At 54.2% G+C, this 64,247-nt stretch overlaps 2 protein-coding genes across 4 annotated transcripts; both read left to right on the top strand.

Moving 5' to 3' along the window:
- The first annotated feature begins 19,666 nt into the window (after positions 1-19,666).
- MSL1 (MSL complex subunit 1) lies at positions 19,667-33,947 on the top strand. The gene is made up of 9 exons (XM_030541589.1): positions 19,667-19,887; positions 22,517-22,738; positions 22,867-23,090; positions 24,857-25,239; positions 28,123-28,187; positions 28,719-28,786; positions 30,054-30,178; positions 30,324-30,396; positions 31,344-33,947. Exons 1-9 carry the CDS (start codon positions 19,744-19,746, stop codon positions 31,432-31,434), a joined length of 1,395 nt encoding a protein of 464 aa, XP_030397449.1. The 5' UTR covers positions 19,667-19,743; the 3' UTR covers positions 31,435-33,947.
- A 1,882-nt stretch (positions 33,948-35,829) lies between these two features.
- CASC3 (CASC3 exon junction complex subunit) lies at positions 35,830-53,145 on the top strand. Of its 3 annotated transcripts, none has more exons than XM_030541588.1 (14): positions 35,830-36,024; positions 38,181-38,208; positions 38,618-38,655; positions 40,778-40,936; positions 41,030-41,181; positions 41,721-41,897; positions 42,319-43,016; positions 46,125-46,192; positions 46,435-46,549; positions 47,337-47,435; positions 48,530-48,744; positions 50,198-50,320; positions 50,467-50,530; positions 51,327-53,145. In XM_030541588.1, exons 1-13 carry the CDS (start codon positions 35,830-35,832, stop codon positions 50,500-50,502), a joined length of 2,103 nt encoding a protein of 700 aa, XP_030397448.1. In that variant the 3' UTR covers positions 50,503-50,530; positions 51,327-53,145. The 3 variants fall into 3 exon arrangements, with proteins under 3 accessions (XP_030397448.1, XP_030397447.1, XP_030397446.1); XM_030541587.1 differs by having other exon boundaries at positions 50,454-50,530; XM_030541586.1 differs by lacking the exon at positions 50,467-50,530.
- Positions 53,146-64,247: the final 11,102 nt, after the last annotated feature.

Raw genomic sequence — 64,247 nt, 5'->3', positions numbered from 1 at the left:
TCACAGTTCTCCCACTCTTAGACCAGGCTACAGTGCCCTGGGAATCAACCCAGGTCCAGATGAGTTCACCATTCACAGTTCTTCTCTGTGGGAGTCTGGGCCCAGTGGCAAACGTGGTGACCAGGCAGCTCCGTAAACCCACGTTCTGCAGTAGGGACAAAGCATGTTGACAAAAGGTGATTTTAAAGCACCAGACAATCTAGTGGCCTGACTAACAGCTCAGCATCCCTGATGGTGACCTAGGCAGACCTACCTTCTTGGGACACCCAGTGACCCCCCGTGTCCTTTTAACCCTCCCTCAGCTCTTCTGTTCTTAGACTGGCCCAACCCTGTCCTGCTAACCAAAGACCCAGAATGCTCGAAGCTACTGGCTCCAGCATTGTTCCTTAACAGTCTTAAGGATCTGCTGAGAGCTGGCTTCTCTTGAGCAGTTCTTTTTCCTGCCTGCCTGTTTTCCCAGGTAGCCCTGTTGATCTAATCCAGTGTAGACATGCAGTAAACACCCCAATAACTAGGTCACAGTATTCATCACGTATTGCAGAGCCGTCCCAAAGCAGCAGAGCCAGAGCCAGATCTTTTTCATGGACTGCCAAGCAGACATATCATGTGCAACCAACGACATGTGTCCACAGCCAAAACAAAGACAAATTACCCCATGACACCAGCAAAGATCCTTCTTTAAAACCAGTCATTACAGGAACTTCAAGGAACTGTTCCTCAACTCGATAGCACCTGTGCTTGCCTGCTGGGAAAGCTGCCAAGGCTGTTGACAGGAGAGGCATTTCCCAGGCTGATGTGTGAGATGCGCTTTTTGGGCGTAGCAAACCTGTCTCATTGCACCTACCTTGGGACTTCCTCCAGGAGTTAGTTATTTCTCTCGCTTCAAGCTGTAGGGTGTGTCACACTCAGCGAGGCTTCAGAGCAATGTCTGGGCTAAAAACCCACTTAGCCTCTGTTCTGAAATCCGCCCCACACCTCGCTCAGCGCGAGATCCCAAAGCAAACCAATGCCAGTAAAATTGGTCAGAGAATGCTGCTATTTTCCATTAAGAAATGTACCAGAAAATACACATTCGAGAAGGGAGATTTTTTTACTTTTTGGGGCAAAAACTTTTCTGCTTTTTTGATGAAAACCTGAAAAATGTTGAAAGAAATAAAACTTGCAAGGAAATTTTTTTTTATTTTTGTTTTGAAGGCTCATTTTGGTCAGAAACATGTTTTTGAATGAGAAATTTTAACCAATTCTTAAAACAACACTAGATCCATATAAACACTGCCAGTTCCAGCCCCTTGCCCTGCTGCTTCTCTGTCTGATGCTGAGATGTTTTGATGGCACTCTGGCCAACCAGGGGTGGGTCTGAGGAACCCCTGAAGCACCGTCACAGAACCCATTGATAGCCAAGGTCACTGGCAGATTGCCCTGCTCTGCAATCCCATCTTAACTGGGCTTTTCAGACTAACTAGCAGGGCTTATATGGAGTTTCTCCACCGTTTCTTGTCATGGGCTTGCCCGTGTCTGGCACCAGTGCGGCAGGTTCCTCCCGATCGCAGATGGAAATCCTAAACCGTGACCCACTTCCCATGTTATTGTTTATTTAATTATGACTCACAGACATACGGCCGCTCGGAAGCTTGAGCAACGTGAGGTTGCTTTCATGCTGGGAGGAAAGGATACACTGTTTGTATCTCCCCATTTGCCCCCGGACGGTTTTCTTTACCCATCGAGGCTCAGAGCGTTCAGGAAACAGTCCTCCCTGCCTGCCCGTTGAACGGGCGCTTTGCCATCGGCTTCAGTGCCCTGACAGGTGCAGGCAAAGGGGTGAAGAGGTCGTGTGCTCATCCAGCCCGAGATCAGGGAGGCCACCGCCGAATCCTGCGTAAACCACTCCTTCCCTGAGTCACCTTGAACCAGTCAGCCAACCTCTCCATGCCCTGGCTAGCCTGGGCTGGGCTTGCTGGGGTGAACCTCGGATCCTGTCTGCCTCCAGCAAGGGGGACTGAAAAGTGACTGGGGCCTTGGTGCATCAGCCCTGCCTGGTGCACCATCACTTGCCTGGATTCCCAGTCTGGCCTGAGCTCCTGCTCCCCAGCTGTGGCTCAAACCCAGTTTCAGGCATGCACAGCTGCACTTCACGCTCTCTCTGCAGGCGCCTGGGATTCTGCCTGCCTGCCACAGAGCTCCCTACCCCTCTGCACCCATGTTCCAGGGCTGCTAGAATCAGTCCTGACCGAAGCTATTCATTTTCAACACAGAAAAAACAGCCACCCACAACCACAGCAGCAGCCCCTTGCACTGGGAAGCAGCTCCTCAAATGTGACCTTGGCAGCCGGGAGCGGGATTGCAGAGCGTGGGACCGGCCCTGCAGCCCTCACGCCTCCAGCCTGCCCTGTGACCTCAGTGGCTGATCTGGGGAGAATCTGCATCCCTGGGAACAACCCTGGGGCTTAACAAAAATGGCAAACCCCGTTGCTTCACATTCAACTGCTAGATAGAAACGGTCTCTGATTGTCGGGGACACGGGGCGGCTGCAGCTCCCACCGGCTTGACTGAGCTGTGTGAATGCTCAGCACCTGTGCCCTGCGTAGCTTGTGGCAACTAGGGTTATTAAGAGGCCACATTCTTTCCAAGATTGTTACACCAGGGATGGATCTGGCCTGAAATAGCCTGGCCAGGGATAGAGGAATCTCTGAGTATGACTTCCCACCGTGAGGTTCTCATGCCTTCCTGCTGGAGACGGGCCACGGTCCGGGGCGCTGGGGTCTGATCCAGTCTGGCAGCCCCTACGTTCCGGATCCTCAGCTGGTGTCGACTGACTCAGTGCCGCTGAAGTCAAAATCTGGCCACAGGATGCTAACGCTGATGGCAAGAGAGGGGTTATTGACTTTTCCTGCATATGCTGAGCCTTCCCCCTCCCAAGCTGACCAAAGCCAAAGTTTATGTAGGACCTTCACAAAAACAACGCTGTGCCCTCGAGCGCCCCCCACTTGTTCTGCAGGAAATGTACCGAGTGACTGGAACGTTCCCCTCAGATGGAACTATGTGCTTGCAGGGTGGAGCTACACGCTTCTCAGAGGCAAAGAGCTCTGTGTATCAGACTTCGCGTTGTACAATTGATTCCTACACATCATTTTAAACATTCCTTGTTATTATCTAGCGATAAGAACAGCAATGGACAGGTGCTTTCTGCTCCTCCGATTTGTCAGACGCCAGGAACACATTCTGCTCCCAGGCACAATGTTACTGACCAGTGATAGTTTCCATTTCCATGGCAACTTTCATCCACGGATCAGCAAGCTCTTTGCAATGGCAGGTCTTAGACTGTCAGCTCTTTGGGGCAGGGACTGGCTTTTTCCTCTGCCTTTGTACAGCGCCTGGCGCGCTGGAGCCTTGGTCCACACCTAGAGCTCCACGGTCGCTACCAAATACGAATAAATAATAATTCTAAACCTGATGCTTCTCTGCCCTGCTTTGAGTCCCAGGATCTCCAGCCAGGGTCCCTTATGCTGCCCAAGGCCAAATTGTAGCCCCATCCATCTCCCTTGGATTAGTGAAATACTGGCCCAAAGTCAACGGGAGTGTTTCTACTTGCTCCAGAGAGCATCGACTCCAGCCCTCCAGGGTCTCAGAGCTATTCGAAAGCAGTGGGACAGCGACATGGATCCTGAGCCAGCCCCTGCGCTGAGGCAGTGCCAGTGGGGGATGCACTAGGAACAAGGTGTCAGGCACCGGGCTACGTCCTGCTCCCCATCGTCCCCGAGAGATTTAAGTACAGATTCCTGCGTCAGTGTAAGATAGTGTCACACAGCAACTAGCTGACTGGGGCCCGATCCTTCACTGGGCCTTTGGGCCCTACTGCAATAGAAGTAATATCTAAATATTCCCAATCATGCAGCACGTCCCTATGGAGCTGGAGATAGTTGCCAAATACTGGATGGCTGCAGCCTGTCCCCTGAGATCTGAACCGGGCTTCTCCCATAGGGAGCTGAATGTAGCTTCCTGCCCAGCCCACACAATCCCCTGGCTGGTGCCACCAGGAAATCCCCTTTTTGCCTGGACTTGTCCCTTCACACCCCAGACCTTGCAAGCAAAGCAGGCTCAGCTCAGATCCACTGCTACCCTCTAGCCCTCCCTCAGAGGAGACCGTCACAGACGGGCTGCACTGCTGGAAATCACAAGGATGCAGCTTAAAAACAGACCTCAAAAGGCCTTTTGCATTTGGGGCTGAAGGGGAGACTGGGCAGTAAATCTCCTTCGGGATTGAGGAATCAGGTCTCCGTGCCCTGCGGGTCCCAGCTCCTGGCTGTGCCCAGCCACTGTGCCATGTGACTTGGCACCTGTGTGCATAAGAGGTTATTTTTACTTCAAGGCTGGCCACTACCAGATTCTTTATCTTATTAAAACCTGTTCCAGGAAAGGGCTTTTTACATGAGGCTGCAGCTACCAAGGCCAAGTGGAATCCATATAGAGTCTGTTCTGCATGGCATTAAGCAGAGCGCTCTGGGTTACAGCCCCTGATGCGGTCTCACTCTGCAAAAGCCAGTCACAGGAGTAACCCGACTGGGCAGCTCGGAGGAGGGGCTATGAGTGCTCCCCGAATCTGCATCAGAGGACCTCGAATCAACTCATGTGAACAGTCCCATTGGATTGAAGGGCTTTACGCCTGAGAGAAAGGCTGGCTTACATGAGTAAGGGCACATAGCGCACTAGAGCGTGAACACAGATTCTACTGCCAGGTCTGCCACTGGCCTTTGGGTGACTTCAGGCCTTGTTCTGCCTCAGTTTCCCCAGCTGGAGCTCAGGATACCTGCCTCTCGTACAGCGCTTTGAGGCCAAGGGATGAAAAGCGTCCCACAGAGCCCAGGGTGACTGCTCCTCGCCGTAAAGGTTCCTCAGGTCAGCCCCTGCAGAACAGACCAATTCAAGCGCGCAGTGGGAGCTCTGACTCCACTGCACACCAGGTGTTCAATACGCGGACTAGCTAATTCCACTTCCTCAGAGCCTGCAGCTTCTGGTGAGATGCTTTGTGACAAACCAATTCCACCGCCCCCAAGTGAATAACCCACCGTAACAAACAATAACATGTAACACTTCATCAGCAGGTCAGGCGTGACCATTAGCCCAGAGGAAACTGAGGCACAGAGAAGCGATGGGCCCGAGACCATCCGGAGAGCCACCGGCATGGGGGGTATAGACTGCAGGACTCTCGGCTGCCAGCCTGCAGCCAGCCCCTGCAACACGTGTCAGACCTGTAGGGTGCATGTGAAGGTAACAAATGATCTGCCGGGGACCGACCACGCGCCTTAGGTTTGATTTTAAGGATCAGGACGTTCAGCAGTCACATTTTGTTTCCTAACGATTTCCTTTCTGGGCCCCTTGCAGCAAAGACACGTGTATGCGGGCCAAGCTCCTCCGCTGGAGGAAATCTGAATCTCTCTCCTGACACCATCCGAGCCGATTTGCCCCACCTCCGGATCCGGCTCCAGGCCCTGACGAAAGTCCTGTTATGCCATCGTTTGACGGGACCTTTGGGTTACTGCCAGTCCTAGTGGTTTCTGCCCCCAGTGAGGTTAATGGTGGAAAAGGAGTGGGGACATTCAGACCTGCAAGCAAACATCAATTCAATTCTACCTTAAATGGTCCCTAGTTTTTCCTTCTGACTATTCCTCCTTAAAACCTGCTGCTGCCTGCTTCTGTGAAAGGGCAGGGCTGGAGGAGGCAGAAATACAGCCCACCGGGGTGGGGGGGCAGGCGTTCTTTAACAAACATTGTCTTTCAGTGCAAACTGAATTCACAGCCTTACTCAGCTGATAGCCAGGGCTGAGGCCCTTCCACGCTGCCTGGGCCCCAGTTCGAGCTGGGATCTCAGCGCAGCAAACAAGCACCAGGCAGTAACATTGGCTGGGAGATCCCTGAAAGGTGCTTTTCACGTTACCAATATACTGGAGGGAAAAATCCGCAAAATGCTCCCTGGTCTTGACATGCATCTGGTCAATTACTCCCATCCCAGACCGTGACCCTCCCCTCCAGCCAGGGCGTGAGGTCTCGGCTCATGGCAAAGAAGAGGAAATCCAGCCTCCTCCGAGGGCCTGGCGAGGCTGCCGGGCCAAGAACTGATCGGCCCTGGAGGTTTTGCCAGGCAACCTCTTTCTCCACAGCACAAAGTCATCACTGCTGGCGTGTGACAGGCTCTGAGGCCAGCTCAGCTCCAGGACCAACCCCTCCCCTCCCCAAAGAAAAGCCAGGCAACCAGGGATCGCCCCCCTGAGACACAAAAGCACCGCGCCAAGTGGGTTGTACCAGGAGCGGCGCCAGGGTTTTTGATGCCCTAGGCGGGGGTCCTTCCGCACTCCCAGTCGTTGGCGGCAATTCTGTGGCAGGGGGGTCCTTCCACACTCCCGGTCTTCGGGGCACTTCGGCGGCGGGTCCCGGAGTGAGGGAAGGACCCACTGCCGAATTGCTGCCAAGGGCAGCAAAATGCCGCCCCCCCAAATCCTGGTGCTCTAGGCAACCGCCTAGGTCGCTTAAATGGAAGCGCCGGCCCTGGGTTGTACAAAACAGAAGCTGCTTTAATTGAAACCAATGCTGCAAAATGGGGAGGGGGAGGCAGGGAACTGAACTGGGGTCTGTAATGCTGAGTGCAATTATTCAGCCAGCCAGGGACATCCCCCGGGCAGCACCTCGGCCTGGAGCAGGCTGTTGTGACGTCCCCTGCTCCCCGATTGCCCCATGGGCAGCGCAGCACGGCACTGAGCCAGCGGACAGGTGGTTGTACCACCCTGACTCTGTAGCGACCCAGCCTCCTGCTGGGATGCGCCCCCTCCTGCTCGGTGCGTTGGGCCCGGCGCAGGCTCCCAACTGCGGCCCGTGACACAGGCCTGGGGAACGCTGGCCGTGCAGGAAGCCGCCCAGGCTGCCTTGGCACAAGCAGGCACTGCGAGCAGGGCAACCTGAAGTCACCTTTGGGACTGCAGAAGGCCAAGGGCACCAACCCCTTCCCAGAGGCCGGGGGGATTTCGAGGGGGATGCACGAGCCAGGGGTGGTCGCTTGTGCGTTGCCCCCTTTTGAAACGATCCCATCCAGGGCCTCTCTGGGCCTTGCACAACAATGAAGAGGGGTCCCCCTCCCCCTCTGGCATAAATGCATTTGTTTGCACAGGGCCATGACCTAGCTGCAGTGACCCCTGAACGTGTGAATGCCTTGGGACGGGTGCTCCAGCCCCTGCTGCAGGCTGTCCAGGCACCTGCAGCGAGGGAAGGGTTTTTCCGTCCTTGTGGGATCTCCACTGCAGCCCGTGCAAGGCTTTCCTGCCCTCCTTCCCAAGGACGCGGGGACCCGCCCCGCTTTGGTGCAGTGTAACGCCTGCGGAGGTGGCTGGTGAAAGCTTTCCAGCAGCCTCCCCTTTGCTCTGCATTGCAGGAGCTGCCAGGAGGAGGGAATGTAGGCTGAGTCCTGTTACTTGCTGTTCCTCCTAACCCACTGCCTGCCTTGGGAGAGAGCCCACATTCCTGCCTGCCGGATGCAGCCGCCTCAGAGCAGCGTCACCAGAAATTCTGGCGAACTAGAGCCCAGCTCCTGCAAAGCCTCAATTCCCGGTGGCGTTCCAGGGAAGGGGGCTAGCCCCTGGCTCAGAATCAAGCATGTGGGTTGGTCTTTGCAGGATCGGGGCCTAGGTTGTTCCCCATCCACGCTGCTCCCAAGGCATGTCGCAATCCCCCCATTTCGAAAGCAGATCACTGAGAAAACAGCTTCTGCATTTGGGTCTCCTGCTAGATTGCCCAAGGGTCAGGCTGGGTTTTGGGGAAGGAAACCAGGCGTCCTGTCTCCCATTTGGCAGCCTAATTCGACCTGCTGCTTTGGTTTTGCAGTGATCCTGCCCTGCAGCGCTCTGGATGGTCTGTCCTGGGTGGGAGAGGCTGGAAAAGGGGAACTACTCAGATATAGCTGCACCATGCAAGGCCCGGTGCAGACGTCCACCCAGGGGTCAAAACCACCGGCCCTGGGGTAAAGCCCTTTTTTGTAAGTGTTTGCACAAGGGGCTTGCGCCGGGGTCCTCGCTTTGGCGCAGAGGAATCCAGGGCCTGCTTCACCACTGGCTTGCACGGACATTTGACATGTGTGCAAAGGGCCATAGAAACCTTTTGTGGCTTAGGAGTGTACAAAACGGTGAACAAGCCTTTGTCGGTGTGGCCAGGATCGGTGCCCTTGCCCTCTGTCACTGTTCCCTCCCGGGCAAGCTCCTTGTGAGGGAGGGGAGCCTGAGATGCTGCTGGCTGGAGGGCGGGGGTGTAGTTTATAAAATCCTGTGTTGGGTTTTTGCTTCAGTTTGGGGCTTTTCTCCGTAGTTTTGTGGTTTCCAGACACAGCTCAGATCCATGCTCAGGACGCGGCGCTGGCTGCTCTCGTGAGCTTTGGTGGTTTCCAGAAAGCCTCAGCTCCTGGAGTCATGAGCACAGGGAAGAACGGCAGCTGCGTTTGTGTACAGCCCCTCCAGCCTACGTTTCCAGCCCCTGGGCTTGCAGACGCAAAGGCGAGTGCGTGGAATCCCCGCCCCAGGGACGATTTCTGGGTTCTGGGGGCTGGACTCAGGATTTCTGAACCCCTGGGGTGGGTGACGCTGCCCTGTCTCGCTGCACATCCCTCATTCCCTCTTGACTTGCAGTTCGCCTGAGCCCTGATGCCAGCTGATAGCGGCTGGGCGGGGGAGGGACTTTGCCTGTTTACCCTCTTTATCTGGCGTGCGCTTTCCCTCCCCCAGCCTTCCCGATGGATTGTCACCTGCTTTAATTCGACTGGGAGGGGAGCTGGTACCGGGACAGATCACTCTGACCGCAGGGCAGAGACAGGGTCTCTTGCTTGCTGTTAGGGGTGGGAGCTGGTACCGGGACAGACCACGCTGCAAGACTTCACTTGGCAGCTGGAGCCCTGACGCTCCGGTGATGGCCAGAGCCGGGCTCGGGTTCAAGGGGCCCTGCACCCCACATGTGCCCGAGCTACTGAGCACTTGGGGAAAGCTCCCCTGGTGCCCAGAGCGTTACCCCGGGGATGGATGTGGCCCAAACTTTCTCCCTCGCTGTCCCACTGACGTGCTGGTTTGTTGGGTCCCGGAGGGCGATTGACAGACGCCATTGTCCTGGGAACCCCTGTGTACGCTTCAGGATTGGGCCCCACTGGCCGAAACAGCCGCGCCCGTGGGCGCTGGGGCGGGGCCAGGCTCTCTGCACGTTCCCGTCAGGACGGGGCTTGTTGTTGTTATTTCTTTTCACTCTGAGGCCGAGGGACCTGGGCAAACCCGCAGCAGCGGCCGTGCTGGCACAGACACAGGCATGTGCTGCTGGGAGTCGGCTCCGCTGCCCTGACCCAGCCTAGGGCTTGTGTTCTGCTTGCCAGCCCATGTGAGCCCGGGCGCTGCCCTCCCCTTCTCCTGCTGGTGTGTGCAGCCAGCTCCATCTGAGAGCTGTTTGTGGCTCCTGCGTCACGTGGCCCAGGCATGTGAGGGCTGCTCCATTTTTAGCCACAACAACTTCCCTGCGAAACATCCCTGCTGCAGAGACATGTGCAGGGCTGGGAGTGGAGGCCAGGCACGTGGGCCTGCAGGAGCTGGGTGCTGGGTGTGCTCGCTGGCCGCCCGCAGAGCAAAACGCGGAGCAGGGGGAGCCCTGTCAATAAGGCTCACCTCATTGGAGCCTGTTGGAGAAAGTTGGTGCCGCTTGCTGCAGTGGAGATCTCTGCTCCTGCCTGCCAGGCACAGAGGGAAGTGGGGAGGGGGAATTTGGCTCGGGAAGCTCTGTGATGCAGAGGGATTGCAGTCCCGCCAAGCTGCGAGTTTTCCTTCCGCAGCGCAGTGAAAACACGGCTGCTGAGACAGCCCGCTGGACTCGGGCAAAGACTCGGAGGGGGCGGGGGGGACAGCACGCAGGGCAGGTTAGCTGCTGTGATCGTTGGTGTCATGACCCCATGGGCTGCCCAGGGGCCCCCCAGATCAAAGCAGTTCTGTGAGACAACAGCGCATCCTCCTTTCAATAGGAATTCGTTATTTCTTTGTGCTGGGAAATGCATCGAGATCCTTCTGCCCAGCGTGAGACAGCTCCTGCCCCAGAAAGCTAATAACCTAGACAGTCAGACCCAGCCAGGAAGACTGACTAATGACCACTTTGCTAATGACTGGGCATAGTATTCATCCATCTGCCCCTACCCCCCGACACATCGACCGATCGATTCAGAGATTCCCAGGCCCCATGGATGGGACTGCTGTGGTCCCTGACTCTGACCTCCGGGGTCGCCAGGCCCGAGAACTGCCCCAAAGCAAGTCCCAGGGCAGATATTTTAGAAAAACTTCCCGTCTTGATTCCCAAATTGCCTGGAATTGAGAAAGCCGCACGAACCTCTGGCAATGGTTACACTTGCTCTGTCTTTTCAAAGGCTCCACACCCACCCTCCGGGCCAGGTTCCCCCGAATGCTTAGTTCAGTTGGTGCATGATGAGTGACCATCACCTTAGCATCCAGGCTCCAGATCCTATCTTCAATCTCACCTGTGGGGACTTTCCTCTGTTGCTCGGTTCTGCTGCTCTTGCTCCGGTTCTTTGGTTCCTTCCTCCAGGCCTGGGAATGAAGCAAATGTGCTGTCGAAGGGTCCAGGTAGGGTGTCCCTCTGGAGCGTCTGAGCACCCAGGACAGGTATGATGCAGGGCAGGTGGCTCCTATAGCCTGCTCCCTGCCATCCCTAGGCTAGCGGGACCCCACTCGAGCCGAGGGCCATTGAGTCTGTTTGGCCCAGAGGTCAGTGCACCGAGCCTGCTGGTTCAGGGTGGGTTACAGACACAGCTCCCTTGGGCTCACTTCCCACGAGCTATGAAACAGCCCCTGAGCCGGCTCCGAACCAGTGACCTAGAGAGGTGATGCGCAGCTGAGTCCCATGACAGTCCAGCATGCATCAGGACACGTAGCAATGGGGGACAGGACGGGGTAGAGCCCAGGAGTCCTGGCTCCCCGGCCCAAGCTCTAACCACTACCCCACACTGTACTACCATTACAGCAGCCCCTCCGCGGCTGGAGCTAAGCGCGACTGGTATCCCGCGGAGCAATGGGCTGATTTTCCACCCGAGCTGCCTGTCTGCCTCACGGTTCCTCCCTGCGCCATTGGCCCCAGCCCTGCTCTGTGCCTGAGGGAGGGCGCATCGCACACTGGCATGCAGCAGGTCAGAGCTCAGCGGAGGGCACAGTGAGAGAGGCAGCGCCCCGCTAGCACTGGACAGCCTGGCACAGGAGAGACCCACCTGGGGTTGCAGAGACCCCTGCCAGGTGACCCACCGGACTGCACGTGGGTTTCACTGGCAGACCCCTGAGGGTGAGGGGGATTAATTATCCCAGCTGTTCCCCCGTCTGCCTCCGTGCCCATCGTAACAGGCTCGGTCCATTGGCACAGCCCAGACGACTCCTGGAGATCTGAGCTGGGTGCTCAGGCAAGGCAAAGGCAGCCCAGGATCAGCACCATCCTCACATGGGTGCTGCGCGGTTGAGACGCGCCCGGCCATCCCTGTGAGGAAGCGTTGGGACCAGAGGCTGAGTGGGACATGGATGGGACAGAGCCTGGGGGTTCACGTAACAGATCAGGACAGAGCACGGTGGCAGCAGGACCCTCGCTCTGGGCTGTGCACATCCGTGGGTCGCCGGGCCGGAGAGCGCCTCCCACTGGCTCCAGTGCAATGGGGGTCTCACTGCAAGGTCCGAGAAGCCCCCAGGGTCCGAGGGCACCTTGGACACAAGTTTAACCTGCTACCAGCCAGGCTAAAGGGATCCTTGTGGGGTCCCAGCTCAGTGGGGCAATGTGCTTCCCCACCAGCGTCCCGCCCTGATCCTGCACCTAGTGCCTATGCAGAGAGGCTGGAGGAGCTTCCCCAGGTGCAAAGGATCCCAAGGGGGGAGACCAGGGCCCCAGCCAGCTCCTGGCACACACATCCTGGCTGCTGCTGAGCTCTGGAGCCACCGAGCGGCCAAATATGGCAACTGCGGGAGCCTCTACCTGCAGCCCAGCTGTGCAGAGCAGGCTGGGGACCGGGCCTGCTGATGGTGCAGCAGCAGCTGGGGTGCCTGGGCTGCAAACGGCTCTCCCCAGCCCTGGGGCCTCGGCTGGCGGGTCAGGCAGGAGCCGGGGCCCCATTCCCCGCTCTGTCGCTGGCTCCCTGGGCCCCATCGACGCTCCGCGGCAATGGGAGGGGGGTGCCCGAAACTCGAGTTAATCCACTTCTTGGAGGCGGTAGCTGGCGACAGGAGAATCCATCTGGTGTCCTGGCCGTGTCTCCCCTGGGGGATCAGGTTGACCTATCTGCTGCGCTCAGGGCACAAAATGTGTCACAGCCCCGGGCGACGTAGCTGGGTTGATCTAACTGTTACATGTGGACCAGGCCAGTGTGTCTTTGGGTGAGTCACTTGGCCTCTCTGTGCCTCAGTTTCCCCCCTCCCCTTGCAGAATTGATGACCCCGCTGAGAGGGTGTGAGGCTGTGGCTGGGACATGCTGACTGCCTGCGGCTCCCAGGGACTGGAATGGCAGGTTTGGGCCTAAGCACTGGTCTGGGACCCAGGGAGCCTGACGGCCCATCACCCTGCACCTCATCCCATCATCCACAGCCCTGCAGACTGACCTAGCAGCGTCTCACAGCCCTTTGCTCTGGTGCAGGGCGTTGGGGAACCAGCTGGGCCAAGAGGCCCAGGTGCAGTTCCTGGCTCTCCCTGACCCTGCCTGATCGCTGGGCAAGTCACTGACTCCCTCGGGCCTTCTCTAGCCCAGCCCCAAAATGGCAAGAATGGTCCTTCCTTTCTCCCAACCTACGTGGGCTGGTGAGTTCCGTGGGGCAGGGAACGGTCTCACAACGGGACCTCAATCTCACTAGCTGCTGAGAATCAGCTCCTTTTACTTAGCTGCCCAGAACATCTCCAGAGATTGGGCTGTTGTTCCCAGGCAGGGCCGCTGCAGTTTTGTCCCAGATTTGCCTGCCAAGCGCTTCCAGTGGTTTATTCTGTGGAAACCCTCTGGCTCTCAGGCACTTATGGAGGGGGTTTACCTGCAGTAAGAGAGGCTCGTGGGAACCGATTAACAGATTAAAAGCTTTGTAAGGCCGGACGGGCCCATTCTGATCATCTCGTCCGAGCTCTTGCATAGCCCATGCCAGCAATTCTCCCCCAGGCTTGCTGCTGCAAGCCCGGATCCTGTCTGTGCTGGCCCGTGACTCCAGTCTCAAGTCAATGACTCCAGGAGGTGGAAACCCCACCACGTCCCTGGCTGATTCAGTCCCCTCGCTACTAAAAATGGGTGCCTTTCTGATCTTGCGTTGGCTCCCAGATGCAGGAAGTCTGGCGGCCTTTGCCTGCCCTCTACGAACTCTCTTCCCCAGGTCGCTTCTTCTAGAGTGTGCAGCGCTCAGGTCACCTCTGAACCGTCTCTTGCCTGAACTGAATAGCCCAAGCAACTGGAGTCTCTCCCGGTCAGGCTTGTCCCCTCGACCTGAATCATTCTCGTAGCTCTTCCCTGAGCCCTTTGCAATTTGTCCCCCTCCACGTGGAAGTGCGGACACTGGAAGTGGATGCCATATGCAGCCGTGGTCTCTCTGGTGCTGCCTGTATACGTGAAGCCAGCAACGAATGGGTGTCTGCAAAGGGCTTTGTTACTGTTATGATTGGGCCAAATTCTCTGCTGGCTTAGCTGTTCCCTTCAGCAGTTTACACAAGCAGGGGATTTCCCCCGTTATTACTGGGGTTAATGCTTATGGAGATTGGGTGGCTCTGGGGAGAAAGAACTGGTGGTGGCTCCTTTTCCGGCTGGGCTGCTCGTTCAGCTCCCCTGAGGGGAGGCAGGGTGTGGGTGTTCAGTGCCCTGCATGAAATGTGTTTGGCGGGTCTTAGCGAGGTTCCCAGTGGGGTAGGCCTCGCGGGTCCTATTCATTCAGCAGAGAGGCCCAGAATTGAGGCTGAACTTTTCTCCAACCCCTGGGGGTGCAGGGTCTCTCCTGGTCAAGATTGGGGGCAAGGGGTGGGGAGCAATGCCTGAGTTATTCCTGTCTTGGTTTTAAGCTGACTAGGCCTTCGGCTGCAGGGAGTCAAGTAGCCGTGGGGCTCACGGGAGCACAACCCCTGCGCCTGGAGCGTGAGTCCTGCTCTTTGAGGGAGGGACTATTTGGGGTTTGCACAGTGGGGTCCTGATCCATGAAGGGGGCTGCTGGGCACTACGGTAACACAATGAATAAATGACACTTGGACGAAGACTCAGCCTGTGTTCTGCTGGGGTGAGAGGATGCAAAGAGGCTGCCCCTCTTCATGTACAGGAATCATCAGGAGCATGATCAGGTCGAATTCTGCTTTCTCCTTACACTGGGGAACGTCCAGCTGGCTGGGGAGAGGGCCATGGCTCTGGGTTCCCCTGCTGTGAATGGGCATCGCGTGCGGGGGCCCAGCCGAGCTGTGCACGGAAGGTCTGTCCCGTGGGTCAGCGAAGATGCCATTCGGCACAGATTGTTCAGTTTGGTGTCTGGCTGGAGGTCCAGGGCTAGTGTGGGGGGAGGTGCAGAGCAGGAGATCAGTGGCCTCTGCAGATCTCTCCCCCCCCAGGGCAGGCTCTGTCTTCGCTTGTTACATAATCCATCCATGGCTAATTAAGAAGCTCTGTTTGTCTGAGACGCTTGGGAGAAAATCCAGCTAGGCTCTTTTGACGCCTATTGGTTTGAATGTTTTTTTTTTTCCTTTTCTTTCTCCTCCCTGAGTTTCTTGGGTAACCCCTGAAGGAGGGGGCTGGAGCGGGCTGCCGCCTCCATGGCCCCGCAGGGCGCAGCTGGCTTGGGGAGCCCTCCCAGGGGCCAGGAAAGACAAAACAAAGTCACGAGGTGCCGCGGAGCGGATGCTGCTGGGAGGGGCCTGTGGGCTCAGGGCTGCTTTTGATCTCAGTTACACCGGTGTAAATCTGGAGAGTTTTTACTTTGTGTTTGGACAGGGCTACATAGACTACATGGCCATAATAGAGCAGGATCCGGCCCTTTTGCTGTAAAGCAGAGGCAACTGCTTTGTTGTAGTCAGGCCAGGAGGTGAATGCGGCTGGAAGGAGCTGGATTGGCGCCCCAGAGATTGAATCTCTGTGTGTCTCCAGGACAGGGACAGGCCTTGCTGCAGCCTGGCCAGTCCATCCTCAGTACTTAGATGGTGCCTTTAGCTGCACAATCGCTCTCTGCCTCTCGCCCCGGTGCGTTAGATGAGTATTTAATTGAATTGTATATATGTGAGGAAACTGAGGCACGGAGCAGGGCAGTGACTTCACAGCGAATCAGATGTAGAGCTGGGTACTGGCTCCTGGCTCTGTGCTCAGGCTGAATCTCTTGCTAGCTGGAGCAATTGATTCTGAGAAGCTGTGGCTTTTTTGGATACATTTGCTGTAAATTTGGTATTGTTTTGTGCTCTGATCATACATGTTTAATAGTGAAAAAGACACTTTCCCCTCTTCCCCTAGGTCCCAGGCCAGCACAGAAACAGCCCACGGCAATCTTCAGAGGTTGTTCTGCTGCCCAGGCTGCCGGCCCGACAGTGGGAAATCGACACTGACGAACTCCCATCGACTTCAGCTCCTTCCCACCAGCGGTCTGGTGCTGCTCTGGGTCCAAGCGCTCTGGGCCGCTTTGCACTCCTCTTGTCAGCCTTTGCCTTCTTGGGTTAAAATGTGTTTTGGGGTTTTTTTTGCAGCAGGAGGGAAACCACTGCAGGAAATGAGGCAACAACAACACAGACATGCACACACACACCCCCGCCCCCCGGGGCCAACAGGATGGTGCAATTGACTAGGCTTTCCCGTGCAGCTGGGTACTTTCAGGATTCGAGCAGACAATGGTGCAGCAGATACCTTGCAACGCCCAAACTTGCAGGCAGGCAGACACCGGGCGCTGATCCAGCCAGTCTGCCATGCTGGGGAAGGTCCCTGGCTCGATGGAGGTTGGGGGTGGCTGTTTGAACTGGGAGAAGGTGGTTGGAGCTGGGGGGGTGGGAAGAGAGAACTGGGGCTGGTGGTTTGAACTGGAAAATGACCAGTGGGAGGGAAAGGGGGGGAAAGCTGAGAATGCAGCGAAAGTGGAGGGTGGGGCAGGCGCTCATGGGCAGCCAGGTAGCAGGCGTGTAGGGAAAAAGCAGTAAGGTAAAGAAACTGAGATGACCCAGGGGGGAAAAATCAACCAAACAAGAACAGAGAGAGGAATGCGGGGAACAAATCCACACAACCCCTCCTGGGGGGTGCCAAGGCTCCCCCACGCTGCGTGGCAGGTGGCTTGAGCTGCCACCTGATGACAGTATAAAATGAAAACCGGAATTTTTCTCCACTTAGTGACCCTGATCAGGGCCACTCTGCTGACACAAATGCCCTGTTAAAGTCAATGGGACCATTGGAGGGAGTGGAGGCCACTCCTGGGATGTGGGATTGGACCCTGGGGGGGTGAGGGGTGAACACTGAGGTATCGATTGCTGGGGACTCCAGTTACTGAAGCAATACATGTAAGCTCGGAGAAACGAGGTACTTTGCATTGCCACTCCTTAGGCCAATTAGGAGTCCCTCTGATGGGGTCCTGAAGGAGGCCCTGGAAGCCATAAGGAAGCCTGCGTGGAGCCCCATAGGTATCAGTGCAGAGATCATTGCAGGATCGGGGCCTTCGACTCTCTCTGGTTTTCAGTCCTACCCATTTATGCCCCTGTGTATGACATAATTCATAGTTGGGCCCTGCTCTCACGTTACCTGATGGCAGCCCAGATGGCACCAGGAACCTAGATGTGTGACAATTTCCCAATTATAATCCCTGCCCCCTCCAACCTAAAACACATTATGAGGTGCTTTGCAAATGGGATCTAAAGAAATGGAACAACAGCCCAGCCTGGGAGGAACAGGCCCCAGCAGAAGATATGTTTGTTATCAGTGTGTATTTGGGTTTTTTTGGATTGCTCAGCCCTGAGGCCCCCAGCTCGTTGTCCCGCTGAACACATTCCAGACACAACCCTTTGCTTCGGCCTTTGAGTGGCTCGTATTTTTCATATTGTGCATCTTCTGGTAATGGAATGGTTGGCGATGGCTATGGTACGCTACGTGTTGTGCAGTGGGAAAGCACCTTATAAACAATTATGATTATTATCCACCAACAAAAATATTTTGGAGGCTCCTTATTCCCGTATCACTTGGCAGAGAACATTGTACCAGCTAATGTTTCGTTGCATGTCATTTATTCCTACATGGGACCAACATGAACTTAGACTAGACTCTGATAAAGAAGCCATTGTGTCTTCCTCCTGACCAGCAATCCTCCCTTCTACTACAGCACAGCCAAAACGGGAGGGGGGGGGGTGGCTGATCGCAGGACCAGAGCGAAATGCAGAGCATGAGCTCTGCCTGCATGGCACAGAGCTCTGCCCCCTCCAACCAGGGGCTATGCCCAGAGCACCCAGGAAATCAGACCTCACTGCCCAGCCTCCCTACCCGCCCCCGAAGACTGGGGCCTTAGCCTTGCCCAGGACAAGCGCACCCCAAGTAGGGCACTGCCCTGCCCTTTCCTCCCTCAGCCGACCCCTTGGCTCCTTTAGCCCCTGCCCTCTCCCACTTACCCCCCATGCCCCTCGGCTCCCTTTACTTGCCCCCCTCCTGTCTCCCCACTTGTCCTTCCTCCTCTCGTTTACCCCCACCCCTCACTTTCCCCTCACCCTGCACCTTCTACCCCTTCCCCATTCTGTCATGTACCTCTCTCCCTGTACCCCATGCCCCCTCCCCTCCCATGTACCCCTCTGCCCCATGTACCCCTCCCATGTACCTGCTGCTCCCGTCCCCATGTACCCTCCCATCTGCTCCCATGTACCCCTCCCATCTGCTCCCCTGTACTCCCTGCCCCCTCCCATGTACCTCCCACCCCTCCCCCATATCCCTCTCTTCCTCCTCCCATATACCCCCTGCCCCTCCCCCATGTACCCCCCGTGCCTCCTCCCCTCCCCTTCCATGTACCCCTCTCCCCCAGGTACCCCTCCCATATACCTCCTGCTCCCGTCCCCATGTACCCCTCCCCTCTCTGCCCCCTCCCATGTACCCCCCGCTCCTCCCCCATGTGCCCCTCCCCTCACTTTCTCCCCAGCCGCTCCCCCGCTGTCGGCGCATGCGCCGGGCGCAGAGCAGGGGGAGGCTGGTTTAAAGGCACCGAGGAGCCGCGGGGCCCGAGCGGCGGCGGCACCGAGCGCGCCGGGGGCGGGAGGCGGCCGAGGCGGGGCCGGGAGCGGGGGGCCCGGCGGGGGAGCGAGACTCGCGGCCGCGCCGCGCGCACCCCGCCGAGAGCCGGAGGGAAAATGGAGGCGCTCGGCGGCCGCTGAGAGACGGAGCCGCCGGCCCGGCCGAGAGAGGGGCCCGCCCCGCCCCGCCGGCAGGGGAGCAGCCCGGGGGGTCGGGGGGATCTAGCTCCGTCCTAGAGGGGGAACCCGGGAGACCCACTAGCCACCCCTAGGGGGGCACCCGGGAGCCGGCCCCTCCCAGCGGGGGGCACCCGGGAGCCGGCCCCTCCCAGCGGGGGGCACCGGGGAGGGACGACCCGGGATCCGGCCCCTCCCAGCGGGGGGTACCGGGGGGGGGATCTGGGATCCGGCCCCTCCCAGCCGGAGGGGGGGACCCGAGATCTAGCCCCTCCCAGCGGGGAGCACCGGGGGGGGACCCGAGATCGGCCCCTCCCAGCCAGGGGCACCGGAGGCGGGGAACCCGGGATCCGGCCCCTCCCATCGGGAGTACCGGGGGGGGGGACCCGGGATCGGCCCCTCCCATCGGGAGTACCGGGGGGGGGGACCCGGGATCGGCCCCTCCTAGGGGAGGACCCGAGGGGGCACCGGGAACCTCCCCTCCCAGCGGGGGGAACCCGGGATCCGGCCCCCTCCCAGCCAGGGGCACCGGGGCGGGACCGGGAGCCACCCGCAGTATCCGCCCCCGCAGCAGGGGGCGCCCCAGCCCGGCGGAGGCTCCCTTGGTCCGCCCCTCCCCGGGGGAGCCCCCGGCCGGGGCCTGCGCCCTGGGGCGGGGATGAGCCCGCAGGAAGCCGCCCGCTAGCCCGGCTCGCCCGCCGCATGGACAGCGCCGTCCGCCCGGCCCCGCGCGCCTGCTCGCCGCCTGCCCATGGCGCCGGGCGGTAGCGGCCGGGGCCTCGTCCCGCAGCTGGCCCGGGCCGGGAGAGGCGCTGAGGCCGCACCATGACCATGAGATCCACCGTCTTCAAGGCGGCCGCGGCCACGGCGCTGAACGCGGACAGGCTGGACTACGAGAGGCCGGGGCTGGCGCTGGAGCCGGGCCCGGAGGAGGAGCCGGACGGGGAGGCCGCCCCGCTCCCCCGCCAGCCGCCCCGCAAGCCCAAGGAGCCGCCCCCGCTGGGGGGACACAAGGGCCGCGGCGGGGGCGGCGGCGGCGGCGGGGGCAGCGGGCCGGCGGCGGCCGGGGCGCCCGGGCAGCAGGAGGAGAGCTGGGGCGGCCTGGTGCCCCTGCCCTGCCCCCCGGCCAGCACCAAGCAGGCCGGCGTGGGGGATGCCAGCAGCAGGCCCAAGTACCAGGCGGTGCTGCCCGGACACAGCGCCTCCCAGGTGGCGGCGAAGGACAAGGGCTGCCCGGCCGCGGCCAGCGCGCCGCCCCCGGCCTCGGCCACCGCGGAGCCGGGCCAGCCGCCTCCCGCCGCGGCCTCGGAGAGCAAGTGGAAGAGCGGCGTGCGGAAGAGCCCCATGGGGGCCGGCGGGGGCTCCTCGAACCAGGCGGCCTGCCTCAAGCAGATCCTCCTGCTCCAGCTGGACCTGATCGAGCAGCAGCAGCAGCAGCTGCAGGCCAAGGAGAAGGAGATCGAGGAGCTCAAGGCCGAGAGGGACACGGTAGGTGAGGGGTTAATGGGGAAGGGGCGCGGGCCGGGAGACAAGGGGTTAATGGGGGAGGGGCGCGGCACCCGAGGGGTTAATGGGCAAGAGGGGCGTTGTAACCAAAGGGTTAGCGGGCAGGGGGGCTAGTAACTGTCGATGAGTGGGGGGAGGGGTATGGCAACTAAAGGGTTAACGTGCCTCTGGGACGGGGAGAAGGGGCGGAGGGCCGTGGTATGTTAAGGGTTAAAGGGCTGGGGTCCGGTTGCCATAGGACTGAGATTAGAAACGGCCAGGGCAAGGAAAGGGTTAATTTAAAGGAGCCCATCGGGGATTGTGATCGGGTTAAGGCTGGAGCGATAGCGTTTGTGAAGGGTTAAATTAAAGGGGCCCGGCATGGGGCTCCTGCAGAGGCTTGGCAGGGAGGAGAATGGAGGCAGCAGAAGTAAAACAGGGCTGCAGCGAGCCATCTGGGTGGCAGGGCGGGAGGGCACAGAGGGCCCTTTAATTGCTGCTGTTTTAATTACTACAAATGGATAACACACTGCCCCCTTCCCAGAGCAAATTCTTTCCCTCCTCTTTGCTCCTCTCCAGGGAGCCTCCCACTCCCCACCCCCTTGTGCTATAAGGAGACCAGCCTGGGTTCCTCCCCCTCCTCCTCCTTTAAATGTTTCACACGTACTGAGGCAATGTACAGAAACAACATCCTGGCCAGTGTCCAGGCTCGGATGCTGCTGACCCGCTTTGCTGATAGGAGCATGGAAGCCTGGCCCACTTGCAGAGCTGGACTAATGCAGGGTTTGCTCTTTACTCAGATGCACGTCTGAGGGGGAAGGTTCACTGTGAAGCAGTGGTTCCCCCCTCCCCCAAGATAGCCTGGAGAGATTCATGGGGCGCAGGGGAACAGATTTGGAAAGCCCCACTGGATCAGAACCAAGTGAATATTTGTTAGCTTTTTCCCTGCAAGCAGGAGTTATTTAAAACTATCCAATTTGGTGCAGATTTCACAGGGCAAACCCATAAATAGTCCTCCATTCTCTCAAAATGTCACAGAGTCTGTTGGCCTCACTATCCTGTCCATAATCTGCATGCCTGCAGCAACCTAAAAATAAATTTCTTCCCCGTTCCTATAATTGTGTCCCTGCAGGAATGGTGGTCTGGTTTTGTTTTTTGCAAAAATCTTCAAACGGCTGCACATCCAATGAGTGGGGGATTATTTTCCTTGCTTTCCAAAGGAATGGCACGAGCCAGCAGGCAGTATTTTACTGGCATATGCTGACTGCAAGGTGGGATAGGGTCTGAGGTGCAAGGCACTGTCAAAACCTATCCTGGTGTTGATCTGAGTAAAGTGAACCAACATGGAGGTAGCAGCTGCTGTACTGCAGTCAAAGGGTGTGATGGGAGTTTTGACACGTGGGATTCTCTCCTGTGAGGGTTTAAAAAAAATCAAGGAAATAGAACACACAAGCCATGTGTGATAAGCCTGTGAGTCAAACAGAGAGACAAGCACATTTGAGTTAGTTCTCTCTGGCCCTCTGGTCTCCTGCTGTCTGCAGATGCATAATCAGTTCTAGAGGCTGTGTCCCCTAACTGCAGTACCTAGGCAAAGCAGGGGTTGAATTAAGGACACCACTGAATTTGTTTTCTCTCTTGTAATGAAGCTGATACCAACTTGAAGCTTAAAATTCATTTTCTTGGTGCATTGTGTCCATATGATTCAATTCTGTGGGACTGTGTGAAGGTTAAAGGTGTTGTCCTCTCTCTCTCTCTCACATGCACACACATCCAGCTTGATTTGGGACTGCAGGACCCACTGAAAGTCACTGTAGCTTGTGTCTCTCTCACTTAACAGGTGCTTTTTAAAAGCACCTGGATGAAGAGGTGGCTCTCTGGAATGCATTTCCTGCACAATTACAGAGCTGTCTGAATTATAAATCCCTACTGCATTTTAATCAGAAGCTTTGGTAAGCTTCTTTCTTTTCTTTTTTTAAAATCTATTTTACATTGATATTCTTCAGACCCAATTACAAATTACATGGCCTAGTTGAATGTGGAGGTGATGCACAAACTTTGAGAGCACCCAAAACTGCACCGTATTTGTCAATTGGAACGATTTGTAGCCATTTGTTCCCTCCTTGGATCATCGGATGGAGTTGGTTGGGGAACGAGGGGAAGCAATAAGTCAAATTACAAGTGAATATTTTATGGAGTTTTGAATGCAAAAATGTGGTTGTTTTGAAGCTGTGATGTCCAGGCTTCTTGTGGGTAAACAGAACAGGTAAAAATTTTAAAAGTGCCCAAGTCCCATTGAAAATCAATAGAATTGAGGCTCTAGAGTTACTTAGGTGCTTCTGAAAATTTTACCCCTAAACACTTTCTCATTTGTAAAGGTCTCTTATTACAACCCTGTTTCTTTTGTCCTTCTCCCCATGTAGCTGTCCCTGATATCTCCCCTCTGTAGCTTTGGGAGGGGAGTTGAATCATTTAAACCAAATTGTGCTGTGCCTTAGTGAGTCTGAAATATTAAATCAACCTGAAGCTGTAATGTTCACTCTAAAGTGAGAGGTTTGGCCTCAGGATTTCCAACTTTATAATCGGGATCAGAAATGTGTCTTGAGCGTTTCTAATTCATCTGATCACTCCACAGCCATCTTCCCAGCTTCTAGAGGTGAAGTTCATACTGGTCATTTTTCTTGAAACCTGCGTTGAGAGAACCATGGGGGTACAGCCTGAGCCGAATGACAATACTGTAATGAAGTCTCTTTGGAACTTCTTCCTCTCTGTGATGTCTTGTTATCTGTACAGTTTGGAGAAAGACTGTAATTGTAGCTCAGAGGTGGTGGACAGCAAGGCACAAATACCAGAACAGGTGTGGTGTGAATAAAATAAGTCAGGGTGTCTTTTTATTTGTTTCAATCAAACTGGACTTGGTGTAATTCTTCTCTGATGAAAGCTTGCCGGCGAAAGCATAAGTGTTGGTTTCTGTTCCTCTTTCAGCTCCTAGCTCGGATTGAGCGCATGGAAAGGAGGATGCAGCTGGTGAAGAAGGATAATGAGAGAGAGAAACACAGGATTTTTCAAGGGTATGAAACCGAAGAGAAGGCTGAGTCAGAAGCATCCGAGAAATTACAGATTGAATGTCAGCAGGATCTCTTGGACACGTCCCAGTCCCTGCCTCCGAAACACGTCTCGTATGGAAGAAATGGAAAAGGACATAAAAGGTACAGGACCCCTTCACGACCTTACTCTTAATAAGGGCTTGCCATGCATCAGTGGGGCCTGTGTGTTTGTACGCATCTGCTGTCATTCACATCACTTGTATAAAAGCTCATCGGAGCTGCCAGCTTTAATGCTGTTTCTCCTACACTAACTCCTGTCAGCTTTTCATTTAACGGTTTGACTGGCACATACCAAGAAGCCTGACAAATAAGACACTGGCCTGTTGGGTGACCTTGCCCAAGTTGTGTCTGTGCTCTGTGCCTCAGTTTCCTCGTCTGTAAAATGGGGAGAATGATCCCAACCTCCTTTCTAAAGTACTGTAAGATCTACTGAAAAGCGCTAAAGAAGAGCTAGGTGTTAACATACATGTTCGAATACCAAGCAGCAAGTACCGTCCATATTAGATGCAAAACAAAGAATATGCCTGGATTTTGTAAGTCTGGGGTAACTTAGGACAGCCCACTTGTGGATTTGCTCCTTTGAGTAATATTAGCTTGAAATAAAAAGCATTTTTCCATCCCGAGATGACAAGGAGTGAGTTCGCCGCCTTTACCGAGTGGGTTTGCCCATTTCTTGTCCAAAAAGTTTGTAACTTTGCGTGGCAATGTTTTTTTTGGGTCACTCATTGCTCCCAAGTTCACATTTATGTCCCAAAAATGCCTTCCTTTTTTTTAAGAGGACACTGGCAGCTTGAAAATCGGATTTTTCTCTGTCTCAAACTTGCCTACTGCTAAGTAACTTTTCTTGTTCTCCCCTCCCCCAACTTGTTAACTTGTGCATTTGACAGTTTAACTCTATTCTTAATGGTCTGTTTCACTTGTCTCGTGCACTAACATGAGTACATTCTAGTCTAGTATGTGTAGGTTTTTAGACTGTGTTCATCACCACAGTATCTGAGCGCCTAAGGCAAGGAGGGGAAACTGAGACACAGAGGTGAAGTGACTTGCCCAAGGTTGCGCAGCATTTCAGTGGTAGAGCCTGGAATAGAATCCAGGTCTCCCGGCACCCAGACCAGGGTCTTAGCCACTAGACCACACTGTTTCTCATCACTCATGCATTGATCGGGGAAGCTCACAAGCATGCTTTTCCTCAGGCCCTGCGAGAGGGTGCTTACTATAACAGCAAAGCTGAGCCTAATGAAAGAGCAGGCAGGTGTGTATGGGAAGGGAGTGGGGAGGAGGCATTTGTCTGATGTTGCTCTTGAGGGGTCCACCCAAAGACCCTTCTAGTTATCAAGGGAATAGGGAAATCCTGCACGCTTCTTTTTAAGACATACTTTTTTTTTTTTAAGGGTGCTGACTCAAAAAATAGATGGGTGACCTTCTCACCAGTTGGGAGTGTCCCTTTAACCCAGGTCTGGCAAATGTGCGAGTAGCACTCACTGTGCAGCTTTTCCCAGTTATCCATGTCTCTGGAATCTGGATTGCTGTATTGCAACACACTCTGTAAGGGGCTGCCATTGGTGGGTTACGGTTTGCATAGCACGCTGCGCCGTACCAGGGTGAAAGCAGCAGCCTCAGAGTGCACAATACACCAGTCTTCTGAAAATAAAACCCCTCAGCCTTCGGTTGCCTCTCTTACAGACTCTGCTGCCTCATCTCTGCAAAGGGACATGCATTTGGACTACAATGTAAATCTGTGGTTCTGGAACAACTAGCATTAGCTTTATGGCACACACGATACAAATACAGACACTGGGAAAATGAGTAGGCTGCTCTCATGATAGGCTAGCTGAATATGCTGCTAACCTCTCTCCCTTCTTTAACAGGAAGTCGGCATTTGGAAGTGCAGAGAGGAAGACTCCAGTTAAAAAGCTGGTGGCTGAATTTTCAAAAGTCAAGAGTAAAACTCTGAAACACTCTCCAGTGAAAGAGGAGTCGACTAGCTCTTTATCCGAAACTGTTTGCAAACGTGAACTGAGGAGTCAAGAGACTCCAGAAAAAACCAGATCGCTAGTGGACACTCCCTTAAAACCATCCACCCCATTGAAAAGTCCCAGTGCCCACCCCAGGGACAAAAGTTTTCCCAGCGAGACAGAAGATCTGCCGTACCTTTCAACCACTGAAATGTACTTGTGTCGTTGGCATCAACCTCCCCCATCACCATTGCCGTTACGAGAGCCCTCGCCAAAGAAGGAGGAGACTGTAGCAAGTAAGCGATAACGAACTTGCTCGTAGCTGCGTAGTGGTCGGTCTGACACACGTGCTTGCCACCTGAAGTGTTGCCCTCCTACCGAACAGATGCTCGGCAAACGTGAAAATAGGTGGAATTGCCAGAAAGCCGTGCTCTGTCATTCCCCGATTGCTGGAGGTGCTGGCTAGTAACAAACTAGCAGCCGTGGAAGGAGAGCTAAAGCCCCAGTTGTGTTCTGTGAGCCCGAGAGTGGCTCTGTCTGTGTTTTGCATTGTGCATACGTGACCCGGTGAAGGCAAAGTGCATCTCAGGATGTAGATTGTCCCTGGTTTTGATTTCACTAAAAAAGCCAAACACTCTTCAGCTCTGAGACCTCGAATGTGACAGTTGTGTAAAGGGGCCTTCTCTCTGGCCTTGTCCACGCTGGGATTTCTCCCTGAAAAGCTCCCCCCATTACTGCCCTGCTCACGTGTTCAGCTCCCGCAGGAAGGTGGTGGGCACCAGGCACTGATAGCCGCTGGCATCTTAATCGCCCTGTTTTCTAGGCCTTCTCTGAGCAGTGCTGACCAGTGCAATGGCAACAGAAGCCAGCAGCTGGAAGAGCCCTGTCTACACTAGGGCTCACAGCAGGATGTTTCTAGGAGGAATGGCTAGTGCAAGCCACGCCTCTGACTGCAAGGTGAACTCCCTTCTTCCTTGCCCTCACGGCCATGCTGGCACAGTCGACACATCGAGTTGCTGCCTCATGATGGCTGGGCAGGCAGAAGGAATCTCTTGGTGACCCACACGATCCTTGGTACAGAAACCAGTCGGGGGTGTCAACGTGAACTCCCTTTGGCCCCCTGCTCGCTGATCCCCCTTCCTTTAGTTTCCAGCCATCTTCTGCAGCTGCACAGAAGCGTTCTGTCTGCTGCTCAGCAAAGTGAACTAAGATCCCACAATCCCAGCCTGCTTTGCTCTTGGCAGGCAATATACATACAGCTCTCCTCAGAGCCGTTGTCTAGAGGAGGTCTGGGAGCAGTGGGGTCTGCTGCCCAGCGAGGTGTGTGGACAGGCAATGCTTGTGAGCAGGCAGCTGCTCTTGCCCCATGACTTGGGGAGGGGGAGGGGTGTTTTCCAATGTATTTTACCTTGACTCTGCCACCCCCCAACTCCTCTCTGCCTTCCCATCACTTCAAAATTCAAATCCTTCCTCAGTAATGTCTCCGGAACCTGTCTCTTGCCTGTTGGAGGGTAAGGTGGCCTGTGGCCAGACCAGACATTCCCACAAGCTGGATTAGTGAGCAAATCGAAGTCTAGTCTACTGTTGGCACTGGCAGTAGCTGCTGGTCAAGTGTGCCAAACTTGTGTGGCATCTCCCCTCTCTGTCCTGAAACAAGAAATAACCAGACACCCGCTAGTGTGAAGTGACCTTGAGGATCTGATTTCAGTGCACAGAAGTCAGGAAGCACGAGTTGATCATCCATGCTTTGAACTTGCCCTGTGCTGAGGCAGGCCTGGGGGCCGACGTGCACTGATCTACAAGCCAGAGATGATTTGAACAAGGCCAGTTCACAGGGCTGCCTTTGAAGCCTCTTTGTTTACATGGCAACGTCCATGCCCGTTTCTGGGAAATTGGGAAACAGCTTGCTGTTCGTCGCTGAGGAATTGTCTCTTGGTTGTGCTGTGGTGGTGGTGGTGGTGAATTTCACAGAATTCTGCCACTTGTGAAAATCAGGACAACGGACCAGTGAGGGGATTTGTAAGGAGAAGGGATTAATTTGAGGCCTACATTTTCCCCCATGTTCTCCTGCCTCTAAATCTTGTTGAGTGTCTAACTGCCAAAAACTGGGTTAGCTTTGTGGAAATACTTCAGGATCCCAGGGTTGAGATCTGTTTGAAAGCTCTCCTGGCAAAGCAGCAAAGATTGGGGGTGTCTTGGGAGAGGGCTAGTCCCTGATTCTGCAGCAGGGATAGAACGGGTCACGATGTAAATACTCTTCAGGCAAACAAGCTGAAAATCCACTTCCCTCATTTTCTCTCTTACCTGCCAAGTTCTGAGTCCAGGTGCCCTGGTTCCCTAGCAACAAGGAGCTGCTTTGATGATAAAATAACCCTGATATGTAAAGAGAAGGGAGTCTCCCTGAACAATGGCCCTTAAAGAGTAAGCAGCGGTACTTAGAGGCCTCTGAGTTTGCACATACACCTGGTTTCGCACTTGGATGTGGAAAACACAAACCCTAATAAATGTGCATGCATGACATGGAAGGCTGGGTTGAGGCCAGCTGAACATTTTGCCCCAATTCTTGCCTCCTCTCTAAACACAGCTCCCCTCATCCTTTTAAACAGCAACCAAGCGTGGTTTTATTGACGGGTTTTCTCCCCACACGGATTTATGGTGCTTGGGGTTAGCATGTAAAAAAAAGGAACAGATTTGACACACAGTGATGTTTGAAACTCCCTAGTCTAAGCACGTGTGTTGTACCAAACTGATCCCTTCTTTGTAATACAATTGTTTGGCTTCTCTTAAAGGTGAACTTTGTTCCCAGTTCCTGGATCACTGGGGGTCTGACATGTTATACTCCGAGCAGGCTACATAAATCAAGCTTGTAAATGATAGTACATATATTGCAGGCTAAGATCTAACGAACATTTCCTTGCGGTAAGAGAGCTGAGTTTCCGTTTGTAGCAGATTGACTGATGGTGAGTTGCTCTTTTTGTACAGAAGCATCTGTGCAGAACAGAGGGCTGTGTTTTCTAGTGATTTCAGCAGGGAACTGGGAATCAGGATTCCTGGGTTCTGTTCCCAGCTCTGGGCTAATAGTGTGGTAACTGGATGAAATTCTGTGCCCTTTGTTGTATATTAGGTCCCTTCTGGCCTGTGAAAAACTGACCCATGTTAACTCTTGTTTCCTTCCGCAGTTCCTTCGTGGAGGGACCATGCTGTGGAGCCCCTGAGAGACTCAAATCCTTCAGATCTCTTGGAGGTACATAGTCAACTAATGGTTTTGGTGAAGGAGACCAAAGAGAATAAATCACTGTGGGCCTGCGTGTGTACAACTTGTCGATGTAACAGAAATACCCATTTTACCATCGATCCAGTGGTCGGTTTTAAAGCTCGAACTTCCAGCTTGTTTCTGCAGGGCCATTAGTCCAGTTCGATCAGTAGGGACATACTAGTTTTCCTAGCTGGGCCAGGAATCTCCTACGTTTACATGAGCAGCCTCCTTGCCGAGCTGATATTAAATAATGGTAAAACCTTGGAAACCCTTGGCTGTTATTAAACTGTTTGAGTAAATGATTGCTGTAGTTTTACAACTGGGTGTCACCGCTGAGAGGTGACTCACCACAGAACCTGGATTTGGATTTGTACTATCCTGTGGATGTTTGTGTTGCAATTACAGTCACTCTGCAGCCCTTCCCTCCCTTGCAGGGAAAGTGGATTGCAGCGGATCAATGAACAAGCACATGCCCCTTGTGGGGGAGGAGAGGGCTAACGTCTGCTCTTATCTTCCCAGAATCTAGACGACAGTGTATTTGCCAAAAGGCACGCGAAGCTGGAGCTGGATGAGAAGAGAAGGAAAAGGTAAGGGCAAAAATTCTCCCAGCCTGAATATCGCAGTAGTGGCTTTTGTGGCCTCTGGCGCTCCAGGGCCTCTCTAAAAATGAGTGAGACTCAGACGTGCTCCAACAAGTGAAGAGGAAGGATGCCAGGTAATAGAAGTTTGTGGAGCTGGAGCTTTTTGTTCTACTTCTTAGTATGTTTCTCTTAATTTAAACTCACCTCCTCCTCTGTTCAGTCAATGTAGGGTGCAGGGAAGAGCCCAAGAGTGACCTGGGGGCTGGCAAACATGCCTAATGATGAGAGACTTGTGGAATTTGGTCTGTTTAGCTTATCAGAGAGATGGTTGAGAGATGAGACTTGAATGTGGTCTTCAGGTTACTTCCACACCCTCTCTCTGAGGGGCTTTAGCCAGGCAGGCAGACACTGAGCTAGATCCAGTCCTTGGAATTTGAAGTTAAAAGCAAAATTCAAGCTGAGAATGACCTGCAGGTTTTTAGAGGGGGTAACTGAACCATCAGAGCAGCTTGTGGGGATGTTGTTAAATTCTCCAACACTTGGAGTCTTTAAATCAAGCTGGGGGAGGGGAGAGTCTCTAACAGATGCTCTTGTGGAACCACAAGTTATTGAGCTTAATGCAGGAACTGCTGGGTGAACTGTTCTGGCCTGTCTGGCTGGCTGATCAGAATGGTCCCCCCTGGCCTTTCCATCTGTGAATTCTGTGTTTGTAAGGACAGTCGTTAGCAATGTGGGATCATAGATACACCTCTACCTCGAAGTAACGCTGTCCTCGGGAGCCAAAAAACCTGACTGCGTTATATCGAACTTGCTTTGATCTGCCGGAGTGCGCAGCCCTGCCCACCGGAGCACTGCTTTACCACGTTATAGCCGAATTCGTGTTATATTGGGTCGCGTTACATCGAGGTGACTAGATCCAATAGGTCGTCTAGTGCATCCCCCCCGGCCAGTATATTGATTCTTCCCTGTATTGTACTCAGAAGCCAGCTTAGCCGTCTCCTGTTCATGCACCAGCATCTGTGTCAGCAGGAAACTTGCATGGATCTGAGAACAGAAAAAACTTGCAGGAGGAGAAGCCCTTGCATGCTACTTGGTGTGCGTGTGTTCTCCAGTGTCTTTGCCCTAGAATAATGAGAGTGGCTGCAGATGGAGCAGATGCCTAGTCATCAGTGGATGTTAGGGAAGTGCTCTGCGGCCATCCATCCGAGGAGCTCAAAGAAGTACCAAGTATTGTTTACTGGATAAGGGTTTTTAACCGTTTTACATTTTCCAGATGGGATATTCAGAGGATCAGGGAACAAAGAATTCTACAGCGACTGCAGCTCAGAATGTATAAAAAGAAAGGAATCCAGGAATCTGAGCCTGAAGTTACCTCATTTTTCCCTGAGCCAGATGATGGTGAGTTCCTTATCGGACAGGTTAGGGGGAAAGGGGTGGGGAGCATTTGCTATAAATCAGCTGGTCTGTAGCTTTGACCTAGCCATGCACACCAATCAGCTGTGCAGCTGAGTAACGTTCTTCCATTGTGTTTCTCTCCTGACAGTTGAAAGCTTGCTGATTACCCCCTACTTGCCTGTTGTAGCATTTGGCCGACCATTACCAAAACTAACCCCACAGTAAGTACTGCTCACTTGTACGTTTCAGACAGGGTTCCTCTAAAGTGAATCCAGCAAAGGGGCTGGACCATGCTTGTGGAAGTGGCGTTCAGTAGGACACACACACAGCCGCCATGCTAGTCTCTAACCGGCCCTGAAACAGTCATTCAGGATGGGCAGTCGCTCAGTTACATTGATTGGTTGTGTACTCAGCTTCGGTGGAGTGGGAAGCCAAGTGACACCTCAGTGGTGAACGTCTGTAGGCAGCGTGCGGTCAGTCCTCGAGTACGGTGCTGTGTGTGGCCAGATCGGCACAGAACTGTGTGTGGCTGGCCTAGTGCAGCATTAAACGTGGAGGATGCGGTCAGTTCCCAGCTCCCCAGACAGAGGGTAGATGGGTGTGCTGGAGGAGAGGGGCCCGAAGGACGTCTTGTAGGAACAGTTGCTCTGATTCCCAGGCCTTTCCTCCGAGACCGAGAAGACTGCTCCCACCCTACCCTGAGGCTTTAGAATCAACAGTGCAGAATCAACCACCATATGGGAGCAGGACACCCGTCGCGGGCCTGCAATACTTCCACATGGAATAACAATAGAAGGGCAGGCACTTTGGTAGTCATGCTGAAGGCTAGCCCTGTTCAGATTTGCACCCTCATCTGAGGGGGACGGCAGTGGGCCCTGAAAGGTAGAGCACTGGATGAGGACTCGAAGACCTAGGGTCTAGTCCTGCCTCTTCCAATGGCTGGGTGACCTTGGGCAAATCACTGCACTTCTCCAGGCTTCCCTTTGCATCAGTTGATTTCAAAGCACTTTACAAAGATTAATCATAATTAGAGTCTATTTATTATAATTATTGTTTTGGGGGGGTGCGGGCAGTAATTCAGCTACACCGTCTCAGTCAAAACAAACCTCCTTCTGTTCTGAACTGGATGTTTTCATCATGGACCAAGGCCTTTTTCTCTATCTGACAGGAACTTTGAGCTGCCGTGGCTGGACGAACGAAGCCGCTGTCGGCTGGAGGTGCAGAAGAAGCAGACGCCTCACCGAACGTGCAGAAAGTAGCTGCACGGGTAGCGTTGCGATGGGCGTAGCGTGCCATCGGCGAGGAACTGTTTGTTATTCGGTCCCGTGAATCTTTATCCTCATGGATATTCTTATTCACTGATGGTTTTCTCCAGGCCTCTGTATTTATCCTGTTTTTCACAAAAACTTTACCTGGCTGATTAACTGTGGTTTATTTATTTCTCCTCCCCTCCCGCTTTCCTGATCAGCAAGTTCTCAAGCTTTATGCTGGCACAGCAGGGCTGGAAGCTCAGACCCCTTTTGCTCTCTGCCTAAGCTTCCTCAGCTGCTGTGGCCACTACACTTCATAAGAGGCTTTGTGAGGGTTGGGAAACCTAAAAACAGGCCTGCCTTGCGACCTGTCCCATCTGCGAGTCCCCGGGGTGGTGCCTGTGTGTGTTGGCTCAGTGTCTGGTGCCCATCATCTTTGTGAAGCTGATGTTTGTTTTCTTGGAAAGACATTCAGCAGCGAGACCTTGTAGATGAGACCTGCAGGCAGAGTTAGGCCAAGATTGTCACTCTGTCACTTGGAAACTCTGTGGTGAAAAGAACCCAGCTAAGAGGAGAGTAGATTTGGCTGCGACATCCTCTTGCCTGACAGGTCAGGCTTCTAGTACCGTGCCTGTGTTGTGCTACGTAGGGTTGCTTTTTTGTTTTTAAATAATGGGTGAAACTAACTTCATGAATACCCTGAGAGAGGCTGGCAGATGGTTCTGAATGTGCCGTGTCTCAGAGTGCGGCTGGATTGAGCACCGCATCTCATTGTCGCCACAAGACGCACCTGGTTAGTTACCTGTGTCAGAAATGGGTTAACTGCGCATATTCTGTAGTGAGACTGCCCTCGAATGCCAGTGTGGAAATGCTTCTGCAGATGAGACCGTTTGCCAGCAGCTATGCCATGTTCTAGATAGATGGGGGTGAAGGGTTTTTTAAACATTTTTTGTTTGTGAAAACAGAATTCGAGACGCACAATTGTGGTTCATTTTTATTTAAATGTTTAAGGACGGCACTGGCTGGCAAACCATTTGTATCTTGTAAAACGCTTGGATTGGCTAGAGAAACTTAGAATGGGACCTATGCTCTAGCTCTAGTAATTTGCTTCCTTTATGAAATGAACCTTCGTTGCTGTACTGCACTAATGGGTGATGCCAAATGCTCTGCTGTAGGTATAACTAGTACTGAAGTCTTGAGCCGAGGTGTCAAATTCGGACAACACATTCTCAATCACCTTTCAGGCTTCAGCGTGGACTGAAGTGAAAGCAGGAATGTTTGGTCTCTAAAGAGAGAACCCCTGTTCCTCCTGTTCACAATGCTTGCCTGTCTGATTGCTCCGCAGTCATTGTCCCACCTGACAGGTGTGCGGTTAGGGGGAGGAGCTAACTTCATTTCCGAAGATGTTAGTGGGCCAGGGAAGAAATGATCCCCCCTGCTTGGTCCTTTTGCGTTTGTAGTCTCGTCTGAGGCCAGCGATCTTCTCTCCTTGCTTTGGTTCAAACAGCTATAAATAGCAGTGCACAAATACAAAACCTGGTGGGTTTTTTTTTTTCTTTTCCCCCAGAGCTGGGGTTCTTATGCAATTTGGAAGAGAGGCTGATTCTCATGACACAGCAGTGGGTTGTGCTAGGGTTCCTACAGTAATGGTGTTTGGACCCCACGGAAAAGGGGAAAATCTCTAGAAGCATGGGCCCTGGTACCACACAAACTGTATAATTAGGGCTGGGCACTACATTTTTTTTTTTTTTTTAAATAAGGCTGTTCTTGGGTGTCCTGCTTTCGCATGATAGCGTGTGTCCTTAATGGATTTCTGTGCAATTAGGAGCCAAAATGTTAAATGGGCAAATATTAGCTTGAGCCTTGTTTCTTTCCTTGATGTTGTCTCTTCCAGGTCTGCATCGAGAGGGTTTTGCATTCTGGTTATACCCTGCATTAGTGGCTTTTCAGGGGTCAGAACACTGCTGAGTCCCAGTGACAGCCAGCTCTGAGAGGTAGCTGCCTGGCCTCCCACTGCCCTCACTCCCAGTGCAAAGCCGGTTTTCAAACTCGCCTTCCTGCTGCCATCCAGAAAGGCAGCCAGGTTTTATAAATGATCCTCTTTAATACACACTGATCCAGCAGTCATCAGCTACGAAGGGGGGGGGGGGGGGTGGGCCGGCCGGGAGTAGGGAAGTACAAAGTTAAATTTTCAGTGAGTGTTAGTGTGGAAAAAGTCTTATTTCTCCCAATATGGGGTACAACACTGTGAAATTCAATCTGCAACGGAAGGCCCTGCAAGTCTCTATTAGAACCGTTCTTTGGTTTAAAACCTTGCTTTCTTTAACCAAGTTTAAGCTAGTGTAAAAATAAAATCTTAAAAACAAAAAAAAAAGAAAGCTTGTCTGTATTCTTCAGCCTCGTTTTATGGCCATTTGACACATAGTTGTCTGTAATGCATACTTTTGATACCATTTCTAATGTGTAAAATCGGTCGTCTTGTAAATATCTTATTAAAAAAAAAGTTCCATTGTAAATAAAAACTATTGTGGCTGTTAATTTTTTGATTTTGTTTCAGTTTGTTAGAATTAACAGTGTTAATGGGGAGTATTAAACAATTCTGCCTGTATGTTTAAAAATTTAAACAAATCAAATTTTTTTTACAATAAAATAGAAAAAAAAAAGTACGTTTTGTGGTCATATTTGTCTCAAACCCTTACACGTCTTGTTTGGAAATTTTTTCAGACCCAATTAAAAATCTAGCCTGCTTCTCTCTGGCATGCTGGTGCCTCTCATGGAAATGAGGTTACCAGCTTTAGAAATGTCAGCTGCTGCCAGAGCTGGCTAAGAACTCTATGGACTGGAAGAACCATCTATCCTTGAGGCCTCGTCTCTTTCTCTCTTTTGGCGGTGGTAGAAACTACATTAAGGATCTTTCCTCTGAAAGCTTGAAGTCCTAACCTGTTAGCCATCAATTCCATAGCCAAAGATGTGGGACCCACTGTTGAAATGTATGAAAAAAATTAAAAATATTTCCTGAAACTGTTTGTATTCTGACTCCAATTTGCTCTGAAAGGCTTCTGCCAGAACGTGCTTTGGCTCTTTAAAAACTGCAAGGCAGATTGACCCTTGGTCTGGGTCAGTGCACGGTGAGTACTGACTGGCCTGTTGCCAAATGCTAGTTTAATAAATTCTGTAGGGAACAATAATTCTGGAGGCTCTCACACAGGCATTTGCTTCCGATTAATTTTTTGTTGTTCTCTTTACAAGTCTTTAAGCTAGTGGGTGGATGAAAAGGCAAAGATAGGCACTGCTGTTCCTAGATAACAGCTGAACAGGGGGTGTACCTCAAGTGCTGGAATACCAAATGCTGGAAGAGAGATGAACTATTGTGGAATATGTGATGAATCACCTCACTTTACAGAGGGTGAACAAGTGTGTTAGGTAGATAATGGCGCAGGGAATGTGTGGTCAACATGCCTGTGTTGTCTGTTTCTAGTGAAGGCAAGTGACACACTTTATCAGTGTCGGTGCCAGTCACCTCACCTCTCTGTGTCTCTGTTTCTTTTTCTGCACAATGTGGATGACTAATTCCCTACTGCCCCCCCCTTAGTCCCAAAGGCCCAGATACTCAAGGATAGCTGGGAGTTCAGCTCCCTCTCATTTCAGTAAGCACCTAAATACTTTTGAACTTTTAGGCTCCTAACTTCCTATGAGGAATGGGGCCAGAGTTACCAGCTTTTCACCCTAAGGCAGCCTCCCTTCACTTTCCTTGCTGGAAAATGATATATAGGACAATGTGAGGAGCGTGAACTGGAGCTACCCGTGGGGAAAACTTAGGTGCATGCGTGGTTGTGCAGCGTCCTGCAGGAAGGGTGTCTCTGTCTGTCTGTCCATCCCTGGATCGCCCCCTTCACTTGAAGTGATCTACAGCTGTGGGAGCCCCTTAGCAGTCTGCCCCCTCGCCCCCGTGTATTTCCCATGCTGGCTCCCAGACCTGGCATGACACTTGCCCCTCCCCCCCCAGAGAAGTGGGTCCAATGCTGGAGGGGCCCCCAGCCCCTGCTCCCCTGCACCAGGGCCAATCGGTGGGGGGGAGCAATGGGGCTCTTCGCCCTGCAGTACGGCCTGCAGAGGGAAGGGGCAATGATGTCATACCAGCATGACATCAACGTGTGATAATATGACGTCATAGCCCCCCCTCCCGCCAGGCGGGGATGGGACCAGCCCCAGATCAGCAACTCCTTGGGGGCGGGGCAGGTACGCTTGCAAAGCATTGTGGGAGCAGCGGAGAGGGCTTCCCGGAAATAGAATTTTGACCCCTCTAGGGAGGGCCCTGAGGCGGGTGCCCCCGCGGTGCATCCTGGGAGCTGTAGTTCGCTCCCCGTCCCGTCGGTCCCTGCGCCCCCCCCCCGACCCTCCAAGATGGCGGACAGGCGGCGGCAGCGGGCCTCCCAGGACAGCGAGGACGAGTCCGACTCGGCCGCCTCCGACAGCGTCGGTTCCCCGGCCGGCGCGGCCCGCTCCGGGTCCCCCGCCTCGCCCCCGCGACCGGCCCGGAGCGTCGCCGGGACCGAGAGCGCGGCCGGGGCCGCCAAGAGCCCGCCGGAGTCCGAGTGTGTGAGTGGGGCGGGGGGGGCCCGGGGCGCGTCGGGACGGGGCTGGGGGGGGCCGGGAATGTGAGCGGGGCCCGGGGCGCGTCGGGACGGGGCTGGGGGGGGCCCGGGGCGCGTCGGGACTGGGCGGGGGGGTGGGGACCCCGGGAATGTGAGCGGGGCCCGGGGCGCGTCGGGACGGGGCTGGGGGGCGGGGACCCCGGGAATGTGAGCGGGGCGGGGGGGCTCTAAACGAGCTGGCGCTGCCTGGGGGGGCCCGGCCCGTTCAGCACCTGGGGGTCTGGCTGGCTGGGGCACTGTGAGCCTGCGCCGCAGAGAGGAAGGGGGCTGGGCAGTGTGGGGATCTGAAATACCCCCCCCTCCCCCGTCCGTCCCCTGGGCTTGTTTCCCCATTTTCAGGGTTTCGCACATCCGGGCTGGGGACAGTCTCTTCCCAGCGTCCTCTCCCGCTTAGTTCGGGGGCGGGCGGGCGGGGCCTTGCTGCTGTAACGCACAAATCGGGCTGACCCCCCCAGGCCGGTCCGGAAGGGGAGGTGCCCGGGGCACGCGAGTGGTGTGAGCGGGTAGCCTGCCTCGAGGGAAGCGGGTTAAATACCCCCTGGGGCATTTCAGCCTAAACACAACCCCAGTGCGGCTTGACCCTGAAGCTCTTTGCCGGCCTTGCCCGGCTCGGCAGGAAGGGTAGATAGATGTCTTCATGTTCTGGTGTTTCTGATCACCCGAGCTGGTGGCAGTGCCATGGGGAAGACGGCTTTGTTTTTACTGAACGTCTTTCCTTGTTTCTCTTTCCACTGTAGCAGTAAAGGTTGTACAGACTCTGTTGCTCACTGATTTAGTGCAGGTGGTCTGGGCCTGGACCTTTAGATTCATAACGCCATCTGGTTGGGCCACTACCCCTTCTCACGAAATTTTACAGCTAGTTAGCAAAGCTTAATGTGATCATGAAGATGGCAGGTCAGCTGATAAATTTACTGCTTGACCCCAAGTAAGACTTCAGAGAAATGTAAAATCATCAGGACTCTTGAAATGGATTCAGTCAGGTAAAATGGTGTTGAGGGAAATTGTGTTAAAATTTAATCTTGTGTTTTTGTAGCTTGTCAGCCGTATGGATACCACTGTGTTTACAACTTTGAGTGATTGTATAGATCTTAGCTGAAAACACTCTTTTCTGCCTTGGCTATATGCCTTCGGTGAACCTAACAATTCTCTCTCTAGTTTCATGTTTCTGACGTGCTTACAGAATTTCTTGTTTGTGTTTGTCATTCTTTTCCTCATCAGCAGGCCAGTAGTATAACTCTTGGGGGTTGTATTTGTTCTGTTCGTCCTCTTTTCCAGTAGATTTTTATGCACGCTTTTAGGATATTGCTCTGCCCACCTGTCAATCTAATTGTTCTTCCTATGCAATTTATAGCCATGTATTATAGTATCTTGTCATTCCGTCAGACCTATTATGCCACGTTCCTATTTTGTTTTCAGGCATGTTCATCGTTCACCTGTTTTTGCTTTTAGGCTTCTCATTAATATATAGACAGTTTTTTATTTTTGATCATGAGCCTATTTTATTAAATTCCTTAGTCTGATACTCTGCTACTTTTCTGGAATTTACCGCTGTGATCTGATCTCCTTTTCCAGTTCAGTCTTAACTTCTGTTCTAGTCTTTACTGCGTACAGAGTAATTTTTATATTTCTGACATGTGTAGCAGATGTGGGTCTGAGTTGAATGCTCCTCAGCCCATGTAGGCTGGGGGAAACCCACTAATTTAAATAATCCCCCAGTAACCTTCTGAGCCAGCAATCTGGTTCCAGTTTTATTAAGGGAGCCCATCATTTCTGTGTAGGCTTCCTCCTCCCCCAAAGATCCATAGTGACTAAACACGCTGTTAACCCCACCTTAGTCTGACTGGCCCTACGCGTGGGACTGGATGCATGTTGTACAGATTCCTGGATCTGTGTGTTCTCCTTGAGTGTTCTGAAATGTAGCTTCCAGGATGGGTCTCTTATGTCTCTCTTTATCATCGATCCCCGTATGTGTCACAGTCACAGGCATCTCACCGGCACTTCTAGACGTCTGTGGGGTCAACCTGATTGGCAAGTGACTGAAATGTTCCTGGTCGCTGCATACCCAGTAATATGTCTGTGTGTTTCTCTGTCTCTCAATAGGAAAGTGAAGATGGCATCGAAGGAGATGGTGAGTAATAAGTATCTTAGGTCTGTTCTGCTTGGAGGAAGAAGTGAGATATGAAAGCATAGAATACATTATCTTTTAAAAATGCATATTCTGAGGCCACTTGGAAAGGCCTGTTGTCTGTCAGCTTCCCCTGCTGCAGTCTGAGTGCCTGTTTTGTTTGTTTCCTCTGAGGCATGTAGCGCTTGCCTAGCTGGAGCATTGGTTCAGCACTGCTTATGCTGGTCAGCTGGGCGATTGAGGGCTGGTTTAATATTAATGCTTAGCACAGCTGTGGTTTGAATGCTTTGTGTCTGTATTCTGGGCTGTTGATGAATGAATCTCTGAGTGTTACAGATCAAAACGAATTCATGTTTGGACAAAGCGCCACTATTGCAGCATTTATGCCAAACGTCTGCTTTCTCTTCTCTAGCTGTTCTGTCGGATTATGAAAGTGCAGAAGACTCCGAGGTGAGTGTATTCTTTATCCTGACACCTAGAATAGCCTTCAGAGCTGCTTTTTCTTGCATCATGTTAGCACAGAAACCAGCTCGTATGTCTTGCTGGGTCCTACTGCCCCTGGCTGGAGAGTTTCCCTTTGTCTCACGGAATGGGATGACAGGCAAGGCTTTGCGTCCAGCCTGTGTGGGTACTTGAGGCTGGCTGTGTTGCGTAAACTGTCAAAGTTAGAAATGGAAAATCCCATGGAGTGATACCAAGTTTGTCCCTCTGGCCAGTGCAGTACTGTAGTAGCATATTATCTTGGAACAGGAAACCAAGGGCAATGGTGGTCAGCACTGGCAATTTTTAAATCCAGATGGGGTGTTTTTCTAAACACTGTGCTCTAAGAATTATTTGGGGGCAGGTCTCTGACCTTTGCTGTCCAGGTCACAGTGGTCCCTTCTGGTCCTGGAATCTGTGAATCTAGCATCTTGTCTAGGCTGCCTTAAGCTGACCGGGTCTCTGGGCCAAGAGCTGCCCTGCCATCAAGCCATACCAGGAGACTTAAACCTAATGTCTGGCTCCTCTGTGAAAGCAAATGGTGCAGATCAGGGGACAGACTTGAAAACGGCAGCAGGAGGTAAAGGAAAGGGGGATTAGAGCTCTTGCTATGTCTTGATTAGCTGTAACTCAGACATAAATATTGAACTTGAAAAGCTTATTCTTTGGCTGAAAGAGGAATACAGCTGCTGAGCTGTGTCCACGAATGTGGCCTGACCAGTCATAGCTCACAAAAGAGAACATTTCTTGTCAGTGATTCCTTCTGTTTGTGTCACTGAGGACAGCCGGCGTGTCCCGTAAGGCAGCCCTGACAGCAGACTGGCCTAGTGCTCCATGGACACTTAGTGTTTGATGATAGGACGAGGAGGTTGAAGGATGTTTTGGGAAGTTTGGTAGTGGCCATGACCACCTGCCAGCTGTGAGACAACCACAGACACTTCTCCCCTGAGGTGTATGGGGTGCTGCATAGCTCAGCAAAACACTTCTGGGGAAAAACACACTCTCAAAATGAGCAGTGGGGGAGATGGGGCCGGGGGGGGAGAGAGGGGCGGGGAGGAGGCTTGCTTAAAGTACCTAGCTGGGCATGTCATTGCTTCTGTGTGTCATTCCCTGCAGTGAATGTTCGGGGGCTGCTGCAGGCTCCAAAGCCAGGTCAGAATGTGGACAGGGAAGTGGGCTCTGAAATCATGAGTTCTTCCCCTCTCTCCGTAGCGTGCCCTTTCTGACTCTTTCAGGAGAAGACTTTTTCTGCAGGGGCCTGCGTTCAAACTGCAGCTAAATCTCTGGAAAATATAGAAATTGGGGCTCCAGGGACCCAATAACCATAGCTCCAGAGCAACTGAACTAACCCCCCTTACACTCCATCACTTTAATGTACTGGGCCTGCTGTGTGAGTTAAGTACAGCTCTTCTTCCACTGTGCCTCAATATAATGCAAACGCTCTGTTTCCAAACATAAACGAAAGGAGCAGCAATTGACATGTGAACACACTGCATGGAAAGAGAAACTAGAGCAGTCGCCTTGTTAATCGTTCAATACTATTTTTAGTGTCGATTCCAGTCAGAGCAAGGCTTGCAGTCTCCCGGAGGGTGAAACGACGTCAGACTCCTGCTAGCAGAGTGTTTGGAGTCAGCCAGCCATGCAGTTCCAGGGAGTTCAGACACCCAGCGGTGGCTGGGACCAGCCCTTCGGTGGGGGGAGGGAGAGAGAGAGTCCATGTGAGCAGCAGAGCCTGGTGGCATGAGCTGTCCCCCTTGGTAGTGTCTCTCACAGTGCTGTACAAATGGCTCCGCGGTGTAGAGATCAGAGGCTCTGGTTGCACTGTGATTTTCTTTGACATTTGCTCTGAATTCTTCTAGAATCTGTGACTGTTGGTGGCCTAGGATTGCTCTGTGGTATATGTGGAGAAAGGAATCAGTCTGGCCTTCCCTTCCTCTGTGTTAAACAGTTGGCCCTCCTTAGCACCGGAGAGAGGTACTGGCTAGGGGTCTGTCCCGAGCTGTGGAGATCTAGGCACGTCGGCCATAACTCACTGGGGAATCTGCTGCTGACACACGTCATCTTGTCCCAGCAATTGGATGTTTGTTTTCAGGCCGAGGAAGGGGAGTACAGCGAGGAGGAAAGCGCAAAGGTGGAGCTGAAGCAGGCGAGTAACAATGCCAGTGAATCCACAGGAAAAGCTGAGAAAGGGGAAGAGAAGCCTGACCCGAAAGGTGCTGTGACTGGCGAGAGACAAAGCGGGGATGGGCAGGTAGATATCTGATGTGTGCTGTGGGGGCCCTGGGGTTGAGGCTGGCTGTACGTGGGAGGGCTGCTGCAGTGGAATGTTCTCTGATTTTGATAGGAGAGCACTGAACCGTCTGAGAATAAAGTTGGGAAAAAGGTCCCCAAGCACTTGGATGATGATGAGGATCGGAAGAACCCTGCGTACATACCCCGCAAAGGGCTCTTCTTTGAACATGATCTCCGAGGACAGGCCCAGGAGGAGGAAGTCAGGTAGGTAAAACTCATGAAACTTCCCTGGCTAAAGAGAGGTTGAGTCCTGAGCCAGCACCTAAAACATCCCGGCTCTTGGCTTCTGTGTTAAATACGTGGCAGACTGGGAGATTTTCTAAGACTTGTGAGACATGGCCATGTGGTGGCCCAGTTGCCTAGTGGTGGTGTTCTGCCAGGACTGGCTTTGGTTCCACATGCTTCTAAGGCAGCAGAGACGGGTAATGCTACAGAAGCCTGAGCTGAGCCTCCTGCTGCTGAACCGTGACCCTTTTGCTGATGTAAAGGAGTGCTGGTGGCATATTGCCAAGAAAACCCTCTCTCCCTCCCCAAGCTAGCAGGGCAGTGACTGTCTGAGCCCTGAAAGTCTGTGAATGGCATTGGGGAAGGGGAGATGTTCCACAATCTCCCATGCACACCCCTTCCTAGAAATAAGCAGCCTTTGTTTGCATTCTGTACTGTCTGGAACGTCCATGCCCATTCCACCCACGTATCCTTGGCTTTGCAAAGACCTGTTTGGTCTCTCCGTATTCCTGCTCCAGGCCGAAGGGTCGCCAGCGAAAGCTTTGGAAAGATGAGGGCCGCTGGGAACACGACAAATTCCGGGAAGATGAGCAAGCCCCCAAAAGCAGGCAGGAGCTGATTGCGCTCTACGGCTATGACATCAGGTCGGCTCACAATCCCGACGACATCAAGCCGAGAAGGATGCGGAAACCACGGTGAGTAGCCAAGGCCGTAGGGAATCCAATCAGAAGGCCCCTCGTGTACTGGGGAGAAAGATCAGCCTTCTTGCAGCCACCGAGATGTTGAGCATCAAACTGGGATGGACTTGAAGGCGAGGGTTGGGCAAAGAACTAATGGGTGCATGATGTTCTGCTGCATCCATGTCAGATTGAGACTCAGGCTCCTGGGGTATCCGGGCATCTGGGTGCTGCTTCTTGGGGAGAGGGATGCCTTGGCGCTGTGGGGATTCTCTTATTACTAAGGAGTGGAAGCATTGGGCTCTGGAGCAAGCCAGCTCCAGGATGGGCAGGTAGAACAGGTGTATTGTCTTTGGGAAAGGATCTTAAGGGGTGAAACAAACCTTAAAGGGTCTGTTTCTGATCCTTGGCATTCCCCGCCCCTGCTCCCCCCCTTAAGGTTTGGGAGCCCTCCGCAGCGAGAGCCGAACTGGGCCAACGAGAGGCAAAACAAGGCTCCAAGACCCCAGGGCTCTGATAGTGATCCGCTGCCGACACGAACCTTCATCAGCCGGAACTCCACAGGCATGGGTAGGATGCCTCCTGCCAGGAACTTTCCAAGGATGGGTGGCTACAAAGAGAACCGTCCAAGCTACCGAGCTGTGGAGGCAAACAGCCAGCACCTCTCTCGAACGGGTGAGCCGGCTAAACACGAGAGCAGTTACCGGGGAAGGCGTGTTGAACAAGCCCCGGAGAGAGACCCCTCACCTGAAGCTGAGATTGCACATCTTCACAGCAGTCCTGTCAAGAAGGAAGAGGTCATTTTGGAAAGCCAGACCCCAAGTGCAGACTCTGTACAGCCACCACCAGATCGACCCATCGAAAAGAAATCCTACTCCCGGGCAAGGAGGACCCGGACTAAAGCTGGCGATGCAGGAAAGCTGGCAGATGAAGTGCCGCCTCCAGAAGGCTTGACGCCTGTGACTCCGAAACCAGTGCAGGTCGTGACGCCCCCTCCGCCTGCAAAGGCCGGTAGTTGGGAGACACCAGTAGAATCCAGCATGGATGGACTCGAACAAGACATGACTCAGTTGAATCTAACTGAGCAGACCTGGACCCAAGGACAGCCTCCGTTCATACAGCCTCGGGAACTTCGGGGTAAGTGCCACGGGCCATTGCGTTTTCATTGGTTTTCCCCACTGAGTGCAGCACGACTGCTGTGCCAATAAAGGTCTGGCAGCTTAATTGTCGAAGCATTAGTGCCAGAGCACCTAGCTTGCTGGAATTGCAGGCTCCGAGCTCAGGGGTAGGTATGGTGAGTTCCATTCAGTTTACTCTTGCATGGAGTAGAGTGCTTTAAATTGGAGCCTGCCTGCTTTCCATGGATATGGGTCCCATGGCCCTTTGCAGAAGAATAAGAATTTACATTGTTGTATTTGACAAGAATTACCCCACACTCCCAGCTGTTAGGCAGATTGCTGGCTCTCCTCAACCTCAAAAGCTGCATCTCACTGGTTCCTGTCTGCAGACATCGGTTGGTTTGCTGCTGATACTAACTTACTTGGTTTAATAACAGAAGGATTGTGAAACTGCACATTGACTGAAGGACGGACTGAATGACATGATGGTGAGGGAAATTAATGCATGTAAATACAAACGTAAACTTCTTGTAGGAGCTGAAGGGCTCTGAATGTGCAGCATCTTTTGAGAGGAACTAGGGAAAGACTTGTGCATCCTTTCGGACATCTGCCCAGTACAAAGCTGCTATTAGCAGTGGGATGGTTGAGTGGATTAAGCAAACGACATGTGGAATGTTGACGCTCTCCTTGGGAGTACTATGTTCCAATATTAGCTGCCTCCCCGTAGATAGGAGTGGAGATTGAAATGGTCCCAAAAAAGTGTTTGGAGAGAGCTGGTCAGGACTCGTGTAATGGCAAGAGATTCCCATCCCAGCCCTCCAAAAAGAGGGTTACTTAGCCTGGGATTAGTAACGGGAAATAGGTGGAGTAATTTAGGGCTGGGGAGAGTATGATAAGAACGGATCATTCCCTCTTTTGCCATGTCTCATGTTGTGAGAACAAGGGGATACTCGGTACATCTGGGACAAACAGAAGGAAATTTCCTCCTTTCATGTACAGCATCCATACTTAGCTCCGTATAGCCTGGTACCGGGTTTGGCTACTGCCAGACTAAATGGACCAGTGGTCTGGCTGGGAATGGCAAATCCTCCGTTCTTAGGCACTGAGCTTAGGTGCTAGGCAGTTTCTCCTGCTCCCTGGAGTGGAATTTGGCAGGATTGAAGCAAGGGCGGCCCTGGCTTGTCTACCCAGGAAAGTTAGACCAGTGTAAGTGAACATGGGACTTTACATTGGATACAGTCAAAGCTGCAGAAGTCATTTTGTGGACACACTCATGCGGTTGAAGGGTGGCCTTGTTTTGCTTTAGTTTACGTTTCCAGGGAAGGGGTTTAAACTAAACCAAAAAAAGCCATTTGTACTGGAATAAGAAGTGTCTGTATGGGTTTTTATCCCAGTATAATTATACCAGCACAACTGGTCATACTCATACCACGTGATCAGTGAGGCTTGTATGTATCTGGATAATTCCTTTCCTTTCGAGGCCACTTTACTTCTAAATAAGAGCATCCACGCCAGAGTTTAATGTGGTTTAACTACTGCGCTTCCATTCACACTTTTAATTCGGATTAACTTTCCCAAGCATCCCCTTGTAGCAAGCCTTTCCTGCAGCCTCACACCTCCTGGGGGCGATGGCAGGAGTTAGTTTTTAGGAGGAATGTGGGTAGGTGAACAGGTTTGGGGAGGCGTTCCCCACGCAAACGTACATTAACAATGTAACCAGTGCCTGTGCATGCCTGATCATTGCCTTGTGTTGGACGTTGCTCCGATCAGTTTCTGACTGTCACGGGTGGCCAGCCCCAGTAAGTGAAGCAAATCCAGCTGCCCTGTGCCAGACTAGGTGCTCCCAGTTTAGCCAGGTGAGATGGCAGGACAACATAAGAGGCTATGAAGGGTCTGGGAGAATCTGAGAGGGAGGCCCCAGTAATTCAGGGCAGCCTGGTTTAGTCAGGAAGAGCAGCCGGTGAGAGCGGGCAGAGCCTGGGGGGCTGGAGAAAGTAGCAGGGGCCAGAGCCAGACAGGGCTGAAGGCAGGAAGAGCAGCAGAGGGAGTTGCCTATGAAAGTCTAAGCCAGAGAGCTGAAGCCGAGGGCTGACAGCAGAGGGGCTGGGGGCATGAGGGATGCCCCCTGGGCGAGGCTGATCTCCAGCAGAGAGGCAGTCGGGGTTCCTGCTGGGAGGAGCAGGGGTGGATGTCCTGGCAGAGGGACAGAGGAGGACTGAGACGGAGTCCCAGGGTGATGGAAGATGCTGGAATGTGTTGTGGAATGGCACAGAGGATATGTGATTAAGGACTCCTTGCAATGGGGTTATAAATGGACTATTGGGACTTGGGATTGGACAATTTACTCGATGGTTTTCATAATAAACCGGCTCCCAGGAAGGACCTTATTGAAGCAGGGGAGGCTGAAGTGGAGTCCTTGGGTTACTTAAGGAGGGAAACTGAGGCAAGTGCACTTGTGGTGTGGCCTGCCGCGTGAGGACACTCTTGGGAAGGGACTGGGGGGGGGGGGGCAGGTTTACCCTATGACACTGAGATTGAGATTTTAGATGTAGTCAGAGTTCAAGGCCAGAAGGGACCTCCCAATCTTCTAGTCTGACATCCTGTCACAGGCCACCGACCACTGCACCTGCACGCTAACCCCAGCCAATGACATGAGATCCAAATATGCCAACCCTCAGGAGACTAGATTATTATGTGCCACAGACAGAGAATAGGGGGACTGAGGCCCCTTCAGTGACTGGGAAATGAGACACCCTCCTGGCAAGTGACCTGCATGCTGCAGAGGAAGGTGAAAACCCCCTAGGTCACTGCCCACAGCCACAGAGCCAATCACACATTGATCAAATAATTGTCGGCGTCCCTTTGTGCTCAGTACTGAAATGCATAAAACCTTTGTGTCTGATACTTATTGCATCATCAAAGTTCCTTATGACATAGACATTTTCACTGAAATTTGCAAGGCATATGTTGGTATTCACACTGCAGTAACTACTCTAAAACAGTGACATTTTCTGTACTGCATTTCATAAAGTGGGCAGATGATGTCTAGCGACGTCTCTGACACACAAGATTGCTCATTGTTAAAGACAAGTGTAAGACTTAATAACCAGCCTGTCTCTTTTCCTAGGTATTCCTAATCATATGCACATGGGAACTGGACCACCACCACCTCAGTTCAACAGGATGGAGGAAATGGTAAAACGGGGGATATTGTGTGGGGTGTAACTTTTCTTTTTAGTCATTTTAAGTCAAAGTGTTGATTTGGTTCTGTGCTTTAATGATTCGAACTTGGCTGTGGCACACCAGCATTTGTCATTTTGTTTTTTTAAGCCAAGTGTAGGTTTCCAGGCAGGTTGGGTGGGTAACGCTGGTCAGAGCCTGGAGAAATTCCTCTTTGTAACTCTCTGTAGCTCACAGATGCCTTTGAACTCTTCCAGGGAGTCCAGGGTGGCCGTGCAAAGCGTTACTCATCCCAGCGTCAGCGGCCACCAGTTCCAGAGCCTGCTCCGCCCATGCACATCAGCATCATGGAAGGGCACTATTATGATCCATGTGAGTGACCCCTGCAGCTCTCATTTCTCTTCTCAATTCTTTAGCACACTCAGAAATGAGCTTTCAGTGCAGGAGTGGGTGGGGTTCCTTCCCAGCTGCATAAGAAGCTGCTCCATCAGTGGGAAGGGCAATGTGGTATTTTGGTGCAGACATAAAACCAAGTTAATTATTGGGAGCTTTTCATCAGTGCCTCAAGAGACCCTTCCTCTTGAACAGGACATGGCAGCTAGTTAGAGATCCAATACAGAGATGGTTAAAATTTCAAAGCTTAGTATGAAATGCTTTCCTGAAATCCTTCTTAAATGTCCATGACAACCGAGTTTTCTGGATTTAATCCCTGCCCTGGTTTGTAAAGCACCTACCGACGCTACCTGTATCATTGTGTGATCGTCTGCAGCTTTGGAAACTCAGATGATGTTCTAGATCAGGAGAAGCGGAAATTGAAACTTGGTAGAAATAATTGTTTCATTGACATTTTATGAGGGAGAGATTGGGGAGTAAATGAGATGTTGAAAATCAGTCTAGGTGTTCAGAGCGTTAAAGGAGGAAGCTGTGTAAGTGGGGTGTGTTCCATTACAGGTAGGAGATAGCTGGGAGCTCTCCCTCTGGTGGAATCCTGTCGGGCATGTGAGCCCGTTGCTGGGTGGCACATGCAGTTGGCGGTGTTTCTAATATAACTGCGCTCAAACACTGCGGCTCTCTTTGACTTCTGTAATCAACGTGACTCTCGTTACAGCAGAATAAGCTAAATAGCTTTTATTTCCTCGCAAACCGTTTTCTCTTGCAGTACAATTCCAGGGACCAATCTACACACACAGCGAGAATCCTGCCCCATTGCCCCCCCAGGGTATGATTGTACAGCCAGAAATGCACCTCCCACATCCAGGTGAGCCACTGTCTCCCACCTCCCTGCCCTCGCAAGCAAACTTGCTAACCTTGCATTTGAGGAAGGTCCTGTCTGAGCACAGGCCTGGGAATCAAGGACTCTCCTGTGTTGTAATCCAGCTCTGATGTAGATTCCCTCTGGCCTGGGCCAGGCATTTAACTCCTGTTTCCCTATCTGTAAAATGAGGCATACTCACCTACCAGCTCGTAGCTAAACCAGTGGGCATCCACGTTGCATGTTGATAATGGAAAGCGCTGTGTGAAACGTTGTTGACCTGTTTGTCTGAAATCGAAGGCCCCTCCGTTTCATAGCCATTTATGGCAGCATCTCTGAACATCGAGATGAAGGCTGACAAAGGGATGTATCCATTTCTTAGGTGTTGTAAGCAAATCTTCCTCCCTCCCATGGTGCTGCCATGAATAAGTGACATGATCTTTGTTAAATGTCATATATGCCCATGTAAATATGTGGTGCTAACCGCTGCATCTCCTTTGCTTATGGCCAGTGCAGGTCCAAGCCCTCTTGAGAGTGCCTTGGAAGCTTCTGGGTAGAGCATTGCTGGTTTTGTGCAGAATAGTTGGCTGAGTCACGTCCCTGTCTTAATGGAAAGCTTGAAGCAGCCTGCCCCCCTCCTCCTGGATGGTGACACTTGGCAGCTTCCCTGACCCAGCAGCTATTAGATACGAATGATCTCAGAAATCAGGGAGGCAGCGCGTCTCTTAGACTTGCCCCAAAGGCTAATGTGGGATTGTTCCCCCATAGTAAGTAACTTACTGGTACACTGTCCAGTCCGTTTGAATATGATCCACATGTTGGAAGCCTCGCCACTTCCTTGGGAAACTGGAGGCCACTGTCAGCCTTCTGCTATTTGTGTGTGAACTTTCCTGTCATAAACAGTGCAGGAGTTAGTCGGTCATGATCGCATGCCAAGAAGGCTTTCACAAAGTGCTCTTGTTCTATAAACCCTCCTTATTAAGCTAGTGAAGGTCAGAGCAAGGCTAACGCAGAGATGCTAATTCACAATCCCAGCCGTTTCCGAGGATGCTCTGGTTTGAGGTGACTTACATATGGATTTATTTTGTTTCGCTTCCTAGGTTTACATCCACACCAGACACCGGCACCTTTGGCCAACCCTGGCTTATATCCTCCACCAGTCTCCATGCCTCCTGGGCAACCGCCCCCGCAGCAGCTGCTCGCACCCACCTATTTCTCCCCTCCTGGAGTCATGAATTTTGGGAATCCCAGCTACCCCTATCCCCCAGGAGCACTCCCACCACCACCTCCTCCCCATCTGTATCCCAACACACAGGTGAGCTGGCTAAAGCAGGCTTCGGTTGCCTTGAGCAGGAGTTCTTTAAGCTTGGAGCGATGGGATCCTATCCTGGATGGGTCCATATATTGTATGTCCTTTGAGACAGCGTGTGGTAGCAGCTGGTTCCCTTGCTATGTGGGATTACTCCCTAGAGGAGGCAACGCACTAGGTTATTAAAACAGACTTTAAGACTAAATCTTAGTAAAGAGCATGAATGAGGAAAACATCTTGCTTCCTACTCAATCTGGGGAACAGAAGAAGCCAGAGCCGACCTCCCTGGTTCACCCACACTGGGACTGGACTTTGAATTTTAATTATAAACTCCCTGATGGCATGTGGCGGTTGTGTTGTTTGGGCCACGAATTTAAATTCTCTACCAGGGCAAGAGAACTAGGAAAGTGAAGCTGCCTAGAAGCACGTTAACTGGATGGGTCTGTTCATGCACCAAGCTAAGCCAGGCACAGAGAATTACTGGGTTCTCTTTTAGAGTCTACTTCCTTTTTGTTTGTCAGACCAAGACAGCAGGCTGGGCACAGCCTGGTGTTTGTGATCTCAGCAGGGTGTGAGCCCAAAGGCCACTTTTGGGCCAGGAAAATCCCCTGTGGCATCTCAGTCCCACAGGGTTGGGAAAGGTTCTTGTGTGCACGGCTGGAAGCCAGGTGGGGTCTCTCTCTTACCTGCCAGGCCTGTACATCCACTGGCTCAAATCCTGTAGCCATACAGCGTTTGTCTCGCTGGAGGTCCTCGCTTTCTGGGGGCGTGTGCACTTTTTCAGGGCATCCTGCTAGTGGCTGGAGTTGTGGCAGGTCAGAAACTCCCATCACTGAAGCTGTCTTGCAGATAGCACAAGGGTGACACTCAGCGGCAAGACAAAAGAGGTGCAGTTTCTTAACCCAACCTCAACAGTTCTGACCTTTCCCTTCTCTGCTGGCCTAGCTGAAGAGAGCGTGAGCGGGAGTAAGCACAGGACCCCTGCGCTCCTGGACGTGATCCGGGTGTGATGGGGAATTACCAGCCACCTTGAGCGCAGACCAGTTGCTAATTCAAAGTGGGAACATTACATGGCCTATGCAAAACCTGTGCCGGGCGTAATGAGCCCATCTGACCTTACCGTCTAGGAATCTAACTAGCTTAGCTGTAGAGTGACCCAGTCAGAGAACCGACCCTGGCAGCAGGGCCTTTGCCAGGGATCCCGGGCAGGCTGACAGCTGGAGGAGCCCACTCCACTGAGTGTTTTCAGGTGTTTGCAGACAAAGCTTGGCAACTGCATTGCGCAGCGCACCATGAGCCCTAGCCGGCGCTGCTCCCCTCTGGCTCTAGAGGACTTCTTTTTTAAAGCTGGTTTGCACTCTAAAGAAAGCCAGGCTGAACCCTGCCAACGCCTGGGCAGCTGCAGCTTCGCATCCCGTGTTAGGAAGAACTAACCCTTTCCGTTCTTTGGGGGATCCAGGCCCAGGCCCAGGTGTACGGAGGAGTCACCTACTACAACACTGTCCAGCAGCAAGTACAGCCGAAACCTTCACCACCACGAAGAACATCCCAGCCCGTCACTATCAAGCCGCCGCCTCCCGAGGTATTGACCTCTCTGCCGTGCGCTGCTGTGGGAGCCGTTTTCCCAGTGGCCTGTGATGTGTCCCCCTCCCCGTCCCCCTTGTTTTCAAGAAAATCTTCAACTGTCTAACCTTTTGACGTGTCCCAAACTCCAGCTTCTCGTTGCAGGTTGTAAGCAGGGCTCCAGTTAATTTGAGTTTCTAAATACTTTAAATCTAAACCCACATACAAAGTAAGTCCCAAGTTGACTCTTGGTTTCCTTTTTGTTTAGAGAAAAAGATACTTGAAAAATCCAGTTCTGACTTAGGAAATTGTGATTTCTCGAGAAAAATAAATGCTCATGCCTTGACCACGTAGAGGCTTAAGGGGCAGGTTTAAAGTCTGTACAGAGACAATGAGAATCAGTTCTCTGCTGAGTACCATTTCCCCTCTCCAGTGCTATGCACTTGTGTGTTTTGGTGTTCTCGTAAATATCAGCCAGTCACCGTAAGAGTTTAGTGAGCTTTGGTCACAGTGTGCACAGAACCACATGCTGCTCAGGATCACTGTCCCTGCGTCAGGAGGAGGAGGCAGCATGCGCTAGACCAAGGGGCTGGGAGTCAAGACTCCCGGGATTGATTCCTGGCTCTGCCACTAACTCACTATGTGACCTTGGGCCTTAGTTTCTCCCATCCATAAAATGGGAAGAATGTTCACCTTTGTACAGTGCTTTGAGATCCTCTGATAAAAGGTGCTGCCGAGATGCCTGGCTTTAACTAGTAACCGTGGGGAAATCTCAGGCCCCAACTCCTCACTGGCCTATTTAACTTACCCACTGTGCAGACAAAGTTTGCTTTGAAGCGAGATCCGGGAGGTTGAATCTGGTGGTGCAGCCGAGACAAAGGGCGGTGGGAGGACTGTGGCTGCTTTCTAGTGCACTGGTGTGGGGAACGTTTGGCCCACCTAGGCAATAGACGTAACCCTGTGCAGAGAGCGTGTGAATGGTGTGAGGCGCGCACTAACCCTGTGGCTTGCATCTTCCCCTCCAGGGCAGCACAAGTGAAAAATCGAAGGAACGGAGCAATACGTAGGGACACCCGCCTCAGAAGTTCCCGCACCAGAATCGGCACCGCCAGCAAGCAGGAAGCTCTGACTCCGAGAAGTCCCCTTCTCCGTGCTTGGGTGAGGCCAGCAGGCGCCCACCTGTAGCACGCTGCCACAGCAGTATTGTGCCCAGGGCCGGGCACCCTTCCCTCTTAGGTGTTTAGTGGGGCTCTCCTGCAAACCACCTCTCTCCCCGCTGCCCCCGTTCACTGGGTCATGGAAGGTGTTGAAATACTAAACACAAGGGTTGCTCCCTTGTTACAAGTTCTCGTGATTCTCTTCCCCCCGTTATTAAATGTTTGCCCTTTTCCCATTGTAGCATATTGAATGAAGCTGGCTTGGTTCTGTCCTAGTTTTTTGTTTTAAAGATGAACTGGCCCTTTCTGTTAAGCTGGGTATAGGAGTCTCTGTTGGTCGGGTAGCCAGGAATGTAACCACCTCCCCAAGGAAATGTCTGATGTTACTTTGTTTCTTCAGCTCTGAAATTAGCAAGTTTATTTCTGACATTGTTTAAGCTTAGGTGTCTGGGAAAGGGCCGCTGGGTGTTAGCAGCCTGACAGGAATGCGCTGGCCGTGCAGTCACCACTTAATTTAGAAGCTCCTCCTCTTTCTCTCTGGAGCAAGCCCTGCTGGTAACTGTGTTGTGGGCAGTCTCTGTCGTCCATGTGTGCAAACTCTCAACCTGCAACAGACCGAGACAGGGCAAAGTCCTGTCTCAGCTGCCCCACCAGTGCACGCTGCATCCAGCGAAGGCAGAGTTCCTGCTGCCTGGGGACTCTCCACTGAATGGGACCCAAAGAGGAGCATGAGGCTCTCCAGCATGCCCTTGGGGTTCTGAAGAGCTGGCCTCTTGCTTGCAGGCTGCTTTTCCCTCAGCCTCATTCCTGGGCAAACCGGCTTGGCGGGATAAGCCCGTGTACAGTTTGTACCCAGCGCTTGGGTGTTGCTTCTGTGTAAATGGAAGGTGATGCAACCAGCCTTAACACGTCCACTTCCAAGGACGAGGCTGCTCAGTCTGATCCCCCAGGAGGAACACTTGCTGCACACGTACCATAACTTAAACGGGTTCCTCCCCCTGTCTCTGAAACAGCAGAATAGCCTTGATCCCTGGTTTAGGAGTCGGAAGCCTGGCCCTGCAGCACTGTGGTTGCTGGAGCAGCCTGGCTTGCTCACGCTGCAGTGATCTGCTGTCTCATCAGTGCAGTGTAGGTCCTGCAGGGATCACAGCACCGCTTCCAGCTACCCTTGGCCTTGGCCTCTCAGCTGTTTGCAAATTGCGTTAGGGGAACTTGGCCCAAGGTTTCTAATTCAGCCCTGGACGCGTTGGGGCAGCGTGCATGCATCTGAGTCGTTCAGCAGGTTACTAAAAAGCAAGCGGTGTCTCGGCCTGTGAATTCCCAGCCATGGGGAGAGGGGGGAAGAGCCCCCACCTGCCTGTTTCTGGTTGAGATCTTTTCACGCAGATGTGGCTTTCGAACTGAAGTACTTTTTTGTTGGTGTTTAATTTAACAACCTTTTGTACTTAGTTGAAATTAACTCAAATGGCATTTTTAAAAAATCCTTTGTTTAAACTGTAACCATTTCTCTGCCTTATGCTGAAATGTGTCGTTTAACATATCGGTCGCAGGACTGACTTTCTAGACCTAACAACACTGTGATGGCCTTTTTGTTTTGTTTTTCTTCCTGTTCTTTTGGCGTGCACACGTGTAACCGACATTGTAATGACTTGGTGGAGACGACAATACATCTTAAAAAGTAACTGATGCTCTGGCTCTGTCTTTCGTGCTGCTTAAAGGTGGTCTCGGCAATCAGCTTGCCAGGAGACCTGGTATTGAGCTGTCGTCGTCTGGAAGGGTGGATGTCCCCTTTGCCATACAACGGCAGAAACGCTTGGAAAACAAGAGTATCAGAACCACCCTGATTTTTGCCTCCCCAGGCTTCTAGCACTGCTGGAAAACCGAATCCCTTTCTTCCCACTTGGCGACGCTCCCCACGTGCTCCTCTCCATGCTGACTCAGTGCCATTTTTAATCATGCAGCCACTGCCCTCTCCCTCCAGAATTTGAGCCCTCATGCCCTCTGCTCCCTGCATGAACGATCAGCAGAAGAAAACACGTAGCTTCCCACCGTGGCAGGTTTGTTACATCCAGGGGGCTACAAAACAAGACTGTTCAGAGTGCGGCAGAACAGCTGCTCCGTAGGTGGTGCTGAGCAGGGGCCTTGCACAGCGCTCGGCAGGAGTGTAATGACCCTGCATCCTGCGCTGGGCTTCAGCAGAGCATTGCAAGGCGGGCTGGCCAGCACGCCAGTGGGGCCAGGCTTCCGCTGGTGTCTGGGATAATTGTTAAAGAATCTGTACCGCGGAGGCAGCTTGCCCTGGGCTGTTCGGTTGGGCCCGTGTGAGAGAGGCACCGAGGTTCCCTTGGGGCTCAGTGTAGGAGGAGTGGGTGGGATGCTGGAGGTGGGCAGAACTGAGAGAGGCAGATGGGGTGGGCAGATTTTAAACCTCTCTTCGTGGAGTATATTAATGGGTCTGGCGCAGAGGTTCCCAGACGCTGATCTGTGGGGAGCAGCTGGGTCACGTGGGGGTCGGCTCTCCTTCTCTACAGCAGCGATTGCTGTAGCTCTAGTGGAACATTCTGTGGGGGGGGCCGCAGGTGTCCATAACGTGCCCCTTGAGTAAGACCCTTAACCTCTGACCCTTGAGGCAATGGCCTGCGTTGAACATGAGTTGAGAAGCCTTCGGTGCCTGGTAGCAGCTGGCCAGCAGAGGGCAGCAGGGATTTTGTAGCCCTGTCAAGGAGAACATAAGCCCGGCCAGACTGGGTCAGACTGAGTCTGTAGCCCAACAGCCTGTCTCGGGGGTTGTCTTTAATCTCACCGCGGGTGGAAGCTGTTCCAGGCCCCCCATTGGTTTTGTTGCCCTTCCCTGTACCTTTTGCAATTCTAATCCATCTGTTTCTGAGATGGGGCAACCAGAACTACCTGCGGTGTTCAGGGTGTGGGCCTGCCAGGGGTTTATATCGTGGCATTATGATGATTTGGGTCTTATTGCTCCCTTTCCTAATGGTTCCTAACATTGGGTTCGCTTTTCTGACTGCTGCTGCACCCTGAGTGGGCGTTTTCAGGGAACGATCCATGATGACGCCAAGATCTTTCTTGAGTGGTAACTACTAACTTAGACCCCATCATTTTGTATGTGTCGTTGGGGTTACGTTTTCCAATATCCGTGGTTAAGAAAGAGGGAATTGAAACTGCAGAGGAGGGTTACTAGAATGATCAGGGGAATGGAGAACCTACCTTACGAGAGGGGCCTTCCGGAGCTTGGCTTGTTTAGCCTACCCAAACGCTTTCTCTCTAAATACAGCAGAGGGGTAAGCACCAGGGAGAGGGAGGAGTTAAGGGACAACATTGGCACAAGGGAAGAACACGTGGATATAAACTGGCCATTGGTAAGTTTAGGCTTGACTTAGGTGAAGGTTTCTGACCATCGGAGCAGCTTCCAAGGGGGGCAGTGGGGGAAAAGAACCAAATACGTTTTAAGGCTGAACGTGAGACGTTTATGGAGTTGGTATGATGAGGTTACCTTCAATGGCGTACGGCCCATCCGTGACTGCTACTAGCAAATATCTCCAACAGCAGGACATGGGACACGAGAAGGGGAAGGCTCAGAGTCACTACAATGACTTCTTTCCCAGGTGTCAGACAGTGGGTCTCACCCACATGCTCAGGATCGCACTGATCACCAGATTTGGGGTCAGGAAGGAATTTTTCCCCAGGTCAGATTGGCAGAGATCCTGTGGGGGACTACTCCCTCTGCAGCAGGGGGCACAGATCACTTGTCAGTTTGAACTAGTGTAAATGGTGGATTCTCTGTAACTTGCCACTCATGATGTGAGGACATCAGTAACTCAGCCTGAGGGTCTGGGCCTGTTACAGGAGTGGGTGGAGCAGGTCAGAGTAGACAACCAGGATGGTCCTTGCTGGCCTTAAAGTCTCTAAGTCTAATACTTTGCAGTTACTAACATTGAATTTCATCTGCCCATTTTCTCGCCCAGGCCCAGTGAAGCGAGGTCCTTTGGTAGCTCTTCACAGCCAGCTTTGGACTTAACGACCAGGAGTCATTTTGTATCGGCTGCAAATCTGGCCACCTCACTGGTCCCCCCTTTCCCAGAGCAGTAATGAGTGTGTTGAACAGCACAGGTTCCACTAGAGCTCCTTGGAGGATCCCCGATTATTACTGCATTTTCTGCTTTTGTCGCCTCTCTAATCTCCCTGAGCATTTCAGTCACTGGCACCATCCTGATCTGGTGGGCGATAGGATGTTCCAACGGCTCCACTCTCGATTCAAGCCTGGAATCTACCCATCGAGCTCCTGTGGTGCACTTAGATTCGTTGGAGGTTTTTCCCTTACTTGACTGGCTGTTTTCTTGCACATACGGGGCTGCTCCACCATGACCTACTCTGTCATTCCAGCTTATTTTATACCTTGGTGTTACGGCGTCCCGTTGATTATCCTCATTCCACCAGGTTTCCAGCAAACCCTCAGTCAATGCCCCGTGCTCTGCTTCACCCCTCGTCATCTCTGGATTTCTAGCACTTGTCCATGTTGCCAATATTCAGTTGCCCTCCTGCGTGATACTTAACGGCAACGCTGCAATTGGCTGTTCCTCCTCTTACCAGCTTCTTTTTGGGTCACGAGAAACGGTTCTCTGACCTGTCAGTGCCCCCCGCGTAGTTACTCAGCTGCCTCCTGGACATGGTCGCTGGAGGGCCGGCAGGGGCCATTTTAGTTCTTACCTACAACTCGCTTTCATGAGCGGTTTGCTTCCTTGGCTGGGCCCTGCCGCGTGGGAGGAACTCGGATGTGTACTCGACAGACCAGAGCGGCTGCTGTGGCCAGCACAGACGCCCCCATGGATGGTAGCCAAGCCGCGTATCCTGCCCGGCTTGTTGGTAGGCTGCTGCTGGTAGCCAGCTGTTGCAGCAGCCGGAGGTCCTTGCCAAGCAAGCGGGGAGCCGGGCGCTGACAGCGTGTGCTGATCTCTGCACCCTGGCACTAGGTGCTGGGGCGTGGGGTTCCCTGCCCTTCTCCCGCCGTGGGAAGGGCCCGTGGTGAAATGCTGCCCCAGGCAGTGATGAGCAGACCCGGAGCCATGCTGCAGAGTGCCAGGAGCCATGGCAGGTGGCCCTGCTGCTGGAAGGAAGGCTTGGCACGTGCCAGGATCCAGGAGGGCGCAGGGCAGGCGGGCCGCCCCTCCCAGGAGCATTCCGGGCAGGCCTTGCCCTTTCACAGGAGCTGGCCGTGCCTCCACTTGCATGGGTCGCTCCAAGGAGGGACTCCTGGGGCTTTCCAAACAGAAGGGTAACCTAAGCCCGAGCGGTTGAAGAGCCTGTTGGAAGGGGCAGAGCTGGGCTGTCCAGGCTCCTAGCCCCCCAGCTCTGCCTGCCTCCATGCTCCATCCGTGGGCAGGTGTAGAATGAATCCAGGAGTCCTGAGTCCCAATCCCCTTACACTCTAACCACTAGCCTAGCCTCCCCTCCCCTCCCCCAGCAGAGCTACAAACTGTTCCTTTTCTGCCCCCTCCTCTAAGCCTGGCCCGGCCAGCACAGCCCTTTTCTGCGTCCCTTCTCAGCCGCGGCAGGTGGGACACACCAGCCGGGCAGGGCCAAGGGGTGCTGCAGATGTGCTGTTCTCGGATCCCACTGAAACCTTCGGCTTTTGTTCCTCTCACACCTTTTGATCCAAAGCTTTCCTGGCCCTGCCCCTGGCGAGCCAGCTGTGGGGAGGGGAAGTGACTTGTCCAAGAACAGAACTCAGGAGTCCTGGCCGCTCACCCACTCGACCCTGCTGCTCGTGGGGCTGGGATTTTGCTTCGGCTCAGTAAACTGGGTGAAACTGCCCCTCCTCAGCAGGCAGCTGGGTGTGAGTGGGCCGACCTGCTTGCTGGCTGTGACCTCCCGGCTGGGGCCAGTCCCGCTTGGCAGCGCCCTGCTGCATGCACACGTGCCTCCGAGCTAGAGACTGCCGAGGGCGATGTGGGAAACCCTTCGGCGCGCGGCTGTTTGAGGATTCAGGCAGCAGCTTCCCCTGGGGAAGGCCGTGCCTCCCCTGAGTGAAACGGCTGGACAGGCACCTCTGTGAGGTGTGTTACAGTAGCAGCCAGGGGCCCTGGCTGAGGCTGCACAGACAGCCCCTTCCTCAGGAGGGGAATACAGCCTAAATACAAGAAGGGCAAGAGGGGAAACTAAGGCACAGAGGGGCAAAGGAAATTTGCCCAAAGTCAGTGGCAGAGCTGGAATTAGACTGGGTGGTGGGTCCAGCTCTGGGAGGGGAATGGAGGCTAGTGGTCAGAGTAGGACTCAACTCCCCTGGGTTCTGTTTTCCCATTTTTGGGAGAGGGGTATGATGAGGGGGTTAGAAGTGAAGTCTCCTGGTTTGTGATCAGTTTCTACCATGGACTGGCTGTGTGACTGTGCTGCTCCCCCTGCCTTAGTTTCCCCACCTGTACAGCGAGTTAATGATAGATTGTCAGTGCTCTGCAGTGGGGCCATCTTTCTGTTCTGGGTTCGCACAGTGTCTGCCACGGGGCGGTCCTAGTTGCTACTGTAATACACCTAATAAATAATGTACAGCGCCTGACACGGTGGGGTCCTGGGCTGTGACTGGCCTATGGAAGAGCTGTGGAGGAGAAGTATTTTTTTCTACCAAGGCTGATCTTGTTCTCTGAAACTGGAGGGTAAAATCCCCTTTTCATTCCCAGTACCGCGGCGTGAAAATGAGTTAAAATTCTCACTCTCAAAGAACATTTTCCCGTCTTGAATGCTTGTAATTTCTCCCTCCCACGCACGGTCTGTTGCGAACCATGCGGCGGAGACTTCACACTCAGCCCCCAGCTCCTAGCCGCTGGCTACTTTTCATTGCTTGAGAGAATTGAACATTTCATGCACGGTTTGGGGGGCAGATCCTGTTCCTGGCTCGGTAGGAGAATTAAGAGCAGCCAACAACTCTGTTTGCAAAAGGCCCGAGCCCACCCATGCTTTGTCAGGGCGGGGGTATTTCCCGTGAGAGACGGGTCAAAGCGCATGCTGGAGGGGGGCAGGGCTCCTGGCTTTCGATCCCAACTGGGCTGCGGTGACCTGACGCATCTCGCTCTGTGCCCGTCAGCTGCACGAGGACCCTGTCGCCCAGCCAGACGCCTGCGCAGTGGGGCTGGACTATGGGGGGAGCTGAGCAGGGTGGGTCTCTGCCCTGCTCCTAGTCAATGTCCTGGGCCTAGCGCTCCCTGGTCCTCCCTAGCAGCTGCTGACAACAGCCTATGCCCCCTGGCCCTACTCCCTGCCCCCCGGGTGCTCAGGGCCCAGCCTGCACCCTCCCCTCTGGGCATGAAGCCGGGCACTGTCTGCAGGTTGTGTCAGCCACACGGGGCTGGCAGCTCTTCCCCAGCGCCCCAGCACCATCTGCGTGGCAGGCGGCTCTCGGCTCCCAGCTGGCACATGCTGTCGCTGTGGTGTGCAAACCTAGGGGGCTCTGCTGCTCCCCTGAAGGGGGGATTAGGGTTAAATTCTGCCGAATCCCTGGGGGAGGGGCTGGCACAGGCTGCAGCAGTGCCCCTTGCAGAGGAGCAGGGCTGGAGTGGGGCTGAGATCAGCTCCCCTGGGTCATGCTGGGCTGAGACCTTCCACCCCACAGTACCTAGGAGGGAGGGGGACCTCCTAGCCTGAGCCCCCTCCCTGCCCCCAGCCCTGGCTCTGGGCTGCTGGGAGCTGGGTCACACTGAGGCCCCAGAGTGTTACCCCAACTAGCAGGGAAGTGGGGACACCCCCCCCCAGCTTAGGGAGCTCAGCCTGGAGTGTGAGGTCACAGCCCCAGACCCACTGCATGGGGGTACAGAGAGAAGGGGAGAGTTTGTGAGCCAGGGTGTAGGGGGTTTGGGGGGCGGGGGGGTGGTATGGGGGGGTCTCTGCAGCGGCGTAGCTAGAAGCTGAGCCAGGAGCAGATCATGTACCCCCCCCCCCCCCCGTGGCTCGAGCTGGGTCCCTCCTGCAGGTGCTGCTGGGAAAAGGGGCGTCAGACCCAGCCCTGGGGGGCTCCGACTGCCATCGACAGGGATGGAGCTATGCTCTGGCTCCTTTTCCCTAGAGGAGGTTACCAAGCAACCGGCTTCCCATGGCAACACAGCACTGGGAGCTGATGAGATCCCCCTCTCCCCCCCTCAGTGCTCCCCCCATCACAGTCCAGCTGGCGTTTGGAGCTGGACAGCGGGGCCCAGGAGCTGGAGCACAGGAGCAGGATGTTCCCTGGGGCCCCTGCGGGCCGCCCCCCCCACCCCCCCGGGTCCATGAGTCTTGCTCTTCAGCACGGCCTGGGCCGGGCCTGTGGAACTCACCGCCGCAGGCTGGAGTCGGGTGCTGGGCTGGATTCAGAGGGTGGCATGGCTGGGGTCGGGGGGGGGCAGATGTTTGGGCCCATTGGTTACATCAGACCTGCTAGCATTGACTTACCAGGCTGGGTCCCCCTTTCTGGGGGCAGCCCCTGACCGGGGAGGAGGGGGGCACCCTGGCTGTCTGTATTGTGTCCCCCCCCGAGCAGGTGATTGACATGGTGGGTAACTGCTCCCCGCTGCGACAGTCCCTGCCAGACCCTAAGGGGCACGGGGGCTCCGCACCTGGATCCAGTTCCTCACTAGGCCCCAGGCTGCTCCATCTCCGTCCCCTGCCCTGCACCAGCCTGGCCGGGAGCTGCTGCTCCCGGGGTGTCTGTTTGGCCGGTGCCTGGAGCTGGTGAGTGGCGCAGTGTGGCCAACTCTCGAGGTTTTGACATGAGTCTCAAGATAATCATCGTTTTCCTTAAAGCCCCAGCTCCTGGAGTCAGGTGGATATGGGCCAATCTCAGCTTTCCTTCTGACAGAGCCAGTAAGTTCCCAGCCCTCAGGGCTGTGGAAAAAGCTGCAAACGGGGACCCCAGAGCACCCTAAAGTCTCAACAAACAGATGGCAAATAAAGAGCCCCCCAGAGCTATTATTTTGACACCATCTCTGGGTACGGGCTGCGGCCTGGTGGCTGGATTCTTGAGCAGATTCTAGATCTGGCAGGACCCTGGCCCTAGGCATGAACCCCAGTGCGCAGCCCTGCTCCCTGGATATTGGGGGGAAAAGTCAGCCTGGCTGGGGCCCTCTAGGTGCTGGTTGGGCTGGGTAATTGGAGGCTGGGTCTATGCTCCCCCCAGGCAGGGCAGCTTCCTGCCTGTCTGGGCTCAAATGGGGATGCCTGGGGGTGCGGGTGGGGCTCCGTCCCCCCTGGGGGCTGGGCACAAAGGTCTTGCCAAGCCTGGCTCAGAACCAAGGCCTATCCAGGCCAGCGTCCTCACCACGTGGCCTCCCACAGGCGCGTCTTCAATCATCATTAACGCTCATTAATCCAGCCCCGCAAGGGGTGGGGGAGGCGACCTGCTGGCAGGCTCTGGGCTGGCCTGGAGCAGGGGCCAACACCAGCCGGGTGCCCTGGGGCACGACCCTGCTTGGCCAGATCCTGGAGCTGAGCTGAGCCCTGCGGAGCAGAGGGCGGGTCTTGGGGAACTGGGCAGGCACTAAGGGGATTAGCCGGGCGGGCTCACGCCCGGTGCCCGGCCTGAGTGGGAGTGGCTGGAAGGCACAACATGAATGAGGAAAACCGGCGGGGTGGGGCCGGGGCGCAGGGGGTCAGGAGCTGCTGGGGCCTGTGTCTATGCACAGGGCAGGGGCAGGTGGAGGAGCAGGGCAGGATATGTGTGCACACGCCCAGGCACACGCACGCACACGGGCACATCCACATACAATCACACACACGAGCCATCTAGCTGCTTCCTCCCTGCCTTGGGGGGCTCGGGGCTGGGGTGGGGTTTCTCTCTCACCCACTTGGTCCATGAAGGCTGCTGCAGAGGAGACGTTGCATCTCTGAGGCCTGCGCATCTGGCCCAGCCCCTCACCCTGGCCTCAGGGCTATCATGGTCTGAAGTGGGGCCCTGTTGCAGTCAAGGTCCTGGCCACACATCCCTAACTCTGCACGGTGGCTTCTCCAAGGTAGGAATTGGCCCCCAGTGGTGTGAGCCCCACAGGCCCAAGGACCCCACACAGGAGCCAACGGCCTGGGTTTTGTTGTTATTTTGCAGGCGAGGGGCTTTGGGGTGCCTGAACTACGAGTGGATGGAGCCGGACCAGGCGACCCCCAGGGCTGCGGGAAGCAGGGGGGTGCATTGGTCACTGTGGGTCTGATTGATGCAAGCCGGACCCTGGCTGTAGATGTTACCCCCAGCCCATCCCCTCTGCCTCCTCCCGAGAGGCCCAGAGAGCCTTGATCCCGGTGCCTGACCCGCCGTGGGGCTGGGGAGCTTTGGGTTCAGAGCCTGTCTCTGGGGCCCTGCCTGAGCCACCCGCTGGCGAGGGACTGGAACAGCCTGTTGGCTGATTGTGACAAACTGGGAATGTTCTTAATGTTTGCTCTGAATACTGTGTTGGTGCCTCAGTGTCCCCATGGCAGTTCTTAAGTATCTGGCAGAGCAATGGCCAGTGCACCTAAATGCCTGGCACTCTGTCTCCTAGCAACTGATGGCCTGGCCCCCCCCTCTGCAAAGGTGCCAGCTGAAGGTGTTGGAGACAAAGGGATCAGGTGACCTCCTGGCCCGGGAAAGGAGCTGAGCAGAGAGGAGGGGCTGAGGGAGGGGTTGTTAGTCTGGAGCTGGCTGGGGTCGAGGGTGGAGGGCAGACCTGGGGGTCTGGCTCACTGCCCCCCAGAATGGACCCAGCCGAGGGGTCCGGTTCGCTGTATCTACAAGCTCTGTTTTAGACCCTGTTCCTGTCATCGAATAAACCTCTGTTTTACTGGCTGGCTGAGAGTCACGTCTGACTGCAAAGTGGGGGTGCAGGACCCTGTGGCTTCCCCAGGACCCCGCTGGGGTGGACTCGCTGTGGGAAGCGCCCGGAGGGGCAGAGGATGCTGAATGCTCCAAGGAGACCCAGGAGGTGAAGACGTGTGAGCTTCTTGCCCTGAACAAGTCTGCTCCAACGGAGAGGAGGCTCCCCAAAGTCCTGCCTGGCTTGGTGGGGAGCAGCTCCAGAGCATCGCCCAGGGACTCCGTGACACTGATGTCCCAATGGGCGCCCTGCCAGGGCCGGGGGCATCTGCCACGTGGGGCGATGTTTGAGCCAACAGCTGCTCCTCCGGGAAGTGGGTTCGGGGGGTGCAGTGAGCTCCCAGGCCTCTCCCCTCCAGGGGTATCTGTGTCCTAGATCGGGGCACAAACCCCGGCTGGTGGGGCTGGTCCACTAACAGCTATGCTCGCCAAATCCACCAAAGGGTTCAGAACGACTGACAGCCTTGTGTCAGCTGAGCATCAGGCGGGGCTAGCAAGGGCTGCGGGTCGGGAGTGAGGGGGGTCGGGAGTGAGGGGCAGCGGCAGAGCTGGGGGCGGGAGCCCAGGGGCTGCGGGTCGGGAGTGAGGGGCACTGACAGAGCTGGGGGGGGGGGATCCCAGGGGCTGCGGGTCGGGAGTGAGGGGCACTGACAGAGCTGGGGTTGCGGGGAGCTCAGGGGCTGCGGGTCGGGAGTGAGGGGCAGCGGCAGAGCTGGGGGGGGGGATCCCAGGGGCTGTGGGTCGGGAGTGAGGGGCACTGACAGAGCTGGGGGGGGGATCCCAGGGGCTGCGGGTCGGGAGTGAGGGGCACTGACAGAGCTGGGGGGGGGATCCCAGGGGCTGCGGGTCGGGAGTGAGGGGCACCAGCGGAGGTGGGGGGGGACTTGCACAATCTTGTTCCCAAAAATTGCTGTGGCCCCTCCCTTCCATGAGTGTTACAAACTCAGGCGTTTCCATGACGATGCCTGTAAGCGGGGGCCCTCCCCCTTTTCATGCCACTTCCAATCTCAATCCCCTCTGGGCTCAGGGGCCGTGGTGGCTCCTGGCCCGTCTCACGCCAGTGGGGCTGGGTTAGCAGTGTGGAGACCCCCCACCCCGTCCTCACCCCAAGGGGGCTGGGGGATGCCAGGCAGCAGCGCTGGACCCAGCCCTGGGCAGCGGGGGCACCGCTGGGCTGGGCTGGGCTGGGGGATGAGTGTGAGGGGGATCTTGGGGGGGGGAGGACCCCGGCAGGGAGATGGCTGGGCTGCGGGGGACAAGGCCTCTGCTTCAGCTCCTTCACGCTGCCCCCCAGCCGGGCACAGCCGCGATCCCCATGGGGGCATCAGGACGTGTCCCTGCCGGCAGCCAGCGTCGCCCGGAGCGGAGCAGGGGACTCAGCCCCTGTCTGTGTCCAGCCCCGAACACTCTGGGCGGGACAGAGCCGCCCCAGCTAGGCCCGGAGAGAGGGAGACGGAGGGGAGGCCCCATCGCTCAGCAGCAAGGTCGCTTGTTTTTGATCCACAGTCACCTGCCTCCCACACAAAACTGTGCTCGGCTTCCCGCTCTGAGCACGGGCCCAGCCCTGCTGCCTGTCCCGGCTCGCCTGGCCTGACATTCCTGTTCCCCTTCGCCTTGCTGGCAGGAACCGTCCGTCGGACGGGGCTCCCCAGCACCCGGGCAAGGCAGCCAGGCACAGGAGGCAGAACGCTGCCCGGACCTGCTCGGAGACGTCCTGTGCTGTTCTCCAGGTGCCGCAGGACCAGGGGAAGCGCAGTCCCATGTGGCAGGGAAGGTGTATTCGGGATGTGAGGGGATTGCACTGATCCTGATCCCCGCCAGTCCCAGGCCGTCGGTGGGGGCTGGGCCACACGCTATGTAGCACTTGACACTCATGAGCTGTGGTGCTGGATTCAGCTTGCAGCCAGGCCACACAAACATGGAGTCGCTCCGCAGAAACCCATGTCGTTCCCTTGGTGTCAGCAAGTCCAGGCTCT

This window comes from Gopherus evgoodei, chromosome 23, assembly GCF_007399415.2.
Source record: "Gopherus evgoodei ecotype Sinaloan lineage chromosome 23, rGopEvg1_v1.p, whole genome shotgun sequence".
NCBI lineage: Eukaryota > Metazoa > Chordata > Testudines > Testudinidae > Gopherus > Gopherus evgoodei.
Note: the sequence above shows the minus strand (reverse complement) of the source record. Positions and strands in the feature narration are given on the sequence as shown.

What these genes read in the sequence shown, in the direction of transcription:
- CASC3 (XM_030541586.1), top strand. Translation starts at nt 35,830, where the DNA reads ATGGCGGACAGGCGGCGGCAGCGGGCCTCCCAGGACAGCGAGGACGAG. An exon ending in AGATGGCATCGAAGGAGATG is followed by an intron (nt 38,209 to 38,617) that starts GTGAGTAATAAG and finishes TCTCTTCTCTAG; the next exon opens with CTGTTCTGTCGGATTATGAA. An exon ending in AGGGCACTATTATGATCCAT is followed by an intron (nt 46,550 to 47,336) that starts GTGAGTGACCCC and finishes TTTCTCTTGCAG; the next exon opens with TACAATTCCAGGGACCAATC.
- MSL1 (XM_030541589.1), top strand. Translation starts at nt 19,744, where the DNA reads ATGGGGGCCGGCGGGGGCTCCTCGAACCAGGCGGCCTGCCTCAAGCAG. An exon ending in AATGGAAAAGGACATAAAAG is followed by an intron (nt 23,091 to 24,856) that starts GTACAGGACCCC and finishes CTTCTTTAACAG; the next exon opens with GAAGTCGGCATTTGGAAGTG. An exon ending in ATCCTTCAGATCTCTTGGAG is followed by an intron (nt 28,188 to 28,718) that starts GTACATAGTCAA and finishes TTATCTTCCCAG; the next exon opens with AATCTAGACGACAGTGTATT.